The sequence below is a fragment of the Eleginops maclovinus genome, chromosome 3 (assembly GCF_036324505.1).
Source record: "Eleginops maclovinus isolate JMC-PN-2008 ecotype Puerto Natales chromosome 3, JC_Emac_rtc_rv5, whole genome shotgun sequence".
Taxonomy (NCBI): Eukaryota; Metazoa; Chordata; class Actinopteri; order Perciformes; family Eleginopidae; genus Eleginops; species Eleginops maclovinus.
The window spans coordinates 74,808-146,896 of NC_086351.1; the positions used below are offsets into that span (position 1 = coordinate 74,808).

General features: G+C 44.9%; 1 protein-coding gene across 2 annotated transcripts; it reads left to right on the plus strand.

Moving 5' to 3' along the window:
• Positions 1-7,499: 7,499 nt before the first annotated feature.
• On the plus strand, positions 7,500-55,668 carry cpne4a (copine IVa). Of its 2 annotated transcripts, XM_063880082.1 has the most exons (16): positions 7,500-9,068; positions 14,077-14,271; positions 24,418-24,597; positions 27,391-27,462; positions 28,972-29,046; positions 29,552-29,635; positions 30,293-30,382; positions 35,576-35,674; positions 40,787-40,873; positions 43,071-43,130; positions 44,907-45,040; positions 45,825-45,879; positions 46,909-46,960; positions 48,855-48,988; positions 49,640-49,876; positions 52,842-55,668. In XM_063880082.1, exons 2-16 carry the CDS (start codon positions 14,107-14,109, stop codon positions 52,971-52,973), a joined length of 1,656 nt encoding a protein of 551 aa, XP_063736152.1. In that variant the 5' UTR covers positions 7,500-9,068; positions 14,077-14,106; the 3' UTR covers positions 52,974-55,668. The 2 variants fall into 2 exon arrangements, with proteins under 2 accessions (XP_063736152.1, XP_063736153.1); XM_063880083.1 differs by lacking the exon at positions 7,500-9,068 and having other exon boundaries at positions 13,903-14,271.
• Positions 55,669-72,089: the final 16,421 nt, after the last annotated feature.

Genomic DNA, 72,089 nt, shown 5'->3' on the forward strand with positions numbered 1-72,089 from the left:
GGGGAACCCCCCCCCTCCCCCCCCCCACACCAAACACACCGGAACTGGGCCCCCCCTCCCCCCCCCACAAAACAGTACACCCCGGGGCACTGACCCCCCCTCCCCCCCCCACACACACACATTCCACCGGGCACTGACCCCCCCCTCCCCCCCCCACACACACACACACACACACACTCTTTTTCCCCCAGGGGGGTCAGCAGATTGGCCAACGTAGTCCGCAGAAATTTCACTTTGTTCTGCCCCCTTCCTGTCCAAAAGGGGGCACTTGGCCAAAAGGGGCATTAATTTCCCCCCCTGGAAATAGTTCCCCCAAAACTCTTTAAAGTATACATCAGCGGGAGAGGATCTTTTAAAAAAGAGACACTAAATTTCGAATACCCTGAACATCCCAGGGGGGAAAGGGCTCTTTAAAAATAGGGGAACCCCAAAATACTATATACACCCAACACCAGGGGAGGATCCCTTTTAAAATAGAACACTACCAATGATATAAAACCGAAAAAATCAGCCGGGGGAGGACTCTTTTAAAATAGAGACTTACATACTGATTTACACCTGAACATCAGCCCGGAGAGGAATCTTTAAAGGAAGACCCCTTAAAATAATGATATTTCCCCTGAACATCAACAGGAAGGGGTTTTTAAGAAGACTCAAAATATGAAAAACACCGAAAATCACAGGAGAGGAAATCTTTTAAAATTTTGGGCGTTTCATACTATAACCCCAAAATCAAACAGAGAAAGGGTTTTTTAAATAGAGACCTTTCATACTGATAAAACCCCGAAAATCCCGCAGGAGAGGGCTCTTTTAAAAAAAGATCTACATACTGATTTTACACCGGGCATCCCGCAGGAAAAATTTTAAAGAAGGATCTACATACTTGGGGGAATTTCACCTGAACACAGCAGGAGAGGACTCCCCCTTTAAAAAAGAGACTCTTTCAACGATATACACCAAAAATCAGCAGGAGAGGTTTTTTAAAGTAAGACTCTTTCTACTGATATACACCTGAACATCACAAAAGGATCTTTAAAATAAGACACTACATACTGATATAAACCGAAAAATCACAGGGGAGGAAAAACCCTTTTAAAATAGAGATTACAATACGGTATACACCTGAACATCCCGGGGAAAGGGCTTTTAAAAATAGAGACCTAATATGATTTAAACCCGAAAAAATCCAGGGGAGGACTCTTTAAAGTAGGCACTACAAACTGATTAAACCGAAAATCAGCAGGAGAGGGCTCTTAAAGTAAAAGGGGCTACTTTCGATATACACCTGAACATCAGCAAGAGGACTCTTTAAAGTAGGCACTACATACTGTTTACACCTGAACAAACGAAGGGGAAAAGGGAAATCTTTTTAAAATAAGACACTACATTCGGGTATACACCCTGGGCATCACAGGGGACTCTTTAAAGTAAGGGCGCTACATACTGATATACCCCCTAAAAATCCCCCGGGGGGGGAGGGGAGGGGCTTTTAAAGGGTTTGAAACTACCTACTGTTAAAACCCCAAAAATCAGCAGGAGGGACTTTAAATAGAGGGGCAATACAACAAAAAAAAACCTGAACCTTTAGCAGGGAAGGACTCTTTAAAAAAAGACCCCTACATATGATATAACCTAAATCCAAAAAGGACTCTTTTAAAATAAGACGCAAAAACGATTTTAAAACCGAACATCACAGGGGAGGCTTTTTTAAAGTGAGGGCCCTAAATTGAAAAAAACCTAAAAATCACAGGGGAGGGCCCTTTTAAAATAAGACATACATAAATTTATTACACCTGAAAAATCAGCTTGGGGAAGGACTCTTTAAATAAGACACCCCAACATCAGAAGGAGGGGGGGCCCTTTAAAAAATAAACACTACATACTGAAGAAAAACCAAACATCACAGGAGAGGACTCTTTTAAAAAGGGGAAAATAAAATCTTTTTTTTACACCGAAAATCGCAAAGGGCTCTTTTAAAATAAAACACAAAAAAGTATACCCTGAACCCTCACAAGGGAGGCTTTAATTTAAAGGGTCTACATACGATTTTTCACCTGAAAATCAGCAAAGAGGGCTCTTTAAAGTAAATCTACATAAATAAAAACAAACCCAACATTTACAGGAAAAGGGATCTTTAAAATAAGACCTACATATGAATACACCCGAACACAGCAAGAGGGCTCTTTAAAATAAACTCCATACTGATTACACCTTAAAAACCCGAGGGGAGGGCTCTTTAAAGAAGACTCTAAATACTGATATACCCCTGAACATCAGCAAAGGCTCTTTAAAGAGAACTTACCTACTGATAAAACTAAAATCCAAAAGGGGACTCTTTAAAGAAGGGGCCCCTTTCATACGAAATACACCTGAAATCACAGGGGGAGGCTCTTTTAAAATAAGGCCCCTTTCATATGATATACCCCTAACATCAGCAGGGGGAATCTTTAAAAAACCCGGGGCAGTGAACAAGATTTTAAACCCACATTAAAAGTTCTACGGGTGAAACCATGTATGGGGCCCCCAAAAAGGGTTTGTTATTAAACCGAATTTAGGGGGTTTTTGAACTCACCCCTTGCGGCCCTTTTAGAAGAACGGGCTTTGCCCATCTTTGAGGGGAAAAGTTGAAGAAGGAGGAAATTTGGGGGTTGGGGGGCCCTGGTGGGGGGCGTAAACATCCGGATTGGGGGGATCTGCGAAGAGCACCCAATTTAAATCATAAAATTTAACATACGGAGGGGTTTTCCGCACAGGGCTGCAGCTACCCTGCAAATACAATTCCCCAAAATAGCTGCACCTTTAACCCCCCCAAATGAGAACACCTTTTAAAGATCAATCATTATAAAAAAATATCGAGGGTATTAATTTTGAAATGGACCAAAACAGACAATGGGGCTACTTTTTTTCTGTCGCTACTTTAATTTCCCTTTTGAGGAGAGTACCCCTTTTTAATTTCACTGGAGGAACATTTTTGAATATTTCCTGAGGGCCCGAGGATTCCCACACTCTGGGTTTTTAACTTTAAATCAAGTCAAAACCTGGGGTTCTTCCCCTTTTCCCAAATACAAGACTGAGTACTTCACTTTTTCTCAAACAAGATCGAGTACTTCTACTTTACTCAAGTACAAAAATTGAGTACTTTTACTTTTCTCAAAAACAAAACGGAAATTCTACTTTAATCAAATACAAGACGAGTACTTTTACTTTACTCAAGGGACAAGACCTGGGGGTTAAAAAATTTTTTTTAACTTTATCAAGTACAAACCCAGTTTTTTACTTTAAACCCAATTACAAAAACCCCGAGTACTTTACTTTAAATCAAGTCAAGCCCATTAAATTCTACTTTATCCCAAATACAAACCTGATATTTTACTTTACCAATACAAACCTATTAAATTCTACTTTTTCTCAAGTACAAGAACTATAATTTTTACCTGGGGTAATTTTTACTTTATAAGTACAAGCCCCAGTATTTACTTTACTCAAGTACAAACCTATACTTCTACTTTACCAAGAACAAGACCTAAAACCCTTTTTACTTTTTTTGGTACCAAACTGATACTTTTATTTTCTAAATTTCAAGACCTGAGTATTTTATTAACCAAGTAAAAAGACCGAGTTCTTCTAAATTTTCTCAAGGAAAAATATTAATACTTTACCCTTTTTTTAGTACCAAATTTAGTACTTCACTTTTTCTCAATTTCAATATTTTGAGTTAAATACCACTACCATCTGTGCCCAAATTAAAAAATACTTTAGACCCGGGGACTTCTCAGAAAAAGGGTTTTGACCGGTTAAATTTGTAGCAGGAAGTAAACAGACCGGGGTATTCCGTAGCATTTGAAGTACCAGACCCTTTATTCATACATAAAGACTCAGAACCGGGGGTACTTCCCTAGGGGGTTTCCTTTGATTTTTGAAGGTGTTGCGTTCAGGTACCTGTCCTGAGTTAGAGAACTTCTCTAAAGTTCTCTTCCTGTTTGAAAAGGACCTTCAGCATTAAATTGAGAGTTTTAAACTCAGTTTGGATCCGGAAGGAGAGCTTAATCCTGACTTTAGTTTAAATGCTGGACTCGAATCTGCTAAAGTGAAACAGGAAGTTAGAGAAACAGGAAGAAGGTTAGTTTAGGTGCTTCAGGTATAAACTCACCTTCCAGCGGTCAGGAGAATAAAAGTTTCCAGATGAGAAAATAAAAAAGTTCAACTTGTTGCTTTGTTTCAGCTGCGGGACTGACTCCTGACACACTTCCGCATTTACTTTTATTCTGTCAAGCCACACGGCAAAATAAGCATGGCTTCCGGTCAAACCCTTTCAGAATAAAATACAAACTCAGACAAGATAAACTTCATTTACCCCAATTTCGGATTTGTTTTCGTCCCAGCAGCATATATAAGACATTGCAAATGAATGAGAGGTAAATCAAATAGAAAACGAAGAAGATTTACAAATCAGCAGCAGAAGATAAACATAGTACAGAAAACAGTGAATATATATACATGAAGGATATACATCTATAGAGTATTCACATTGAACAAATGATATAAAAGTCAAAGTAGAAGTACTCAGGTCTTGTACTTGAGTAAAGTAGAAGTACTCAGGTCTTGTACTTGAGTAAAGTAGAAGTACTCAGGTCTTGTTCTTGAGTAAAGTAGAAGTACTCAGATCTTGTACTTGAGTAAAGTAGAAGTACTCAGATCTTGTACTTGAGTAAAGTAGAAGTACTCAGATCTTGTTCTTGAGTAAAGTAGAAGTACACAGAACTTGTTCTTGAGTAAAAGTAGAAGTACTCAGATCTTGTACTTGAGTAAAAGTAGAAGTACTCAGCTCTTGTACTTGAGTAAAAGTAGAAGTACTCAGGTCTTGTACTTGAGTAAAAGTAGAAGTACTCAGCTCTTGTACTTGAGTAAAAGTAGAAGTACTCAGCTCTTGTTCTTTAGTAAAAGTAGAAGTACTCAGATCTTGTACTTGAGTAAAAGTAGAAGTACTCAGCTCTTGTACTTGAGTAAAAGTAGAAGTACTCAGCTCTTGTTCTTTAGTAAAAGTAGAAGTACTCAGATCTTGTAATTGAGTAAAGTAGAAGTACTCAGATCTTGTTCTTGAGTAAAGTAGAAGTACTCAGATCTTGTTCTTGAGTAAAGTAGAAGTACTCAGCTCTTGTACTTGAGTAAAGTAGAAGTACTCAGATCTTGTTCTTGAGTAAAGTAGAAGTACTCAGATTTTGTACTTGAGTAAAAGTAGAAGTACTCAGCTCTTGTACTTGAGTAAAAGTAGAAGTACTCAGCTCTTGTTCTTTAGTAAAAGTAGAAGTACTCAGATCTTGTACTTGAGTAAAAGTAGAAGTACTCAGATCTTGTACTTGAGTAAAGTAGAAGTACTCAGATCTTGTACTTGAGTAAAAGTAGAAGTACTCAGGTCTTGTACTTGAGTAAAAGTAGAAGTACTCAGCTCTTGTACTTGAGTAAAAGTAGAAGTACTCAGCTCTTGTTCTTGAGTAAAAGTAGAAGTACTCAGGTCTTGTACTTGAGTAAAAGTAGAAGTACTCAGGTCTTGTTCTTGAGTAAAAGTAGAAGTACTCAGATCTTGTACTTGAGTAAAAGTAGAAGTACCCAGCTCTTGTACTTGAGTAAAGTAGAAGTACTCAGATCTTGTACTTGAGTAAAGTAGAAGTACTCAGATCTTGTACTTGAGTAAAGTAGAAGTACTCAGATCTTGTTCTTGAGTAAAAGTAGAAGTACTCAGATCTTGTTCTTGAGTAAAAGTAGAAGTACTCAGCTCTTGTACTTGAGTAAAGTAGAAGTACTCAGATCTTGTACTTTAGTAAAGTAGAAGTACTCAGCTCTTGTACTTGAGTAAAGTAGAAGTACTCAGATCTTGTACTTTAGTAAAGTAGAAGTACTCAGATCTTGTACTTGAGTAAAGTAAAAGTACTCAGATCTTGTTCTTGAGTAAAAGTAGCAGTACTCAGATCTTGTACTTGAGTAAAAGTAGAAGTACTCAGATCTTGTACTTGAGTAAAAGTAGCAGTACTCAGATCTTGTTCTTGAGTAAAAGTAGAAGTACTCAGGTCTTGTACTTGAGTAAAGTAGAAGTACTCAGCTCTTGTTCTTGAGTAAAGTAGAAGTACTCAGGTCTTGTTCTTGAGTAAAAGTAGAAGTACTCAGGTCTTGTTCTTGAGTAAAGTAGAAGTACTCAGATCTTGTTCTTGAGTAAAGTAGAAGTACTCAGCTCTTGTTCTTGAGTAAAAGTAGAAGTACTCAGATCTTGTACTTGAGTAAAGTAGAAGTACTCAGCTCTTGTTCTTGAGTAAAGTAGAAGTACTCAGGTCTTGTTCTTGAGTAAAAGTAGAAGTACTCAGGTCTTGTTCTTGAGTAAAGTAGAAGTACTCAGATCTTGTTCTTGAGTAAAGTAGAAGTACTCAGCTCTTGTTCTTGAGTAAAAGTAGAAGTACTCAGATCTTGTTCTTGAGTAAAAGTAGAAGTACTCAGATCTTGTTCTTGAGTAAAAGTAGAAGTACTCAGATCTTGTACTTGAGTAAAAGTAGAAGTACTCAGATCTTGTACTTGAGTAAAGTAGAAGTACTCAGATCTTGTTCTTCAGTAAAAGTAGAAGTACTCAGATCTTGTTCTTTAGTAAAAGTAGAAGTACTCAGATCTTGTACTTGAGTAAAAGTAGAAGTACTCAGATCTTGTTCTTTAGTAAAAGTAGAAGTACTCAGATCTTGTACTTGAGTAAAGTAGAAGTACTCAGCTCTTGTTCTTCAGTAAAAGTAGAAGTACTCAGATCTTGTTCTTTAGTAAAAGTAGAAGTACTCAGATCTTGTACTTGAGTAAAAGTAGAAGTACTCAGATCTTGTTCTTTAGTAAAAGTAGAAGTACTCAGATCTTGTTCTTGAGTAAAGTAAAAGTACTCAGGTCTTGTACTTGAGTAAAAGTAGAAGTACTCAGATCTTGTACTTGAGTAAAAGTAGAAATCCGGCCCGCAGACTCCTCCTGACCTGCGAGAGTTTCCAAAGTCTATAAGGCTCATCATACGGCTAAACTCCGCTTTACAGAAGCTCGTTGCCCATGAACTACATGTCCCACAATTCATCGTCCAGCAGTGGCTCAGTCAGTAGGGGCTTGGACTGGGAATCGTAGGGTCGCCGGTTCAAGTCCCCGAACAGACTTGAAATATGGAAAGTGGACTGCTACTTGGAGAGGTCCCAGTTCACCTCCTAGGCCCTGCTGTGGTGCCCTTGAGCAAGGCACCGGACACCTCCAATCCCCCCTCCCCATTGCTCCCCGGGCGCTGCACGATAGCTGCCCACTGCTCCTAGTACTAGGATGGGTTAAATGCAGAGGACTAATTTCACTGTGTGTGCTCTGCTGTGTGCATGCATGTGACAAATAAAGAGGGCTTCATCCTCCGATTCTATCTCGTTCTGTGACATGCGCACTGAAGCGACTTCAGTCTGTGTCGAGTGAAGCAGTGAGTGACAGAGCAACAGCGGCACAGCGACACCAAACACGGAGCAAAGTCTGCTTCAGCAACCAAGACAAGAAACACCGGAACCAGAACCGACAGACGGCTGCTCCTCACAGAACGACCCGCTCTGTTAGAGTCCGGTGTCGCTACGGCTCTTTCAGAGACACATGGATTCATGTTTACATGAACGCGCGTTACGGTGACTTCCACTTCTGTGATTTGAGAAAGATGTGAGGTCTTGAGTTGCAGCTCATGAATTACTTTCTCTATATTCAGACGATCAATACGTGTGTAAAGTTTGTGAAGGCAGGAGGAACACTCCCGCCATCACCGTCTCCTCTCTGCTCCTCCTCACCCCCCCTCCCCATCCCTGACAACGAGTGACAGGTGATACACACCAGGGTCTGGAACAGGGGGTTTCAAAGTCTTGGCTTTCAGACTATTCAAATATTGCAAAATTCAAATGATAAATCCTTAAATAGTGCTTGATCTAAAAACTAAAATAAGGCTAATTAATGTCATAAATTCATGGGATTTACTTTACAGGGAAATGTCAGTGTGCCCCCACCCACAGTATCTCTGTGTCTACCTGCACCATATGTCTGCACAACTATGTGTTGATGCCATTGACTGTAAGGGGTTGATGCTACCAAACTCATTTTAAAATAAAGTATTTGCCCTAGACTTCTGCTTTCAGATGTAGTTATTACCAAAACCAATAATTATCCGGTGCAAAGGCAAAGATGTAATATAACACATGACTTTATATTGATTTTGTCTTAAAGATAAATCCGGCCCTTTGAGAGCAAACGTACTGCTAATGTGGCCCGCGATGAAATTGAGTTTGACCCCCCTAGAGAATCAGAACAGCTCTTGTCATGGCGGCCACTTCCGGGTCGTTCCGCTCCGTTCGGAACCCTCCTGAGACTGACTGCGGTTCCCCTGGCTTCCACTCAGCTGCGTTCAGGTGCTGCAGGAAATAACAGCAGCACAGTTAAGGATGCTTTCCTGTGTTTATACTTTATATGTACTAGATTGGTCTGTATACATGAACATATTCCTGATCATCTTTATTGTTAAAGTATTCCACAGATACTTTCTACATTTCAGAATCATACGTTATTTATTCTTGGTTATGTGACAGCTACTCAAGTTTTAGAATAAATACAAAATAAATAAACAAATAAAATATAATTATTATTATTCAAAATGTCTCATTATTATGTATTTCATTCATTATTAATATTATTGTTATTATTCATAAAAACATGTATTGCCAGATGAACTCACATTTTCCCAGTTGGTTGTGTTCGACCTGCAGGAGGTGCTGCAGCCCTCTCCTCTTCCTCTCTCCTTTTCATCCTTTACCCTCCTCCTCCTCCTCTCCTCCCCCTGTCAGAGGCTTCCCCCAGTATAAAGCTGTGGTAGGAGCTGGAGGCTGTAGAGGCTCTCCAGCAGCCGGAGGAGAAGGAGGAGGAGGAGGAGGAGGATGAAGAGGAAGCTGAGTGTCGCTCAGCGTGGATCTGTGACTTCAGTCTCTCGGAGCTGAAACTCAAACTTTATCTTCTCTCTGCGAGCTGCTGCTCCATGCATCTCTGAGAAGGTAAAAGCACTTTCCTTAATCATAATTCATCCGGACTTCACCGTGTTGACGTGTGTGGACCTGCTGTGATATCCCTTAACTCATATCTGAGTATGAGATAAGGGATATCAGGACAGCTTTCCTCCTCCTCGTGAAGAGAGAGGGATATTTGATCCAAACTGATGGTTAGAGTCTCCGGTGCTCAGACAACAAAGTCTGACTTCATTTCCATGTTTTTACATTTGGTTTAACTCCTTTAAGAGGAAACAATCAGACAGGACTTTCTTATTTCATATTTACCCAGATTTCTGTGATTTGTGATTTTGTTGGAGACGTGAGGGTGGGAGAATCTGGTTTGTGTTGACAGCTCACCTATGTGACACGAGAAGGACCCTCATTCACTCATGCAGTGCGACACGGATCAGATGGTGTGACTGCTGTGGACTTATTGCTGATATTACACTATGGAACATGTCCTTAGAGCCTCTACACACACCAACAGGACGAGATCAGATTAAACCCCCCCACCGTTTCGCTGGGGCATCAGCCTCAATTTAAAGAGTCCTCTCCTGCTGATGTTCAGGTGTATATCAGTATGTAGAGTCTCTACTTTAAAGAGTCCTCTCCTGCTGATGTTCAGGTGTATATCAGTATGTAGAGTCTCTACTTTAAAGAGTCCTCTCCAGCTGATGTTCAGGTGTATATCAGTATGTAGAGTCTCTACTTTAAAGAGTCCTCTCCTGCTGATGTTCAGGTGTATATCAGTATGTAGTGTCTCTACTTTAAAGAGTCCTCTCCTGCTGATGTTCAGGTGTATATCAGTATGTAGAGTCTCTACTTTAAAGAGTCCTCTCCAGCTGATGTTCAGGTGTATATCAGTATGTAGAGTCTCTACTTTAAAGAGTCCTCTCCTGCTGATGTTCAGGTGTATATCAGTATGTAGAGTCTCTACTTTAAAGAGTCCTCTCCTGCTGATGTTCAGGTGTATATCAGTCTGTAGAGTCTCTACTTTAAAGAGTCCTCTCCTGCTGATGTTCAGGTGTATATCAGTATGTAGTGTCTCTACTTTAAAGAGTCCTCTCCTGCTGATGTTCAGGTGTATATCAGTATGTAGTGTCTCTACTTTAAAGAGTCCTCTCCTGATGATGTTCAGGTGTATATCAGTATGTAGAGTCTCTACTTTAAAGAGTCCTCTCCTGCTGATGTTCAGGTGTATATCAGTATGTAGAGTCTCTACTTTAAAGAGTCCTCTCCTGCTGATGTTCAGGTGTATATCAGTATGTAGTGCCTCTACTTTAAAGAGTCCTCTCCTGCTGATGTTCAGGTGTATATCAGTATGTAGTGTCTCTACTTTAAAGAGTCCTCTCCTGTTGATGTTCAGGTGTATATCAGTATGTAGAGCCTCTACTTTAAAGAGTCCTCTCCTGCTGATGTTCAGGTGTATATCAGTATGTAGAGTCTCTACTTTAAAGAGTCCTCTCCTGCTGATGTTCAGGTGTATATCAGTATGTAGTGTCTCTGCTTTAAAGAGTCCTCTCCTGCTGATGTTCAGGTGTATATCAGTATGTAGTGCCTCTACTTTAAAGAGTCCTCTCCTGCTGATGTTCAGGTGTATATCAGTATGTAGCGTCTCTACTTTAAAGAGTCCTCTCCTGCTGATGTTCAGGTGTATATCAGTATGTAGAGTCTCTACTTTAAAGAGTCCTCTCCTGCTGATGTTCAGGTGTATATCAGTATGTAGTGTCTCTACTTTAAAGAGTCCTCTCCTGCTGATGTTCAGGTGTATATCAGTATGTAGTGTCTCTACTTTAAAGAGTCCTCTCCTGCTGATGTTCAGGTGTATATCAGTATGTAGTGTCTCTACTTTAAAGAGTCCTCTCCTGCTGATGTTCAGGTGTATATCAGTATGTAGAGTCTCTACTTTAAAGAGTCCTCTCCTGCTGATGTTCAGGTGTATATCAGTATGTAGCGTCTCTACTTTAAAGAGTCCTCTCCTGCTGATGTTCAGGTGTATATCAGTATGTAGAGTCTCTACTTTAAAGAGTCCTCTCCTGCTGATGTTCAGGTGTATATCAGTATGTAGAGTCTCTACTTTAAAGAGTCCTCTCCTGCTGATGTTCAGGTGTATATCAGTATGTAGTGTCTCTACTTTAAAGAGTCCTCTCCTGCTGATGTTCAGCTGGTCTCCAGCTATGTGCGTCTCTCTTTAGTGTCCCCTGGTCTCCAGCTGTGTGTGTCTCTCTTTAGTGTCCCCTGATCTCCACCTGTGTGCGTCTCTCTTTAGTGTCCCCTGGTCTCCAGCTGTGTGCGTCTCTCTTTAGTGTCCCCCTGGTCTCCAGCTGTGTGCGTCTCTCTTTATTGTCCCCTGGTCTCCAGCTGTGTGCGTCTCTCTTTAGTGTCCCCTGGTCTCCAGCTGTGTGCGACTCTCTTTAGTGTCCCCTGGTCTCCAGCTGTGTGCGTCTGTCTTTAGTGTCCCCGGTCCCACCTCTGTGCAACTCTTTTCAGTGTCCCCTGGTGTGCGTCTCTCTTCAGTGTCCCCTGGTCTCCAGCTGTGTGCGTCTCTCTTTAGTGTCCCCTGGTCTCCAGCTGTGTGCGTCTCTCTTTAGTGTCCCCTGGTCTCCAGCTGTGTGTGTCTCTCTTTAGTGTCCCCTGGTCTCCAGCTGTGTGCGTCTCTCTTTAGTGTCCCCTGGTCTCCAGCTGTGTGCGTCTCTCTTTAGTGTCCCCTGGTCTCCAGCTGTGTGCATCTCTCTTTAGTGTCCCCTGGTCTCCAGCTGTGTGCGTCTCTCTTTAGTGTCACCTGGTCTCCAGCTGTGTGCGTCTCTCTTTAGTGTCCCCTGGTCTCCAGCTGTGTGCGTCTCTCTTTAGTGTCCCCTGGTCTCCAGCTGTGTGCGTCTCTCTTTAGTGTCCCCTGGTCTCCAGCTGTGTGCGTCTCTCTTTAGTGTCACCTGGTCTCCAGCTGTGTGCGTCTCTCTTTAGTGTCCCCTGGTCTCCAGCTGTGTGCGTCTCTCTTTAGTGTCCCCTGGTCTCCAGCTGTGTGCGTCTCTCTTTAGTGTCCCCTGGTCTCCAGCTGTGTGCGTCTATCTTTAGTGTCCCCTGGTCTCCAGCTGTGTGCGTCTCTCTTTAGTGTCCCCTGGTCTCCAGCTGTGTGCGTCTCTCTTTAGTGTCCCCTGGTCTCCAGCTGTGTGCGTCTCTCTTTAGTGTCCCCTGGTCTCCAGCTGTGTGCGTCTCTCTTTAGTGTCCCCTGGTCTCCAGCTGTGTGCGTCTCTCTTTAGTGTCCCCTGGTCTCCAGCTGTGTGCGTCTCTCTTTAGTGTCCCCTGGTCTCCAGCCGTGTGCGTCTCTCTTTAGTGTCCCCTGGTCTCCAGCTGTATGCGTCTCTCTTTATTGTCCCCTGGTCTCCAGCTGTGTGCGACTCTCTTTATTGTCCCCTGGTCTCCAGCTGTGTGCGTCTGTCTTTATTGTCCCCTGGTCTCCAGCTGTGTGCGTCTCTCTTTAGTGTCCCCTGGTCTCCAGCTGTGTGCGTCTGTCTTTAGTGTCCCCTGGTCTCCAGCTGTGTGCGTCTCTCTTTAGTGTCCCCTGGTCTCCAGCTGTGTGCGTCTGTCTTTATTGTCCCCTGGTCTCCAGCTGTGTGCGTCTCTCTTTAGTGTCCCCTGGTCTCCAGCTGTGTGCGTCTGTCTTTAGTGTCCCCTGGTCTCCAGCTGTGTGCGTCTCTCTTTAGTGTCCCCTGGTCTCCAGCTGTGTGCGTCTGTCTTTATTGTCCCCTGGTCTCCAGCTGTGTGCGTCTCTCTTTAGTGTCCCCTGGTCTCCAGCTGTGTGCGTCTGTCTTTATTGTCCCCTGGTCTCCAGCTGTGTGCGTCTCTCTTTAGTGTCCCCTGGTCTCCAGCTGTGTGCGTCTGTCTTTAGTGTCCCCTGGTCTCCAGCTGTGTGCGTCTCTCTTTAGTGTCCCCTGGTCTCCGTTGTGTTGGAGCTTCTTGCAGCGTTTGGTTTCTGCAGCTTTTAGTAAACTGCTCATGTTTCCTCTGCTGAATGTTCTCTAGATGCTGCATGTGTTGAAGAGCTGCTGCAGATGTTCCTGCATGAAGAGCTGCTGCAGATGTTCCTGCATGTGTTGAAGAGCTGCTGCAGATGTTTCTGCATGTGTTGAAGAGCTGCTGCAGATGTTTCTGCATGTGTTGAAGAGCTGCTGCAGATGTTTCTGCATGTGTTGAAGAGCTGCTGCAGATGTTCCTGCATGAAGAGCTGCTGCAGGTGTTTCTGAGCTCTGATTTGTGTTTCTATATCTGCATGGTTTCTGAAGCTGCAGCACGTTTCTCCCGATGGAAGAGATTCTGGTTGTTGTCGTGCGTTTGCACCGGCCCCCATAGTAAGAAGAGCAGAATAATTCTTCAGCACGTGCTCTCATTATCTGATGTGTGTTGTGTTTGTCGGCTCACAGAAGAAGCTCCAGCTTCAGAGAAGTTGAATCTGATTTCTCGCTGCAGTTAGTCGGTAACCTGATCCTCACAGGCTCTGTTAGAGATGCAGATATCAGAGGCTGTGTGTGTATCTGCTCCTCCTGCATCAGGGAGGGGTTCCAAGGAGGGGAAGTGGGATAATGTTGATAATGGAGGAGGGGGGGGGGGGGGGGGGGGGGCTGATCTTCTTCCTGTGTCTGAGTCACACTGAGTGATAAACACATCGGACCCTCTGCTTCCCTTACAGGTGTTTGGGTTCAGTATTCTGGATTGATCACGATAACCACATGGGCCTTCTCACTGATTGGCTGATGGAACAACTGCTCATACTTCCCCCGGGATGAATGAAGTATTCTGCTTATGGTAGAAACTGAGCTCGTTGAACGTCTGTAACGGACAGCAGACAGATTTATTCCACACTTCCTGTCCCGCCCCCTGAGTTAATTGCATGAATCTTTGTATTAAATTCTGTCTCTTCAGCCTCTGGTTTACCCGCTCTGCGTTGTGTTTCTCTTGTTCTGGCTCTTTCTTTAAACCACTTATACTGACAGGAAGTTGATTTATTCTCCCGCTACAGACGTCCTGCCCCCCACCCCCCTCCCCCACCATGGATGAGCTGTACTCCCCCTCCTCTCTGGGCCTCTTCAGCGACCCCTGCCTGACGAAGGTGGAGCTGCGTCTCACGGTTAAAGGTCTGTCGGATCGCGACGCTCTGTCCAAACCCGACCCCTGCTTCGTGCTCAACATGCAGTCCCACGGACAGTGGATGGAGGTGAGTCGCCACGGCAACACGCCGCCTCCCGCCTGCTGATTGGCTGTTAGTGATGGCGAGGGTCTCCTGCCGAGGCACGCTGGAAAGAGTCAGATTGAGGTCCAGCTGCTGGGATTCAGGCTCTGCTTTCACCTGTTGCATCTATTTTTAGACATTTGGTTTTCCAGTTATTCTTCTCGTCTTTCTGCATTCATCTTTTTATTTGTCTGATTGTTTGCGTCTACATTCTTTACTTTCTGTGGCGATTATTATTACTATTTTGCATCCTTTTCTTGTGTTTTATAATCTATTTGTCTTTATACTAATGTTGCCTGCATTACATGTTGTGCAGCCCCTTGTGGTCAGAATCAGAATACCTTTAATGGTCCCACAGAGGGGGAATGTTACAGCAGGATAGCTTAATATCTCTCAAAGGATATCCTGAGCTGTATTAGGAACACTGTTCTGTATGCCGCTCTCCTCCTGCTGTTCCTGTTAGTGTTTACCTCCTCTGTTTCATCACTAACCGCATAAAGTCTGACCGAATCTAAACGGTGTAGTTTGACACAGATTAAATGTTGGAGGGTTCCCTAAAACAGACCTCTCTCTGTGGACTGATTACAGTCTGCTGTAGGTTTTGTAGCCGCTGGTTTCTCTTCCTTCATTCGATCTGTCAGGCTCTGCTTTGGTCAGGTCTGTTGAGATGAATGGACTCCAGGATCCGTGTGGATTCATCCTGCGGGTCATTTCCTGTTTCCTGTCGCTGTTAATGCCTCTGCCTTCTGATTCTGCGGTAAAGAGAGTATAGCTGCTGGAAGAGCTCATTCTGTCCTGAAGCTGTAGTTTCCCAGCGTCTGTGAAGGTATCATGCTGAAAACCGTGCAGATATCGCGGTTTAAATCTGCTAATGAGGCTAATGCTAACTTTGGTTTAGGACAGGCGTGTCGGAACTCCGGCCCACGGGCCAAATGCGGCCCGCCTTCAAATTCCCACTGGCCCGCAGCCTCCTTCATAAAGTCAATAATATGCGGCCTGCCAGCACGTACAAAAAACTAACCAAAAAAATATATGTCCAACAAAAGCTATTTTATATTTCACCAGAAGATGACAGCAGACCTGTGGCCGCAACCTAACCGCGCGAACCTTGACTTTTTCCAGCCCATTTCTAAAATGGCGACTGCAACTAAAAAAAGAAAGGTTGACACCGAGGGCCGCCGCTTCAAGGAGAAGTGGAAATTGGAATATTTTTTCACTGAAATAAGCAACAACTGTGTCTGCCTAATTTGCCAAGAGGCTGTGGCTGTTTTCAAGGAATTCAATATTAAGAGGCACTAGCAGACAAAGCATGCTAACTATGACAAGCTAACTGGAACGAACGCAGCGACAAATTGAAGCAACTGGAAGCTGTTTTGACGGCCCAGCAGCGCCTCCACAAGAGCCCGTGAGTCGAATGAAAATGCCACAAAGGCAAGCTACGAGGTGGCAACGCTGATTGCAAAGCACTGCAAACCTTTTCCCGAGGGTGAATTTATAAAAGACTGTGTGATGAAAATGGTGGAGAACATTTGTCCTAAAAAGAAGCAAGAGTTTGCTAATGTTTGCCTGGCTCGCACCACTGTTGTAAGGAGAATTGAAGACATTTCATCTGATATTAAGGGACAGTTTGAGGCAGAGGGAGCCACGCATCTGGAACCGCTCAGTTACTGATTTTCTAAGAGGAGTGGACAACGAAATGAACGTGAGCTGAGCTACTTGACCTCCAGAGCCTTAAGGGCCAAACAAGAGGAACAGATTTATTTGTTTCTGTTTGTTCCGCCGTTGATGACATGAAACTACCGAGGAATAAAGTCACTGGGATTATTACGGATGGTGCATCTGCCATGGCTGGCACGAGAGGTGGATTATCAACCTCTGATCCTGTTTGGCTGGCTGATTTGGGATTTTTAGTGGGCATAACGGCATCTGAACGTGCTTAACACGAGCCTTCAGGGGGAAAATGCAATGGTGAGCGAACTGTATTCACACATCAAAGCCTTTGGGACCAAGCTGCAACTTTTCCAAAGGCACCTGTCACAAACTCGGCCCAATACGGCACACTTCCCGCGCTGCAGGAAATAATGACCAGTTTTCCACAGAACAATATCAGTGCGCAAATGAGGAGGTATGCAGCAGTAACCTCACCCCAGGCTGAAGAGTTTCAACAGCGCTTTCGGGATTTTGCAGCTATTGAAAAAGAGATCACGCTTTTTTCCTCTCCGTTTTCCGTGAATCCCGATGACGCTCCAGACCACCTGCAGCTGGAGCTCATTGATCTCCAGGTGACGCTGAGTGTCGGAGTCGACACCAACAGCTCCCTCTTGTCAATTTCTACCGCCAGCTGGATAAAGGCCCGTTTCAAGAGATTCGAACAGTTGCGAAAAAATGCTGAGCTTGTTTGGCTCGACCGACTTGTGCGAGAAGACATTTTCGGTTATGAATTTTAACAAGAACCGCGTCAGGACAAGACTAAGCGATTCTCACCTGCGTGACATACTGCGCATCAAAAGCACTGTCTTTGAGCCAGACCTGGCCTATTTAATGCAGTCAGGGTCCCAGTATCAGTATCACCCTCCACATTAGTGCAGACAAGTTGTTTGTTTAATTGTCTGAGGTGAATCAATTCCAACTCACTCAGTGAATAGGTTCTTTTTTGTGATGATCAAAACCCCAATTTGGAAGATGCACTGGGTCTATAGCCCTCAATGTTTTGTACTTCTGAACTATAGTGTTGAATTTAGGAGTGATAATTACAGTGAGTAATATGCAATGTTTCAAATGATGTTTAAGCTTCCTGAAAGTTTTTTCCCCAGACAGACTTGCAATAAAAAATGTATTAAACGTTTCATCTGCATTTAACTTTAATGGTTCAAAGGATGTCAGGCTGAACGGTCGGCCCCCACACATATTCACCTCATCAAATCTGACCCTCTTTGCAAAAAGTTTGGACACCACTGGTTTAGGAGAACTAGAACAAACAGATAAAGACAGTGAATAAACTCCTGGATGTGGATTCTGCTTCCTCCAGTCTTACAGAGGACATGTGATGTAGATAAATAGTTTAAAATCAATAAATAAGCCGGGGGTTTGTGCACTGATGGACATGCAAAGTGAATGTGAAGGTAGAGAAGAACAGGACTGCATCAACTACAGACAAAAATGAACCATATTTCTTCATGTGTTTTCATGAGGAGGGAAATACATTAGTGCCTGAGCTGAGGGATACACGACGATTACCCCAACCCGGAAAGGAGACGCCGCAAGCGGTGTGAGAGGACACAGAAGAGGGGGAAGCATGGAGGTATCCGGGCAAGGCTAACGGCTAGCCCACACAAGCCGGCAATTCCAACACTACTCAATGAGTAGTACTCATGGCAAATGTCCGTTCACTGGACAACAAGATGGACAACATACGGTTACTCAGAACAACCCGGCGTGCGGTGAGGGACTGCTGTGCTTAGTGTTCACGGAAACATGGCTCCACAACAACATCCCGACTCCGCTATTCAACTAGACAGGCTAAGATGCTACCGAGCAGACAGAGACATAGTTAGCGGGGGGAAGACCCACGGCCGCGGTGTGTGTGTTTACATCAGTGATGCTTGGTGTCGAGATGCTGCTGTTGTTAACCAGCACTGTTCCCTGCTGGTGGAGTTTATGGTTCTAAGGTGCCGTCCTTTTTACCTGCCGAGGGAGGTTTCCGCCATTCTACTGTGGCGGTTTATATCCCTCCGAGCCCCAACAACAAGGACAGAGAGGAGGCACTCAGTGAACTTTACAAAGCCATCAGTGAGCAACAGACAGCACACCCAGACGGCCTTCTCATCGCAGCTGGAGACTTCAACCACGCTAACTTAAAAACTGTTCTGCCTAAAATATACCAGCATGTTGATTTTCCAACCAGGTCTACACGACCATCAAGGGAGCATACAAGGCGTCCCCCCTCCCCCACATCGGCCTCTCTGACCACCTCACTGTCCTGCTGAAACCGGCCTACAGAGCAAGGGTAAAGGTTGCCAAACCGGTTTCAAAACAGGTATGGGTGTGGACAGAGGACAGTACTGCTGCACTTCAAGACTGCTTTGATACGACAGACTGGGACATGTTCAAGCAGGCAGCTACTTACAACCATCACATTAACACACAAGAATACACAGAGACAGTCACAGGCTACATCACCAAGTGCATTGATGATGTAACCACCACCAGAGCCATCACCATCCGAGCCAACCAGAAGCCATGGCTGACAGGAGGTCCGCACGCTGCTCAAGGCCCGCGACACCGCCTTCAGAGCTGGAGACCCAGCTGGGCTGAGAGCAGCCAGGGCCGACCTGTGCCGTGGCATCAGGAAAGCTAAACGTCTGTACACCAGGAAAATCACAGGACATTTCAAAGACTCAGACCTCAACGGCTTCTTTGCACGCTTCGAAGCACAGAACGACACCACTGCGCAGCGTGGTGGGTCTCATCAGCCACAACGACGACACTAACTACAGGAAGGAAGTGAACCAGCTGGCCCGTTGGTGCCAAAATAACAACCTCTTCCTCGATGTGGGGAAAACAAAGGAGATAGATGTTGACTTCAGGAGAACCCCCTCCCAACCCCCCCTCCCTCTGAACATCAATGGTGCTGCTGTGGAGCAGGTGAGCAGCACCAAATTCCTGGGTGTGACCATCACAGACGACCTCACCTGGAACAACAACACCACTGCACTGGCGAAGAAGGCCCAGCAACGCCTCTACTTCAACAGGAAGCTCAAGCGAGCAGGAGCCCCCCCCCCCCCGGCATGCTCTCATTCTACCGAGGCGCCACTGAGAGCATCCTCAGCAGCTGCATCACGCTGTGGTTTGGAAGCTGCACCGCCTCCAACCGCAGGAACCTGCAGCGCATCGTGAACTCTGCCCAGAGGATCATCGGGGTCTCACTCCCTACACTACAGGACATCTACAGCACCCGCCTCACCCGCAAAGCACTCTGCATTGCGGGGGACCCCACCCACCCCTCCAACAGCCTCTTCAGCCTCCCGCCTTCAGAGGGAAGGTTCCGCAGCCTCCGCTCGAGCTCCACCAGGCTGAGGAACAGCTTCTTCCACCAGGCGGTCAGGATGCTGAACTCTCTCCCTCCCTCTCTCCTCTCGCTCTCTCCCTCCCTCCCTCCCTCTTTCTCTATCCTCTGTCCCTCCCTCAATCCTCTGTCTCTCTCTCCTCCCTCCCTCCCTCTCTCCTCTCGCTCCCCCTCTCTCCGTCCCTCCCTCTCTCTCCCCCTCTCATCTCCCTCTACCCCCGCTCCCATCTCTCCCCTGACCTCTCCGTCCTCCGTCCCACCCACCTTTCCCCACAGCCTCAATGGAAATGTACCAGGACATGAATCCCCCTCCCTCACTCACCCGTCCCTCATCCAGCACCAGTCACCTTCTACTCTCCACTGCTACTGAAAGTATTTTCTGCACTAAAGACCCACCTGCACCACGTCACACTGCGTTGATGGTGTCCAACATCTGTATATATTACTTAGTTTTTGTATACCCCTTTTTACCCCCCCCTTTTTTTCTAGGCTCTTATCTTCTTATGTTATATGTTCTTTTATATTCGCACTGTGGGACTGCCAGAAGCGGTGTTTCAGTTCTGTATGTTTAACACATGTGGAAACTTTGACAATAAAGTGGACTCTGACTTTGTAGGAGGCTGAGAGGAGCTCGATGGAGTCAGAGACAACACAGGTTTAAAGTGAAGCTGCTGGAGCAGAAACACACTTTCATAACGTCTCCAAACACTGAGTGCTGTTTGCTGTTATAAACCCTCAGGGATCAGACGCCAAACACCTACAACACACAGCATGGAGATCACCTCAAACCCACCGTGGAATAAGAGGAGTATAGTTCACATTCACCACAGTAAACCACAAAGACAACCGGCCCCCGCTGCCCAGAAACGCCTTCCCTCCAGGAGCAGTGTCCTCACCGCTGAAGTACTGGAGCCCCTCCCCCAGCTGATGCCAGGACTGCTGAATGGCAGAACCAGAGGAACCGCCTGAGCAGCCGAGCATCAGGACGGAGAGAGGCATCGCCCCAGTGTCTCGCTGCTGGCTACGACCCACCCTGGGCGTCCGTGAAGACGTGGAAAACAACTGAATGCATCATGAGATGCAGCCAAGCCCCACAATGCACCTGGACCAACCAAATGCCGCCGCGCTCGCCTGTGCCCCCCACTGGAGAGATATAGAAGATGGCTGCACACGAGGAAGACTTCAATAAAATGAAAGAAAGACCTTTCTGAATCCACTCTGTTTTGATCCATGCAGTGCAGTTACATACAATACACACACATATAAGCACACGTGCATTTTGGGAGGACCCAGAGCAGAGAGCCAACGCCAGGAAGCAGTTGGGGGTTGCTCAAGGGCACCCCGGCAGTGGCCTAGGAGGTGAACAGGCTCCTCTCCAGTACCAGTCCACACTCCGTATTTCTTGGTCTGATCGGGTCATGAACCGGCGTCCCTTCGGTCCAAAGTCCAGGCCCCTACAGATCGTGTGTGTGAGAAATGTATTAAGCATGTTGAGTCTGAGGAAGGCCTTTAAATGAGTTGCTAAAACACACGTTTGTTGTCCATGTCTTTATATTGTTTTCCTTCGTGTCAAATAGATAAGTAAAACTGAGTCAATCAAATAGAAGAATACATATTTGGAGAAGTAATATTTATACCTCCCGTAGTTTTAGTGTTTCATGTTGAATTAGCTTCTGAGGGGGGGCTGTTCCGTGGACCCGGGTGCAGAGATAATACACTGAAGTCTGTAAGTTGTGTTGCCCCTTAAAGCAGCTAGGGTTAATTAATAAGAGTGTGTTTGTGTGAGAGCTAATTCGTTATCGTTAAGGAGCAGCTGCACTAACGTCTGCACTGTGCGTTAAAGCGGAGAGCAGACGTGTTATATCTCAGGTCTTTGGAGCAGAAAGTGTAGCGCTGTTTTTCTCATAATGAGATCCTCTGTTAATCCATCAGGGCGTAAAACAAACAGACTTTATTAAGGAGTTCCTAGTCTCCTGTCCTGAGGTGTGTTCTGTAGGTATTAGTGCATGTAAATGGTCTGCAGCAGCTAAAATCCCTGTGTTCCTCCAGAGGGATTTTCTTAGCAACCTCTATTCACACATTTCAGAACCAGAACCATTATAACTGTTTTCACACAAGGAATTAGCTCTGGTGCATACACACATTAGGCATGTGTGATTAACGAGTCGGCATCGCGCCCATGCACACGGATATTCTTTGTGTGTGGTTGTGTGTGGTTGTGTGTGTGTGTGTGTGTGTGTGTGTGTAGTGCCTGATCAGTTGTCAGCTCTCAGACAGTTGAATGGCAATGTATGCAGCGTGACATTTCCTCCATCAGTCAAATAGTGACAACATGACCCCCCCTTCACACACACACACACACACACACACACACACACACACACACACACACACACACACACACACACACACACACACACACACACAAGAAGCAAGAAAACTCAACTTTTTCTTTGAGTATTGTGGAAGTTTTCTTCTGTGTGTGTGTGTGTGTGTGTGTGTGTGTGTGTGTGTGTGTGTGTGTGTGTGTGTGTGTGTGTGTGGTCAGACCTGGTTTCTGTTGCCCCACTTTAGTATTTTTAGCATTTGCTCCCTTGCAGAAATGCAGATGAAGCTCCTCCTCCTCCTCTTCTTCCTCCTCCTCCTCCTCCTCCTCCTCCTCCTCCTCCTCCTCCTCCATGTGTTGACATATTAAAGTCAAAGGTTTGTACAGAGGATATCTCTTTGTATCGCTCCATAAATCTGAAAATACTGCCATTAAGAGGCTGTTTCTGAGGTTTGTTTGTGAGGAAGTGTGTATATGTGAACGGTGTGTGTGTAAGAGCTTCAGAATATAGAGAGGAATGACGGTGAAGAGTTTGGTGTGTGACAGAGATTTCTGCTGAGAGTGGGGGGAGTGTGTGTGTGTGTGTGTATGTGTGTGTGTTCAGACGACAAGTGTTTTTACGATGTGTTAAACGAGCAGTTTCCTCCTGAGAAATGGAGAGTTTCTCTTGTCGTGTCCTCGTTCCCTTCAGACTTGTTAACAAGAGAAGGTGTCTGAAAGCTGCAGTGAAACACACACACACACACACACACACACAGCTGATGCTCAGGAGGGAACACACAGGTTCTTTACTGAAACTAAAGTTACTCATAAAGGTTTTAAGATTAATATGTAAATTAAAATCAAAAGATCTCTTAAAGCATCTATACATTAGGATGTGTGTGTGTGTGTGTGTGTGTGTGTGTGTGTGTGTGTGTGTGTGTGTGTGTGTGTGTGTGTGTTTGAGCACATGTAAATGGTCTGCAGAGGTTTAAATCCCTGTGTATAAAGTGTAGTCCAACCTCGGAGATGCACTCAGGAGAAGTTCTTGATTAAATGTATTTAGTCGCTTCTCACGTCTGAAAATCAGGAGCTGTGGAGAAGCTGCAGGAGGGGATTTCTGTTTCCAGACGTCCTCTCCTGCTTCCCGTCTGAGAGACGTCTTCACACAAAGTATAAACATATAAAAGCTGCAGGACGTCTCCGTGTTGGACTTCCTCTGAGACACTTTAAGGATCTAATTAGAGACGTTTTAATGAAACGTTCCCGAGGAGCTCCAGCCTGAACGCCATCTGTCCATTGCTGTTGGACGGCGGCGCCTCAAAAGTTATTTTAGTCTATTCAGATCTCTGTCGGAGTGAGTGCTGGACCCCGTGAAGCCGCTTATCAGCAAACAGAGCTCCAGAATGTGTCTCCATCGTCAGCCCGGTTGGATGGTTTCTGACTCGGTTTGCAGCTAACAGCCAGACAACACACACTTCACCCTTGCTGCTGGGTCTTTTCCTCATTTAGTTTAACCATTCTGCTGTCTATATCAACTGTGCCACTGCTGTCCCATAGTAAACAGTATAAATAATCACCCAGATCTGTGATACACCTTTAAAGGCAACTTTATTCTGACTTATTAAGGGTTACTCTTCTTTTTTAATGTATACTCAACATCTACACAACATTAATCCTCATTTCTGAGTTAAAGAAGGCTAATTGATTAATTGAAAATGGACCCCAGAATAAAATGGAATGCTAGCTGGCTGATGGCTGTCTAAATTGTGCTCTGATAAAGAGTCAATTCATCAAATTCAGTGGGAGCAGAAATCAGCTCGTTTACCTGAACATTGATACCAATGAAATGACCCTTTAACGTTATGTTTCCTGTGCTTGGTTTGATATTTAACCCCTCCAGGTTTCGTTTGTTTGGTTCCGCCAGAGTTCAAGTCCACTAACAGAAAGACCCAAAAGTACTGCATCAAAACTAAATCAAATATGAAACAGAAATCAAATCAGTCATGTATATATATCTATATATGGGATTCATTGCCGGTCCATATCAGTGACGTGCGGTGAAGTTCATGGCTGGTGAGGCACTGACGTCATCACAATCAGATTTGAACTGGACTCACTAGCACCCCCTGCCATGAGGCAGGAGAACTGCGTGCCTCACCTAGTCTCTCTTCGCAGCGGTTTTGCTCAGCACAAGAGACACGTTACAGACATACAGTTGACAAAAAACACTGTATATTATATACACCAGCTAAAGCATGGAAATGAGTTAATATAGCCAGAGTGTTTGAACATTTTAATAGCGACATACAGACAGACAGCAGTTACAGTCTCCCTGTATAGCATGTCAGCAGGGTGGTGCCTCACCGAGCAGCCGTTCAGTGTTTCAACGTGAATATGAAAATTCAGCGATTTTGGATCAAAATAATGTAAAACTGGTGAAATTAAAAGGAAAATAACTTTATAATACAAACAACTGGATAAATATGATCATTAAATTTATTTCTTCATTTTACTTTTCATGATGAGGGGAGGCAGGTGAGGCCGTGCCTCACCTGCCTCCCCTCACTGCACGTCACTGGTCCATATTATCCAGGAAAGTCTGTTTCGAAATGTATCTCAAACAGCCTCTCGGTGTTAGCCTGTGTGTGTGCGGAGCCTCAGGAAGAATAGCCAATGCTAGTGCTAATGGGCATCCTAATAAAGAACAAAGACCCAATGGGTAAATACTTCCTCTTGTTTTGTGCTGTGCTTCCTGCAGGTGGACCGCACGGAGGTGATCCGCAGCTGTGTGAACCCGACCTACTCCAAGGTCTTCACCCTGGACTATTATTTTGAAGAGGTGCAGCGTCTGCGCCTCGAGCTGTACGACGTCAACAGCGGCCACAACGGGCTGAAGGAGGCCGTGTTCCTGGGCTCAGTGGAGTGCACGTTGGGACAGGTCAGTCAGCTGCACGTCATTCGCGGTCACATGACTTCACGTCACCACCGCTAAGCTAAAGGAGGCTAATGTTGGGCATGATGTCGTTTAGTCGTTGTTAGCTACCTCCGTTCTTAAATCCACCAGTGGAATATTTACGGACGTATTTTGCGTGGTAGAACTAAACTCTCTTCAGCTCGTGTTAACCACAGACCTTATTTCAGGTTAACAACTAAAAACACATTCAGAGAACCATTGACCTCCAGAGCAGGGGACACATCGATAAACCGCTTTTCCTGTCAGGGTTAAGGACTCCTTCCTGCAACTCTGTAGTAAAAAAACGAATCGGCAGTTAGCATTAGCAGTTAGCTATAGTCGGCAGCAGAGCTCACAGCTAGCTTTACGGAGGTTGCGTTTAGCTCTATTCAGTTATAATGACGATTGTGTGAATGTACATGATGGAGTTATCGTGATGTGTGTAAATGCAGTCCATGGCTAAAACAAGTGTGTGCATCACTTGTAAATGTCCTCTGGAAACAGTTTCTGCAAGCTTTTTGTCGTTTCTAAATGCAGCGCGTGAGAAGAATTGGTCTCCTCATATACTTTCATGTGTTTCCTAATGTGCAGTCCTATGATTAGGACTCTGACTTGAACGACTTCCTGTTCGAGGTTTTACACTCTCCAGTAGTTAAGTTCAAATCCTCAGTGTGTGACGATAGAATCCCTAAACTAAACAAATATGTGAGAAACGAATCGACTGTCGACTGAGATGTGTCAGTGATAATCAGACTCAGGGTTGTTGCTTTTGTTCTTAAAACATTCCAATCTTCTGCTAATTATGCAAAGCTTCTGAGGGCAGACTATATATTTTCACTCTGTGTCTTCCTCACTTTCTCGAAAGCTAATTATTGGAAGCATCAACGTTTATTTTGTCCGCCAGCAGCTGAGAACATTTAGCGTCAGAGGCTCCATTAGAGATAAAAACCTGGACTATTCTCCTGACGACAGCCACACGGAGAGACGCCTCAGTACATTGGACTGTTTCATTATTCCTCTGCCTGCAGCACAAAGACACCTTCCTTAAATTAGTTGTCTTTTTAATAGAGTTAGGTTATAAAACTGTCTCTCTTCCTATCATAGATGTGGCTCATTTTGTTTCCTGTGTACGAGATCTTATTGCTCTTCTTGGCCAGAGCGCCATGCTGGTCTCCGTTGTGTTGGAGCTTCTTGCAGCGTTTGGTTTCTGCAGCTTTTAGTAAACTGCTCATGTTTCCTCTGCTGAATGTTCTCTAGATGCTGCATGTGTTGAAGAGTTCTGATTTGAGTGTCTATATCTGCATCCTCTCTGAAGCTGCAGTTCCTCCTGGTGGAAGTCTATTGTACCTGTGGGCCTCCGTAGCTCTCCCTTAAAAACAGATCTTTAATCTTAGTGGGACTCTTTTTGTTAAAGAAAGGTGAAATAAATAACAAACACACTTGCATAATTGACTCCTAAATGAAAACCACCCTCGTAATGAAGGAAAGGACTGATTAATCAGCCTGTTTATTATTCATATTTTATTTCTGCATCAGGTCAAGGACACTTTGTTGTTTTAGAGAACATCAGCAAAACAATGACCTCAGAGACCAGTCTGGTTTTCATTTACATATTTGTTATCATTTAGACTCTAATCAACAACTTGTTAGATGGTTTGTAAACATGATCTGACTTCCTGTCTGTGGCTCTCAGCTGCCGGTGAATCCACATGTGTTGTTCTAGTGAGAATTTGTGGCAAAAATACCTTCTAGTTGTCGAAATGAACCACAGTGTGTTAAGGGTGGTTAATTAGAGTTAAATAAATACTAAACATAGAACTGCTTCACTTTTAAAGGATAGACACTTCGAAGAGAAGTCCAAATGATAGCAACATTGGGCTGGAGGCTCCGTAAGGAGTAATACACACTTCACTCCGTGAGGAAATACTGGTTTGATTTGATGGTTCCATAAAGAGAGTTTATCAGCGTGATGCACAGAAAGAGGAAACCATCTGCTGTGGCTCTCATTATAAACTTTGTAGTGACGCTGTGGATTGGTGTCAGCTTCCTGTGTTGGAAGAGCTGTACCATGCAGAGCGGAGGAAGAGGAAGAGCTCGGGGAAAGCCTCCTCCTCCTCCTCGTCTGTTTCTCTGCCCGCAGCAGCTCCTCCAACAGATGGACAGCTGGCTGACGAAGGCAGAAAAAGCCTGACTAACAGGTTTCATAGGGGAGTACATCGCTCAAAGGCCAATGGGAGAAACTGTGTGCTTAAACAAGGCTAATGTTGGGCTATAGAGGAACTACAGCACGGTCACATGACTTCACGTCTCCACCGCTAAGCTAAAGGAGGCTAATGTTGGGCTATAAAGGAACTACAGCACGGTCACATGACTTCACGTCACCACCGCTAAGCTAAAGGAGGCTAATTCTGGGCTATAAAGGAACTACAGCACGGTCACATGACTTCACGTCACCACTGCTAAAGTGTGTTTTGTTCATTTAAATGGGAATGAGACACCAAACAAAAGCATCTACAGGTATATCTGTACCTGTGAACACGTAGTGAAAACCTGAGATGTTCACCAATAAAAGGGTTTAGTAAAGAAGTGAGGACTAGCATGGATATACATTTCTGTTGTTATTTTCAACCTTGTGTGTGTGTGTGTGTGTGTGTGTGTGTGTGTGTGTGTGTGTGTGTGTGTGTGTGTGTGTGTGTGTGTGTGTGTGTGTGTGTGTGTGTGTGTGTGTGTGTGTGTGTGTGTGTGTGTGTGTGTGTGTGTGTGTGTGTGTGTGTGCAGATCATCTCTCAGAGGAAGCTGTGCAAAGCCCTGCTCAGACCCGGAGGCACGGTGGGGAAAGCCATCATCACGGTGAGGGTTTTCTCCTTCAGATATATTTGATCTCTCTGCAGTCGAAGACTTTGAGACCTAAAGCCTCCGCAGACAAGAAGTGGGATTTTCTGCTGGAGGTTTTTCAATCAGCTGTTTGAGGCTCTGCTGTGTTCCCAGCTGGAACATCCCCTCCTGTCTCCTCACCTCTGCAGACACAGGACACGCTTCAGAGGGCTTTATTTTGAAAGGATTTCCGAGCAGCGAATCAGAGCTTCTACTTCCCTGTTTCTGACTCTACTGATATTTTCTATTTGTTTTATTTCCTCCTTATTTCCTTTTTGTCTTCGTCTTTCCTTATTCATTTCCTTTCTTGGTTCCTTATTTTGTCCCCTCTTTCTTTCTTTTTCTGTGATGCCCGTCCTTTCATTCCTTTCCTTCCTATTTCTGTTTATAGTTTTCTCTATGTCTTCTGTTTTATTTCTTCCATGAAACCATCCTCCCTCCATTCATCCGCTCCTTCATTTGTTCCTTTCTTCCTACCTATTTTCCTCCTTCCTCAACTAGGCTGCTTCCCTCTTTGCCTCCTTCTTCCTTCCCCCTTTCCATTAATCCTTCCTTTCCTTCTCTCTTCACTTATGTTGTTATCATTTCGTTCCTCCTTCCTTTTTAATTTAAGACCTTCCTCTTCCTACTGTCTTTCCTGTTCCTTACTTTCTACCTTCTTTTTGTCCATCCTGCCATATTTCCTTCTCTACTTCCTTGATTCCTTTTTAAGCTCCCTCCTTCTCCCTTCCTTTCCTCTATTCTCCCTTCCTTCTTCACTCATCTTCCCCATTCTTCCTTTTTTCTGTCCTTCCCTTCCTTGTTGAAGGCTGTTTCCTCGGTCACTTCCTCAGGGTTTTCTTTCCTTCATTATTTCCCCTTCATGCAGAAACTGAACTTCAAACATTCTGAGAGTTTTTATAAACGCTGAAGGTTAAAACAACAGATCAGAGGAAGTTAGAAACAGGGAGAGGGCTGATGTTCAAAAACAAACCTTATTCTATCTCCCAGATCTTCCCTTTACTCTTTAACCCTTCCTCCACTCGCTTGCTTTGTTTGTGCTTCCTTTTACTTCCTCTCCTCTTCCTGTTCCCTACTTCTCTATTCCCTCCTCACTATGCTTCCTCCTTTTCCTCCTCCGCTCCCTTTCTCCTTTCCTTCCTCTTTCCTTCTTTCTTCTGAGCTTTTGTTTCTTTCTTTCTCTACAACTTCCTTTCTCCCTCCTTTTTTTCTTTACTTTCTTTTATCTTCTTCCTCACTTTGCCTCCTCCCTCTCCACTTACACCCTCTTTTTCTTGTTTCCTTCTTCCCTCCCTTGCACGTTGTGTTGTTTGTTCTCGGTTTCAGAATTTTCAAATAATTTTGTTGACTTGATGTTGGCGTCTTCGCTAGCTAATGAGAGTATTAATGAGTGTGTGTGTGTGTGTGTGTGTGTGTGTGTGTGTGTGTGTGTGTGTGTGTGTGTGTGTGTGTGTGTGTGTGTGTGTGTGTGTGTGTGTGTTGCAGATTACAGCAGAAGAGTTGACGGGGAACGACGACTACATCGAGCTCTCGTTCAGCGCCAGGAAACTGGACGACAAGGTAACAGCTGTGTGTGTGTGTGTGTGTGTGTGTGTGTGTGTGTGTGTGTGTGTGTGTGTTTGTGTGTGTGTGGTATCTGTAACTTCTGCATCTTGTTCTAGAAACTCGGTTTCTCATTTGAACTGAAGCGTTTTCCTCTGAGTGAAATATTCGAGGCTCCGTGTTTTTCTTTCTGCGGCACCATCTTAAATGTAGACAGCCTGTCTGCGGCACCATCTTAAATGTAGACAGCCTGTCTGTCAATTAAATTATCCAAGCGCAGAAACAAGCACATTTATAAACTCCTCAAACTTTTTCTTTCCAAAGCTTTTTTTATAGGAACCTCCTGCTGTTCAAATACAGGCCTTATCCCAGAAAACACAACCACCTGTTTTACAAGTGTTCTCCACCTGTTAGTCTCACTCATTAAATATCATTGTGTGTGTGTGTGTGTGTGTGTGTGTGTGTGTGTGTGTGTGTGTGTGTGTGTGTGTGTGTGTGTGTGTGTGTGTGTGTGTGTTTGCAGGATTTCTTCAGTAAATCCGACCCGTTTCTGGAGATTTATCGCGTGAACGATGACGCCACGATGCAGCTCGTCTACAGAACGGAGGTACATCTCTTCACACCGTACATTTCACATTTGTATTTAATTTAAGTAACATCCTACCTTTAAATTGTGTTAGCTGTAATTATGATTATTATTAATACATGTCTGTTTGTCAGATGTCAGACTTGTATCCTTCACGGTCGACTTTTAACTTTTTAGTTCTGTTTTATTTTCTGTTAGTTTTCTTTCTGCTCTTGTTATTTTCAAATGATGTGCAATGCCTTGGTTCAACAAAAAAGGTTCCAGTTTGGGATCAAAAAAGTAAATCTTATCTAATTGATCTTTTACAAACAAAAAAACAAGAGGAGACCTAGCTGACGTTAGCGGTTAGCTGATAACACCTCTTAATTCGTTATTAAAACGGGCTTGTTTTAGTTTTGAATATCTCTATGAGTTAACGTTAGCTGATGCTAGTTCATGCTAGCTGCTGTTTAAAGTGATGTATTATGAATTTTAAGATATGAGTTCATGTTAGCTGTTAGCAGCCAGTTACGGAAGGTACGTTAATTAAATATTAGTGTATGCCAATGGCAACTGATGTCATTTTTAGCTGCTGGAAACGTGTTGCACACTCAGCTCTGGTTACATTAAAAACTGGCTTTAAGAAATATTTGAAAAGACAAACGCATGAAATGATGTCTGGTGTTCACCGTTTCTCAGACTGTGATGAATAATCTGAACCCGGTGTGGAAAACCTTCAAAGTGTCTCTCAACTCGCTCTGCAGCGGAGACCATGACCGCAAGCTGCAGGTACACACACACACACACACACACACACACACACACACACACACACACACACACACACACACACACACACACACACACACACACACACACACACACACACACACACACACACACACACACACACACACGCAGTTTGTAAACATGTTTTGATTTCTTTAAGGAGGTGTGAGGGTCAACTTCCTGGAGCAGCAGAAACAGGAGGACGTTCAGAGGGGGGGTGAATATTAACGGGGTTTATGTATGTGTCACACAGTGCACATGCAGCAGAGTATCTGTGTTTAATTATATATATCATACGATCCAATCATCTTTTATTCTGTACATCAGAAGAGAAACCATGCTTTTGTTGTGGAGGCAGTAGTAGGTTTCTACCCATTTAGCTTTTCCTTTGGCTGACACACTTTTTTCAAATAGCCTTGTGCCCAAGGTTAGCTAATAGCATGTTAGCATTTAAAGCAGAACTTTTCAGAGAACTTTAAACATGAACAATAATTGTGTTAATGTCAGTAAAGAAGTGGAGAAGTTTCATAGTGATATCTCTCTGGGACATTCCTTTTCAATGTTCACCTGCAGTGTGACAACATGTATGCACTGCATTCACTTCAAGCTTCCTGTGATATTCCCTGTAGCCTCAGAGCATTAATGCTCAGATTGCATTATATTAAATGTGTGTATTGCTCGCAGTGTGTTTGCAGTAAACTCCATGCTGTGTTTTGGTTGGTGTTGTTTGACGTCTGATCCCTACGGGTTTATAACAGTAAACAACATTCAGTGTTTGAGGAGACGTTATGAAAGTGTGTTTCTGCTCCAGCAGTTTCACTCTGCAGTTTAACAACTTTATTTAAACCTGTGTTGTTTCTGAATCACCTTCAAGCTCTCCTCTCAGCTTCATCTAATTATTCTTCAGCCAAACCTCTCGGGTATAAAGCAGCGGCAGCGGTGTGAACCCACTAGAGGTGCTCCTTTACACAGCCTGAGAAATACTGCAGGTTTTTATATACACGCCAACATGGATGTGTAGTCTCTGTTTTGATGGCCATTTTCTTTTATTGTCTTTCAATCTTTCAAAGGTCTGTTGGTTAGATAGTTTTTAGATGTTGGTTGGATGGCTGGTTGGTTGGTTGGCTGGTTGGTTGGTTGGCTGGTTGGTTGGTTGGCTGGTTGGATGGCTGGTTGTTTGGTTGGTTGGTTGGCTGGTTGGTTGGTTGGCTGGTTGGTTGGTTGGCTGGTTGGATGGCTGGTTGTTTGATTGGTTGGTTGGTTGGTTGGCTGGTTGGTTGGTTGGCTGGCTGGTTGGCTTGTTGGATGCTGGTTGGTTGGCTGGTTGGTTGGTTGGCTGGCTGGTTGGCTAGTTGGATGGCTGGTTGTTTGGTTGGTTGGTTGGTTGGTTGGCTGGTTGGATAGCTGGTTGGTTGGTTGGCTGGTTGGTTGGTTGGTTGGCTGGTTGGCTGGTTGGTTGGTTGGATGGCTGGCTGGTTGGTTGGCTGGCTGGCTGGTTGGCTTGTTGGATGGCTGGTTGGTTGGTTGGTTGGTTGGTTGGTTGGCTGGTTGGTTGGTTGGCTGGCTGGTTGGATGGCTGGTTGTTTGGTTGGTTGGCTGGCTGGCTGGTTGGTTGGCTTGTTGGATGGCTGGTTGTTTGGTTGGTTGGCTGGCTGGCTGGTTGGTTGGCTTGTTGGATGGCTGGTTGGTTGGTTGGTTGGTTGGTTGGCTGGCTGGTTGGATGGCTGGTTGGTTGGTTGGCTGGCTGGTTGGCTGGTTGGTTGGCTGGTTGGTTGGCTGGTTGGTTGGTTGGTTGGTTGGTTGGTTGGTTGGTTGGATGGCTGGTTGGTTGGATGGCTGGTTGGTTGGTTGGTTGGTTGGTTGGTTGGCTTGTTGGATGGCTGGCTGGTTGGTTGGTTGGTTGGTTGGTTGGTTGGTTGGATGGCTGGTTGGTTGGATGGCTGGTTGGTTGGTTGGTTGGTTGGTTGGTTGGTTGGTTGGTTGGCTTGTTGGATGGCTGGCTGGTTGGTTGGTTGGTTGGTTGGCTGGTTGGTTGGTTGGTTGGTTGGTTGGTTGGTTGGTTGGTTGGTTGGTTGGTTGGTTGGTTGGATGGCTGGTTGTTTGATTGGTTGGTTGGTTGGTTGGTTGGTTGGTTGGCTGGTTGGTTGGCTGGTTGGTTGGCTGGTTGGTTGGATGGCTGGTTGGTATCAGTTCTGATTTACAGAATATGGAAGTGAGTTTCATGTTAAAATTAGGGCTGGGTGATATGGCCTAAAAAAAAAAAACGATTTAAATCGTTTGTCTCTTACTTTTGGTACCGCCGTCTTTTTCATTCCGTTAGGCGCCACATTTCTCCCATTCGGCAGGATGCCTCTGTTTGAGGTGCTGCAGTGAATTTGTCATACTGCTGCCTTTGCTAGCAACAGACTTCAAACACACTTCAGTGTTTCCCACAGATCTGAAATATACTTGCGGAGGGTGGCAGCGCATGACGGGGGGTGCACGTTTTTCTGTTTTGTCGGTTGTTAGCAGACCCTTCACACGATAGCAGAGCGAACAGGAGGCATAGAGCGAAGAGATCATTGTCCACAAGTTAATCAATCGCGGATGGTGTCGTGCTCGCGGACGGATTAAAAAATAAATAAACGGGTCCCGAAATTCACTTGGGCGGCCGTTAATATACCCGGGCGGCCCGTCCAAGTGAAGTCCACGTGTGGCGAGTGGTGTTTGATCTAAGTCTGTCGCCGTAAACGCAAACCAATTCCAAATTACGGATGACACTGTGCCTTTCTTGGGAACGAGTTCTTCCCTACTCGCTGCTATGATGTTTAGTGTATCTCTGTGGCCAACGGGCGCGGCGCAGGGGCAGGGCTGAGCCTATTTGGAACTACGGGAGCCAGAGGGGAGCGTTGGCGGATGTTGAAGAGAAAACCAGTTGTCATTTAAACGAGTCGACGTAAACTACACACTCGAGATAATCCATACAATCGATTTATCGACAGCCCTAGTTAACATATGAGATGAATTTAATTCTGCTTTCATTCTAGATATTGAGAACGGTCTGCAGGGTTCTTTGCTCTTTACTCATTATCTTTTTTGATGAATAGCTGCGGTGTATAAGAACAGAATAAGTGGCAGAGGCCGGGTTCAGATGAGAAGCAAAAATGCCGCCGAGCCGCTCGTTAGGTTTAAATTCTTCCCGAGAGTGAAGGAAGCTGCGAGTGTGACAGCTCATTAAAACCCAGCATGCTTCCTCTCAGGTGAACAGAAACATTTCTGTGTTTACACCTGGTCTGTTAATGTGTGTGAAGAGGAAGAGGAAGAGGAGGGAGGTTTTCTAACAGCCATCACTGCTGCTGATGTGATTTATGCTTACACATCACTCACACTAATGCTTACACACACACACACACACACACACACTAATGCTTACACACATGCACGCCCGCACGCACGCACACACACACAAATAATGACTCACATGTTCTCCCAGCTGTGTGTAATTGGCTCGCTCGCCCACTTGACTCCTGATGACCGTCAGAAGAGAGCCTCACACTGAACCCCCTCTTCATCCTCCCTCTCCTCACTTTCACTTGAACTTGCTTTATTGGCGTGCCGTTTAGAGACACGCGCGTCGCCAGAAAATAAAAAGCAAGCAGCGACTGTGACAGAACCTGATTTTAGATTAACTAGCAAACAAATACAGCTTCAGTGTTGGGAAATACTTTAGAAACTGCAAACTGGAATAAAATAAACTTCATTCTAGTTTGATTCACTTTTTTATTCCCGATTTCTACTTCAGCATTTGTACAATCTGAACAACTACAGTAGTGCTAACAAAACACAGTGCACATCTTTCTCATTTTCAGAGCAGAAACAAAAAGGTTAAGTTACAGTCAGTCGCAAAACAAACATCAACATATTCTTGTCCTTTTACAGCCAGATTATTATGTGGATAAATGGCTAGAGACGTTATTTGACAATACGGAAATCAGTGTAGTGTAAATACCAACAAGCTACTGCAAAAGTACTTTCATTAAAACACATCTTCACACGCCGAGCGAATAATCGGGAGAAACGCTCAATCTGCATTCACGGGTTTACGATCAACATATGGACATATTTTTACATACTGGATGAAATACATGCTAAATGTATGCAGTTCACTTGTCAGCATCCCCCCACCACACACACACACACTCCCACACACACACACACACACACACACACTGTATCACACATCCACTTGCTCACTGAAGCTCCTGCATGAATATATGAAAATATAAAACCACAGGAGTGAAATGGAAACTGGAGCAATGGTGTGTGTGTGTGTGTGTGTGTGTGTGTGTGTGTGTGTGTGTGTGTGTGTGTGTGTGTGTGTGTGTGTGTGTGTGTGTGTGTGTGTGTGTGTGTGTGTGTGTGTGTGTGTGTGTGTGTGTGTGTGTGTGTGTGTGTGTGTGTGTGTGTGTGTCGGGGTTCTTCTTCTCGCCAGATCTATTTTTCATGAACTCTGTCAGACTGTCCTGGATTCGTCTCTGATTTATTCACTTCCCGTTTCCGCGGGTCACGTGACGCAGGTCCAGCAGGAGGATTATATTTATCTGGTGTATTCAGGTCACAACAGAAGGGACACTAAAACATCTGGTTATTTTAAATATTCTTTGTGGAAATATCTTTGTCAAGGCAATGAAGAAGAACATTTCTATTTGGAAGGACGGAGGGTCAATGAAAAGACGTTTTTAGAAGACGTGTGAAATAAACGTTCTGTAGTTCAGCGTATCCTCATCGCATATTTTACCAAACCTAAATCCTTAACCTTTCTTTCCTTTTCTACTATAAATGTTGTCAGGCTTTTCAAAAACATCTTCCTTCTTTAACCACAGATGGTTGGATGTCTCAGAGACGGTCGTAGTACTTTTGAATTCTTGCTTCACGATCACTTGAATTGCTTCCTTTCAAACCTCAGTGTTTGTCCTCCACAGGTTTTATCTCTGAAGGAGCTGCAACAGAAACTACATCTATTAACCTCCTCTAATTAGAGATGGCGGAATCAGGTTTTTATTGTGACGGAGCGATAATGAGTGTCATCAGAGTGTCGAGGGTTCGGTTAATCTCTCATCTCAGACTGAAATCTGTCCTCTGATGATTCTAATGTGTTTTATTCCTAATCGGTTTATAATTCCCTGACGATGAAGTGTGTTTGTGTCCTGTCAGTGCACGGTGTGGGACTGGGACTCCAACGGGAAGCACGACTACATCGGAGAGTTCGAGGCGTCGTTCAAAGAGATGAGAGGCGCCATCGATGGGCGGCAGGTAGGAGATGAGGACGCACTTCACAAACTCCTTTCTGTTGGAACGTTTGTCCCCTTTCCTTCTTGGGAAGTCTTTCTTCTTCTTGTTTGTGACCTTTAAGCAGTAAAGTGGAAACACCGTTGACGCTGCAAAGAACATTCAGATTATTGAGATGTTTCAAAGACCTAGTTTTCCTGAAACCTTGACCGACAAAGAAGGATCCAACAAAACTGAAAGCCATTATTATGCGGAATCTTCTTGTCCCGCCTTCCTCTTCCTCTGATTGGTCAGTACACATTGACTTTGTCATTGGCTGGTTGTTTAGGCCAATCAGAGGCAGAGTAAGGCCCATGCAATTGTTGGAAAGAAATATGGCTTCTTCTGCCCAATAATAAGCCACATGTGCTGAAGCCTTCCATCCTAAAGGATCCAGGAGTATTCTGGTTTCAAAATAGTGGCTAGCTTTGGGTGAACTCCAGAATTTAAAATGTGTTCTTCTGGAAGGAGCTCGGAAACGTTGGGACTGAAAACATTTCAGATAAAGACCCCTTAACGTGGAAAAAGACTGTGTATAAGGTCCTTCATGCTATAAAGCTTTCTGCATTAGTTTACTTATTCCTCTCTCTGTGAAGGGAGGGTATATTTGTGGCGCTTCTTATTTCTACTTTTACTGAAGTGGAAGACCTGAGTTCTTCCTCACCCCTGCTAAGGGCAACACTGGGGAATGAGAGTCAGACCAAGAGCCAAACATATGATTATTGACATGGTTTTATTTAAGTCCAAAATGACATTCAAATGAAAAATAAATGTTTACTACAAACAGCTGACTCCGGTTTAATGGTCTGAATAAACTACAAGTCAATGGATATGTGGGAAATGAAATGCAATATTTGTGGTGCTAGCTTCGGGAATGTTTGGATGATTTGAAGCTCCTAAACCTGCTAATCTGAGTTTGTATCTACATGTTTGCACTGGTTGGATAGAAGTGATAGCTAAGGATACCTAACGCGACAGAACACAATTAGAGTTGTGCAGTTTGAGACTTTTATTCACTTATTTTACTGCCATTTGATTTCTGATTCGACGCTCTGAATGTGAGAGGCTTTCTCTTATTGTCGATATTGTGGATTGTCAGAATGAGGCTAATGAGGATCCTAAAGAAAGTCTAAAGCAGTGACTGCTTGACTGGCGCTATCTCCCCTCGAGCTACGTCGCTAACATGGCTTCAAACCTCGGTTAGCAGCAGACTTTAACCCCGGATAATTTAAGGAGACACAACCTGAACTGTGTGAGCTGCAGGCTTCCATTAAAAAGCCAATTAGCAGCATTAGCGCTCTGCAACGCCGCTCCTCCAGGGCAGTTTATGGAGACGGACGGCGGGAGGTAATTGCCCGGCGCGGCAAAGTGGAGGCTGCGCTAATGAAGACGCAGCTGTCAGAAAACGAGGCGGACGCTAATTAAATTCCTCTCCGTTAGCGTGCTGTCTCTGGATGTGTGTTTTCTCTAAAAACTCCCCAAAGATGACAACACAGCTGACGACTCAGCAACAATGTGAGATTCCAGCGGCCGTCTGACTATCAGTGACCAGCGCTCTGTAATGATCCTCCCGTTAACCCGTCATCACCGGCAGGAATATTTAAATGTCCTGAGGCTGAAAACAGTGAACCTATCCTCTGCTTTACTGTCCCCTGGACTCAGGACAAAGTTTCTGATTCTCCCCGTGATCATTTTCCTTTTTGTCAACAAATCTTATGTTCAGACTCAATCCAACAGCCTGACTTCCTGCCTGCGGCTCTCTTTAGTGTCCCCTGGTCTCCAGCTGTGTGCGTCTCTCTTTAGTGTCCCCTGGTCTCCAGCTGTGTGCGACTCTCTTTAGTGTCCCCTGGTCTCCAGCTGTGTGCGTCTCTCTTTAGTGTCCCCTGGTCTCCAGCTGTGTGTGTCTCTCTTTAGTGTCCCCTGGTCTCCAGCAGTGTGCGTCTCTCTTTAGTGTCCCCTGGTCTCAGCTGTGTGCGTCTCTCTTTAGTGTCCCCTGGTCTCCAGCTGTGTGCGTCTCTCTTTAGTGTCCCCTGGTCTCCAGCTGTGTGCGTCTCTCTTTAGTGTCCCCTGGTCTCCAGCTGTGTGCGTCTCTCTTTAGTGTCCCCTGGTCTCCAGCTGTGTGCGTCTCTCTTTAGTGTCCCCTGGTCTCCAGCAGTGTGCGTCTCTCTTTAGTGTCCCCTGGTCTCCAGCTGTGTGCGTCTCTCTTTAGTGTCCCCTGGTCTCCAGCTGTGTGCGTCTCTCTTTAGTGTCCCCTGGTCTCCAGCTGTGTGCGTCTCTCTTTAGTGTCCCCTGATCTCCAGCTGTGTGCGTCTCTCTTTAGTGTCCCCTGGTCTCAGCTGTGTGCGTCTCTCTTTAGTGTCCCCTGGACTCCAGCTGTGTGCGTCTCTCTTTAGTGTCCCCTGGTCTCCAGCTGTGTGCGTCTCTCTTCAGTGTCCCCTGGTCTCCAGCAGTGTGCGTCTCTCTTTAGTGTCCCCTGGTCTCCAGCTGTGTGCGTCTCTCTTTAGTGTCCCCTGGTCTCCAGCTGTGTGCGTCTCTCTTTAGTGTCCCCTGGTCTCCAGCTGTGTGCGTCTCTCTTTAGTGTCCCCTGGTCTCCAGCTGTGTGCGTCTCTCTTTAGTGTCCCCTGGTCTCCAGCTGTGTGCGTCTCTCTTTAGTGTCCCCTGGTCTCCAGCTGTGTGCGTCTCTCTTTAGTGTCCCCTGGTCTCTAGCTGTGTGCGTCTCTCTTTAGTGTCCCCTTGTCTCCAGCTGTGTGCGTCTCTCTTTAGTGTCCCCTGGTCTCCAGCTGTGTGCGTCTCTCTTTAGTGTCCCCTGGTCTCTAGCTGTGTGCGTCTCTCTTTAGTGTCCCCTTGTCTCCAGCTGTGTGCGTCTCTCTTTAGTGTCCCCTGGTCTCCAGCTGTGTGCGTCTCTCTTTAGTGTCCCCTGGTCTCCAGCTGTGTGTGTCTCTCTTTAGTGTCCCCTGGTCTCCAGCTGTGTGCGTCTCTCTTTAGTGTCCCCTGGTCTCCAGCTGTGTGCGTCTCTCTTTAGTGTCCCCTGGTCTCCAGCTGTGTGCGTCTCTCTTTAGTGTCCCCTGGTCTCCAGCTGTGTGCGTCTCTCTTTAGTGTCCCCTGGTCTCCAGCTGTGTGCGTCTCTCTTTAGTGTCCCCTGGTCTCCGTTGTGTTGGAGCTTCTTGCAGCGTTTGGTTTCTGCAGCTTTCAGTAAACTGCTCATGTTCTCTGCTGAATGTTCTCTAGATGTCTGCATGTGTTGAAGAGCTGCTGCAGATGTTCCTGCATGTGTTGAAGAGCTGCTGCAGATGTTCCTGCATGTGTTGAAGAGCTGCTGCAGATGTTCCTGAGCTCTGATTTGTGTTTCTGTATCTGCATGGTTTCTTGTGTTTGAGCTTGTTTCTCGGCCACTGTACAACATCTCCTAATAGACTCCCTGTCTCAGTCTCTCTGGTTGCTTCTGAAGATCTAAGTTATTTATGTGAGACATGAAGCTTGCTCTGTTCTCCCCATGGTGTGGAAAGCAAACAAAAGTCTGGCTGGGGATTTTTCAGCTGCTCAACCTCAAACCTCAAACAAGAGCAATTCTCCTCCAGGGGTCAATGCAGACAACATGTAGAGTACAAAACTATGTTTGCTGACTAATTCCGGGTTAAGAGGAGCTGATATTTCTCTCGTAAAAGGAGGCTTATGGCACATTTCTCTGGCTGCCTTTTATTTAACTGGATGTTGTTTTTGTGTCAGACCCACTGAAACAGGATCAACTTTTAATCCTCACAACCGAGGAGAAGAAACAATGAGCAGTCAGTCCAGTCCCGTCGGGGAAACACTCCCCCTCCCCTGCTCTTCTTCTTCTGTTCATGTTTTATTTATTGGCCTCCCTCCCCGGCTGACAGTCAGCGACTCAGAGACAAGAATCCCTTCGGAGCTAAAGCCTCCGGAGAGCTCTGTTCTTCCTCCCCTGTACATCCTCCTGGCCTCAGATTGAGTCTGAGGAGCTGCTTTTCTCCTCGGTTTCATGTAATGAAGTCATAGTGAAACCGCTGAGGTGTGTTTTGACAGCTTTGTGGGTAACCTGGCTGTCCGACAGACCGCTCTAAACAGGAAGCTCTGACTCCTACACAGGAACAGGAGAGGAGGCTGCTCTTACTATAACCAGGCTGGGAAATCTGGATCACATATTCTGATTTATGTTATGAGTTTGAGACTCCATAAAGAGCTGCAGGGATGTGGTATTTAATTTTGGAACCTTTAGTTCAGCAGGATAATCTCCACAGATTAACACCTCTTTATGATTCCTGAAGTAAAGATCTAATGTTGGGCTATAAAGGAACTACAGCACGGTCACATGACCTCCCGCACCACCGCTAAGCTAAAGGAGGCTAATGTTGGCTATAAAGGAACTACAGCACGGTCACATGACCTCCCGCACCACCGCTAAGCTAAAGGAGGCTAATGTTGGGCTATAAAGGAACTACAGCACGGTCACATGACTTCAAGTCACCACCGCTAATCTAAAGGAGGCTAATGTTGGGCTATAAAGGAACTACAGCACGGTCACATGACTTCAAGTCACCACCGCTAATCTAAAGGAGGCTAATGTTGGCTATAAAGGAACTACAGCACGGTCACATGACCTCCCGCACCACCGCTAAGCTAAAGGAGGCTAATGTTGGGCTATAGAGGAACTACAGCACGGTCACATGACTTCAAGTCACCACCGCTAAGCTAAAGGAGGCTAATGTTGGGCTATAGAGGAACTACAGCACGGTCACATGACTTCAAGTCACCACCGCTAAGCTAAAGGAGGCTAATGACACTTGTTAAAAACCTCAGTTTTTAAATCAACCAGTGGGGGAATTACCGGCGTATTTCATGTCGTAGAAATAAGCGTTGATGTCTCTTCAGCTTGTGTTAACCACAGACCTTATTTCAGGCAAACAACCAAAAACACATTTAGAAAACCATTGACCTCCAGACCAGGGGACAGGAAGAGATGATATGCCGAGTGATGGCGGAGTGTTAGGAAATTCAATTCCAGGCGTGTGTTTCTTTGAAATATACAGTTTGTGTGTGTAATGTTCTTTTGCTGTTCTTTTGTCCGTTTGGTTTCAGGTGCAGTGGCCGTGCATGAATTCCAAATACAAAACCAAGAAGAAAAACTACAAGAACTCCGGGATCGTCATTCTGAACCAGTGCAAGGTGAACTGTTATTCCTGTAACCCGCGTTGTGTTCATGGGCTGATGGGAAAACTGACCAGAAAAATGACATTATGAGATGTTTAATTACGAGGCTCTAAAAATACTACAAGTGTAGTGCCTCAAGGCTCTGACCTGGGTCCACTGGTGTTATAGTTCATACGTCAATAAAAGGCAGAATCTTTAAGAACTGTTTCAAACAGAAAGGATGAGCAACTTTTTATGACATTATTCTCCAAACGACGATGTTTTTATTCCCGGTCACGAGCGGTTGTTTCCGTGAACAGCCAAATCTTGTGTCACGGTAAAGTTTGTGGGACAGCGTTTTCTCCTTTCCTTTCATAAAGGAGATTATAAAGGGGACTCAAAGCTCCTCTCCTTGGTTAACTGAAGTTGAGGAGTTCTTCCTCCTCGGGTTTCGTCGGACAGACTGAGGTAATTATCGGGCGCTGAGCTGCCTGACATTTGCTGGCAGACAGCGCTGAGCCCGGGGAATCCTGCAGCTGACTGAAGGGCTGATAACATTCAACACGATGACTCTCGACACACAAAGAGCTGCCGCTCAGACCCGGTTAACGGCAGACTGAAGAAGACGAGCTGCAGCACAACACGAGCACTGAGACTCATTTACACTCCACGCATGACGAGAGAATGAGAGCAGGTCTGCAGCTACATGGTTTTATTATCCTCTGATCTCTCCAGATACACACAGGCTCGGATCCAATCAGTGACGCAAGACTTTGATGATTTACTGGAAAATAAAGTAGAAATACTTCAGTAAGAATACTCCGCTACAACGGAAAGTCCTGCATTCAAAACCGTACTTCAGGTAAAGAATAAAAACATGAACTTCAATCGAGCAGAATCAGAAATATCAATAGTCAAGAACTTCAAAAATGTTAGCCTTTATTTGATTAGATCTGTTGATGGAAAGACAACACACTTTATTTCCTTATTTGTTTCCTTTCGACTCAATATGAGGAGTATATATCCATCTATCGATCAAAGGTTAAGAGGGTTTCCTGAGAGCTCTGCAGGCTGCGGTCAGATTTTATGAATCGTATAGTACGCCTACGATCACCGCTGTTCATTCACAATTATCTCCAGCACAGAAACCACATCTCCCATCTCAGATGTGAAGATCTGCAGCGTCATTTCTCCATCAGTGTTCGATTCACACCGGATGACATTTAAGATACTCAACCCCAAACTACTCCCCCGGTTGTGTGTCCATCGCTGCTGATGAGCAGATAGATGGCCTGACATCTGTGGAGCCAAAGAGCACAGAATAAAAACGGTCCACTAAGCAGAAGGCTGTCCTCCTGCAGCAGGCGGCTCCACAGCGGAGGCCTCAGTGCTTCAGTGCAATAGTGTCTCACAAGATGCAGACACTCAGCTGTACAGATGTGTAGCTGCACCACCAGAGTCTGTGTGTTTATTAAATCATCACAAAGTGTGCAGAGTGAGTGCTCGGTGGAACGAAAGACAGAGGGACGTTGGAAAACACCAAAGGCTGTTTCCTGCAGATGTGTTTCTGTGCAGGTTCTGGAGTCAGTGATATTGACTTACGGAGAAAATGAACCCGTGCAAACTGCAATGATGTGTTCAGGCACCCGGAGACAACGAAACAGTAGACTGAATGTGACGTCTATAAAGAAGATGCGTTTAGAAATGATCACATGATCCACTGCTGGAAAACGTTGCATGAAACTCCTCCACTGGACTCCTTTGGTTCCTTCCGGAACACAGTGACACCACAATGTAACACTCGAGCTCCTATTGGCTAGCGCTCCAACACACTGTACGTGACAGCCTAAGGGGCGGGACATCTCTAAGCAGTTGACCAATCACAACTTCTAATATGAACCAGGCCATGAAAAGACTCCATTCGTGCTGTAAGATCGTAAGGCCATTGTTGGCCGCGTAAAATAAACGCATCTTCTGGTCTGTAGGGTTAGTAGGTCTGGAGATTACTTTCTGACATTATCCAACAACACATGCAGAAATCCCATTGGAAGCAGGGAGACGCTGCCTTCAGGGTCCAACACAGAAACCCCTCCTCCCTGCACCTCTTTGTTCTGAATCTGCAGTGAGTGAGTGAGCTGAGGGGCAGGGGACGCCGCTGCTCGCTCTGATGTTACTTAAACTTTTAAACGTGAAACTTTAATTTTCATGTCTGTTTTTCTTCCTCTGTCTGCAGATCATCAAGATGCACTCCTTCCTGGATTACATCATGGGAGGCTGTCAGATCCAATTTACAGTGAGCACACACACACACACACACACACACACACACACACACACACACACACACACACACACACACACACACACACACACACACACACACACACATTCCCATGTTCTCTGAGATAATTTCTGATATCGCCATGGAGACGGTTGCCATGGCAGCAGCCTCCTTTGTGTCCCGGTTATCCCCGGCAACCCTCTCACTGGGTCTGACCAGTGCAACCAGAGGACGGCCGTTAATAATCACAGGTGTGATGGTTTGTTCAGATCCTTCACAGCAATCGGACCGCTCTGTAATCAGTGGTGGCAGAACGTGTACTTTAAATAGAAGAGGCCCTCTCCTGTTCCTGTCCTGTCCTCAACCGCTTAGAGATGTCCCGCCCCTTAGCCTAACTTGTCGGAGCGCTAGCCAATAGGAGTGCGAGTGTTCCATAGTGATGTCACAAAGCTTTAATGGCCGACAGCGTTTTTGTTTTCTGCACACGGGAGGAAGCTCCTGGTTAGTCATAAATCCACAGAAACAAACAGGAAGTGTTTCTTCTGGAGCTTCAAATCAGCTGTTTGTTACTTCCTGTCGACTCTCCGTAGGACGCTCAGCCCGCACAGTGTTTTTGATTTCAGTCGCTCTTCCTTTACCCGGGAGAACCGGCTGACTTTATTTCAGGATAGAGGAGATAAATGAGCACCATCTATAATTCACAGTGTACCAGCAGAGTCAGTTTTCCCTTATGAAATATGTATTTGTACATGCATGTTCTGAGTGATGAAGCAGTACGAACAGCTGCTCCAACGCATGCTCACATCACACAGACGTGGGGGCAGATTACTGCCACAACCGCTGCCTTTTTTTAGATTAACTTTTCTTATTTTGCACGAATCCAAATAAAAATATTTGAAAAGTTTGACAACATTTTGAAATAATCTTAAAAATAAAAACTTAAAATCCCACAAAGAATTCGAGTGGGAATCCCAAACGATAGTTACTGTATGTCGAATGTGACGCCATCTTTGCGAGTTAGAAAGTGAAACAAGGTCCAGACAAGTTGATTCATCCCCTCATCACACAGAGGTCCTTCAAAATGCTTCTTAGAACAAATATAAAACATACAGAAGTAAAAAGTAAACAACAAAAAGTGCAGTAATTTATATTGCACCCGTTTCAAACCAAATGTACAAAGATTATTATATCGGATGAATGAGAATCTGTTGAGGAGAGAACTTTCCTTACTTTGCAAGATCATAAAAGAAAGTCTGGAAATTATATTTACAGTTTAGAGAACACACAAAGATAGACCTCAGAAACCGTTCTGAGTATCGCAGCCAGACATGCACAGTTATTAACACACACGGGGTGTTATAGTCTGTGTGGTTATATGTGTGGGGGGCTACCGGGGGCCATGATGGTTGTAGATGCTTTATTAATGCTGAAGGCTGCATACATATGCTTTTGTTTACATAGTTTGACATAGCGCTGCTTTCAGCTAAAGGCTAATATGCTAACTGTGGTAACTATTGCCTCTCAATACCACATAGGGATTTGCTTAACTGGGTAAGCTAATGGGACGCGTGTAGCCTTCATTCCCAAGGAAAACAGCGTGGGCTCGGCTACACGGCTCTTCCCAGTCTTAAATCCCACTCCAGTGCCAGCGGGATCCATTCTAATGGGTGCAACACGAATGGTTCTTGGCACAAAGTCAACTCTGCACAGCGCAGGATCACAGAACACTACACGCCTAATGGCTGGAATTGCTAACGTTGCTCTCTGATTGATCGACCGTGTCTGCAGGTAGCCATCGACTTCACGGCGTCTAACGGAGACCCGAGGAACAGCTGCTCGCTGCACTACATCCACCCTTTCCAGCCCAACGAGTACCTGAAGGCGCTGGTGGCCGTGGGCGAGATCTGCCAGGACTACGACAGGTCGGCCTGAGAGTTAATGTTCCATCAGAGCTTTGTTACAGAAAGAGAGCAGGAACTCAAACCGCCGTGGGGTTAAAGATGGGATCTGGTATTTCTCTTCTGGTACCGGGTTTTAGAAACTGGCCGTTTTTTCTCCTTGAGTTTTCTTCTTCTTCAGAGACTAAAACTAAACACCCTCAGGCTTCCCTCTCTGTCCCACGCAGGCGTTCCTTTAATATTATATTTGTATGAGTTTTTTATTCTCTGTGCAGAAGAACTCTTTGGAAGCCTTCAGCTGATTCCCTGAACAGCTCTGTTTGAGTTTGGTTTCTTGTTTCAAACCTGCATAAAAACACACAGACAGGCATGTTTTTGAAAAGAGTAAGAGATAAAACATGTCTGAACACTTAGCATAAAGACTGGAAGCCAGGCGGAAATCATTTAGTGTATCTCAACTCAGAATACCTTGAAAACTACTTAATGAGCTGCAAGAAGAATTAGCACACTGAGTACTAATTCAGTATTTCAGAAGGTGTTCTATAAAGAAAATGAACAGGAATACAAACTTTAGATTACAAATCCCTTTTCAAAATAAAAGCTCTTGGGAAACTTTGGGAGAGTGTCTGCGGAACATTTCAGGCGTGTGATTCAGTCCTGCAGCCAATCAGAAGTGACCTCTGAGCTTTGTGTTAACGAGGCGTTGGTGTGAATGAGCTCGTTAACTCCCGCTGACAGCCAATCACCATCCCTCCTCCTCCTGAATCAGACTCCTCACAGTTTCTCCTCCCCCTCTTCTTCCTCGCAGTGATAAAATGTTCCCGGCGTTCGGCTTCGGGGCGCAGATCCCTCCTGACTACAAGGTAATTTAACTTCTCGGCTCACCGTGGCTCCCAGCATGCTCTCTGTCTGCAGGGGGGAGTCAGACAGTGGTAATTGCCAGCTGGTCCCCCACCCCCCTTTGCCATCTTCAAGTGCTGCATTCAGGTTCACTTCTGATTACCTCTGTTCAGGTAAAGAGCTGATTTACATATCAAAATGTGCTGAAGGTCCAGGAGCTCAGGAAGTCAGTTTGGAACCAAAACAAGACGTCAACACATCAGAAATAAAGCAAATATCCACCTGCGAGTCATCATAAGGAGAAACTGTATCTCAATAGTGATTTAGGTTTTAAATGTAGAACTTGAGAACTCAAAATAAAGGCTAGAGAACCGATTGAACCCAAAGCACCCAAAGCAAGTACAGGCTTATCCTCTCATCCTGATGAAACTAAACCTATACATAAGGAGGTTATATCTGAAGACACAGACTGATATCTCAAATGAATGAATTCATCTTGCAAAAAATAACAAAGTATTTCAAAAATATTGACTCACAAAATAATGACTCTGTATCTCAAAACCATCACAGTGTCTGAGAATGAGGACTAAATGTCTCTTCATAGTCACTTACATTTACCAGTTATAGGTTAGTACGTCCTTAAACTGAGCTGATGTCTCAAAATAAGGATTAGTTATGTGAAATGAATAACCACATTTATCAAAATGATAACCTAACAACCCAAAACAGTGTCTTAATAAGATGATTTATTAGCTCATAATAATGAGGACACTGACCACCCCCTAAAATACTGACTACGGATCTCAGAAAATGACTTAACATCGTTAATCAATTATCCAGGAATAATGATAGAGAAACATAGAGGACAATCCTGTGATTCTGATTGGTTGTTTTAAAAAGACAAAGGCTGCTCTGATTAGACGTCAACACAAAGAGACACTGAAAGAGATGAAGGCGAGGAGCGAGGCGTCGTCCTGATTAATTGATGAAGATCTCTGTGTTTCTGATGAAGAGATCAAACAGTCTCCCTGTTTCTCCCCCCTCCCTTCCAGGTCTCCCACGACTTTGCGGTGAATTTTAACGAGGGGAACCCGGAGTGTGCAGGTAGGCGCTCTGATGTACCTACGCTCAATCATATGGTGAAGAAAACGCTCTGATCTGAGGGGGGGGGGGGTCATCTGAACCTGCGATACGCTCAAAGTGAATTTGTGCATATTGCTTAATTGTGAAATTAATAATTGAAAGTGAATGAAAATCATATTTATATATAACAAAAATAAATATCAGGATATTAACTCAGATCCTTACACGAGTAAATTCAATACTGGATTCTGATTGGTCAATTTGAACCTTCAGAGGTTGTTAATACTCGATGACATCGCCGTTGTTTTGTAGCGTTCTTTTTTAACAACTGACTGCATCGTTGTTCATTATCCCTTACATAACGACTTCCACTACACATTTAGCCTAGCCTAGCACAGACTGAAAGCGGGGGAGACTGCTAGCCTAGCACAGACTGAAAGCAGGGGGAGACTGCTAGCCTAGCACAGACTGAAAGCGGGGGGAGACTGCTAGCCTAGCACAGACTGAAAGCGGGGGGAGACTGCTAGCCTAGCACAGACTGAAAGCGGGGGGAGACTGCTAGCCTAGCACAGACTGAAAGCGGGGGGAGACTGCTAGCCTAGCACAGACTGAAAGCGGGGGGAGACTGCTAGCCTAGCACAGACTGAATGCGGGGGGAGACTGCTAGCCTAGCACAGACTGAAAGCGGGGGGAGACTGCTAGCCTAGCACAGACTGAAAGCGGGGGGAGACTGCTAGCCTAGCACAGACTGAAAGCGGGGGGAGACTGCTAGCCTAGCACAGACTGAAAGCGGGGGGAGACTGCTAGCCTAGCACAGACTGAAAGCAGGGGGGAGACTGCTAGCCTAGCACAGACTGAATGCGGGGGGAGACTGCTAGCCTAGCACAGACTGAAAGCGGGGGGAGACTGCTAGCCTAGCTTGGTTGCAGTCTCTAATAAAACAGAGCCGAATAGAGGCTGTTATTAGCATGTTAGCTGAGAAGATGCTACATCCGAGTGAGACACTTGAGAGGGTTTTTTGTCAGCTAACAGTTTCCTCCGTGTTGTTTCTCCCATGTTTATTGGGAATGTAAAGGTCACACACACACACACACACACACACACTTTTAATTAGGTGTCAGTGTGTGTGTGTGTGTGTGTGTGTGTGTGTGTGTGTGTGTGTCACAGGAGAAGGTGTTATAATTGACCTTCACATACCTTCAGACCTGCTGCCGGGCATGCTGGGAAATCTCTATATTGGTCCAGTGAACTTGACAGGATGTTTCTCTGCTGGATGTTTGTAAAGGACACGTTGGGAGCATCTGAAAAAGGGTTTAATGTTCAGGATTATATTGACCACCACTAAGACCTCCACCAAGGCCGATGGTGCATTCAGGGGCTCCTCCAACGGAGCAACTTCTCAAGTTAGGAAGTCGCTCTGCTTTGACTTTGGTGTGATCATGAGCTCTATGTCACAATGTAGAAACAGCATGGATGGAGATATGTTGAACACGTAGATACCCGATGTTGAGGAGCCGTTTACGTGAACTTTCTCAGTAGGGAAGTTTTCCAAATTTTCGATGCCCTCAGATTTCAGAAAGTGTGTGTGTGTGTGTGTGTGTGTGTGTGTGTGCGTGGGTGCGTGTGTGTGTGTGTCCCAAATTGAAGTGGGTTATCCTCGGTGAGTGCTTCGACATTTGTTCAGGTTTCATGAAAATTGTGGTCAGGGTCGGGGTCAGGGTCAGGGTCGGGTCGGGGTCAGGGTCAGGGTCAGGTTCGGGGTCAGGGTCAGGGTCGGGGTCAGGGTCAGGGTCGGGGTCAGGGTCAGGGTCAGGAAGACATCTCATCCCCTGTGGCAGAGTTCAGGATACATTGAATTTTCCAGGGATATTTTGGATTTCTGATGAGTCCATTCATCCTTGATGTTCTCTGTCAGGTATCCAGGGCGTGGTGGAGGCCTACCAGGCCTGCCTCCCCAAACTGCAGCTCTACGGCCCCACCAACATCGCCCCCATCATCCAGAAGGTGGCCAACACCGCCTCACAGGAGGTGCACACCAAAGAGGCAATGGTGAGAGAGACAAGAAGCACCACACTCATCAGACCGCTGTTCATCTGTCGAATAACTTCTCAACCAAAGATTGGGAAGTTATTGTCACCTAAACGTATTATTTAACCCAAAGCTCACATAATTGAAATAGCCCTTTATTTAAGCCTAAACTCTGAGCTGTGGCAGATCTGTCTGGTTACTCCCTCAGAAAACATTTGGTGTTACAAAGCAAACTTTGAAGAACTACCTATTTGTGTGCTAGTTTAAATGGTTTGAACAATAATGAGGAGAGATTCTGAGAAAGGGAGAAAGGAGGAGACAGTTCTTGCACATTACAAGCCGACTCCGCTGTCCTCTCCAGTCGGAGACAGAGTTGTCAGACTGACGCTAATTAACACTACAGAAGTATCTCGGATTAAAGAAAAGGAGACCTGCTTCTCCTTGGGCTTTCTTTGGCTGGATATGTTTCATGTCAGGTCTGCTTCTTTTTTCTTGACACTTTGAGGACTGACTTGAAGTTCAACACAAAACCGTTTCAGTTCATGTCTGACTTACAGCAGCAAAATGAAACCATGCACTTATGCATTACAATGGATCTTTCTAGAGGTGAACCATGAATCAGATTACCAAAGACGTGATAGTCTGAGTGTTCGTTTATTCTCCGTCTCACAGCAATACTTCATCCTGCTGATCCTGACGGACGGCGTCATCACCGACATGGCCGACACGAGGGAGGCCATCGTCCAGGCCTCGCACCTCCCCATGTCGGTCATCATCGTCGGCATCGGGAGCGCCGACTTCAGCGACATGCAGATGCTGGACGGAGACGACGGCATCCTGCGATCGCTCAAAGGAGAGCCTGTCCTCCGGGACATCGTCCAGTTCGTCCCATTCCGCAACTTCAAACACGTGAGTCTATTGCATGGACTCAAAAACAGTACAATAAAATCAGTGGAACACAGTTACAGGTGCATTCATCTAAAGAGGATTCAGTTCCTTTGTCTCCCTGCTGAGGAGAAACAAAACACACACACCGGACGGACGGGTAAGGGAGGCATTTTTTATGGAAATGAGCCAAGGATGGTAAAATTGTTTCTGGCTGGAGTTTGGCGAGTAATCCAGCAGAGGATTGGCAGAGGGAGTCCCGAGGTATGAGCTGGCTGGCGGGTTAATCCATGAACACTTCAAAGATCCAGCAGAGTCTCTCGGAGGGAAGTGGTCTTTGATGGCTGGCAGGTGTGCAGAGGGTGAGGAGGGGGAACAAACACTCTGACATGTCTCCATGCTCTGTGTCTCTCCTGTGACCTGTCTCCATGCTCTGTGTCTCTCCTGGGACATGTCTCCATGCTCTGTGTCTCTCCTGTGACCTGTCTCCATGCTATGTGTCTCTCCTGGGACATGTCTCCATGCTCTGTGTCTCTCCTGTGACCTGTCTCCATGCTCTGTGTCTCTCCTGGGACCTGTCTTCATGCTCTGTGTCTCTCCTGGGACATGTCTCCATGCTCTGTGTCTCTTCTGGGACATGTCTCCATGCTGTGATGTTCAGAAAGCTCTTTATGTTTCTCAGACTGTCTGTGCTGCTGCTCCTCTTTTCACCCTCTGTCTGAAACCAGAGCCCAGTCTGCTCTGATTGGTCAGCTGGCCGGCTCTGTTGTGATTGGTCATACCCCTTATCGGCATATGACGTACAATTAGTTCTATAGTGATGTCACCGTGTTCAGGAAGACAAAGGAGTCCCATGGAGGCATTTCAGGTGTGGGGGGGGGGGGGGGGCATTTACATGCACCAAAACCTATAGAAGACACTGCAGGAGAGGGGACAGCCCGGACAGCAGAATATGAGCTCTTTTAAAGAAAAGGATTTTCTGTCTGTTTACTCGAACTTCACGTGAATGCCCCGGTGGTTTAATTGGTGGCCTCTTGCCCTGTTCACATCGAATCTGCTTTCCTTTGCCTCCGTTTGTTTCGTCCTGCCATGCGTTGCTCTAAAGCACTTTGTTTGCTGCAAAAATGAAGATATTATTACCAACACGTTTAGCTGTCTGTTGTCCAGGAGCTAAAAGCCTCTAAATATGTGAACCAGATGGCGTGTTAATTTGAGAGATTTCTCTGGGATAGAGCGTTACAGTATGTGTATATATATCTTAGTGTGACCCGAAGATCTCGTAGCTGTGAAGCAGTAAGAGGAGTGGAGCAGAGAGAGCGTTTTGAATCAGGATCAGAGCATATTGGAAGTGGAGGAGGACGAGAGGAGAGTGGGAAGCTATCGAAGAAATGAGTTTTTACCCGTGAAAAGCGGAGAGGCGGTGGCAATCTGCCCGCCAATCGAAAGTGGGAAATATTCTCTGCAATGTCTTTAACAAGTCTGAAGTTTATAGACTCAAAGTGGAAATGAATGTTTAAAGTTTGGACTCGTTTTAAGGTCAGTGGATATGTTTCCCCTGCTGGGTTTAATCTGTGTGAGGAAGGAGTTTCTGTCTTCGGCCCAAAAGGAACACATTTCCATTTGAGAGCAGCTCGGACCGCTAGCCTCCAGAAAACTACGGCTGCTGTCGCTCCTATAAGTAGAATTTAGTACAAAGTTTAGTCGTTTAATTTCCCTTTCCTCCAAGCAGCCACTGATTCTAGTTTATTTCTGCAAAAAACAAACTTGCTGGAGACTCCAGGTGAACAGATTGAAATATGGAGGTTGGACCCTACAAAAGAGGATGACTGGTATTTATAACAAATAGCTGAAAAACCAAAACAGTTTAACACAAAAACAGGAGGCCGGGCAAACCCAAGGAAACCGGGACCGGAAGTTAAAGCAGAGCAGACACAAGAGAAAAAACATTTCAAAATAAAACAGGAATTAAAACACAAAGCCCAAGGAAACCAAACCGCTGATTTCCAGCATTAAGACAATTATATTTGATCTTGCAAGTTTTCTGAAACCTTGTGTTTAAATATGCAAATTAGGCGTTATATAAAGTTAACTTTTAGTGAATTTAGGAGAAATCTACATACGCAAATGCTTTTGTAGAAAGTATAATCACTTCCTCAGAAGCACTTCTGAAGATCTCTCCAGAGAGCCGAGAGCTGCAGCCGAACAAGCATGCTGATTATTACTGCAAAAACTCACAGGACTAAAAGCACGATGTGAAAGACAGAAGCAGGTTTTCAAAATGCTTTAATCAAGTCAGATACCACAACACCCACAACAACAACAACAACAACAACAACAACACATCTTCAAACAGGTAATCAGGCAAGGTGTCTAACAGGCGGGGAACGCTGGGCAGCTCAGCGTGAAACTCTCATGCAAGTACTTTCAGTCCTGATAAAAATGAGAGGCTGGTGGGGATCATCAGGTCTAGGTGAGGACACGGGCTGGGACGTATTTGCGCCTGACTGGTCTTCAACCTCCCCCAGTTCTCCCACACCACACCTCTCCTCTGCTCCCTTCACTGGCAGCCAGAATGCATTTCAAGACACTGGTGCTGGCCAACTGAGCTGTCAATGGAACTACATCCAAGACATGGTCAAACCATACACTCCAGCACTTCGCTCTGCAACAGCCAATCAGCTTGCTCCCTCACTGCGAGTCGGACCAGGACCAGCTATCCTGGCTCCATAATGGTGGAACGAGCTTCCCACTGGTACCATTGTGAGCAGCACTCACAATGGCATGTTTGAAGCCATTACATCTGCACGGTTCTTGTTGTTCTGACTTTAAATCTTTGAGTTTGTTGCACCTTTTGTAAGCCGCTTTGATTGAAAGCATCAGCTAAAGGAAATGTAAGGTAGTGAAGAGCTCTTGAATGTTTGTCCTTTCCGTGCCGCGGTTTCTAAAACAGGAGCAATTATTTGATGTTTTCCTTCTGTTTGCTCCTCAGGCGTCTCCAGCTGCTTTGGCTAAGAGCGTTTTAGCGGAGGTGCCCAACCAGGTGGTGGACTACTACAACAGCAAGGGCATCAAGCCCAAAGTGCCCAGCCAGTACCAGTCTTCCAGGCAGTTCGGACCCTGAGCGCCCAGCAGCCTCTCCTGGACTCAGAAAATGTTTACTGTGTTTTGTTCTTTGTCGATGCGGATGTTAAAGGTGCTACATGCAGTATTTACCACGAAGGAGGGGCTCATTTGAAATGTGATCACTGTAGCGACAGGTCTGCCGCTGCATTCACATTGGGAGGGAATTTAACGGTTGGACCTACTGGAAGTTTGTGAGGCTGCTTTATGGCACAAACCACATGGACAATGCTTCATTACCTCGTGTTAGCTTCTAAAGAGCAGATCTACTTTCATGCATACACTGGACATACCATAACAGACCGAGGAGGCAGGCCAAGCAGATGATACACACTAATCCAAAGACCAGTGAGTTAGTATCAACCTAGACTGCGCTAATCCTGCTGCGCTGCAGTTTCTCAACATGCAATGATAGGCGTCTTGATCCTAATCCTATGTAGGCTAACATATAAAACCGTAGCTCGGGGTGTTTGGATGCACAGCATAGGTGGACAAAGTGTTTCGATCTACTGAACGCAGATGCAGAGGAGTCTAAAACGCAATATGATCTGTTATTTGTGGACCTGAGTACGGCAGACTAGCTTATATCACAGTGAACTTATATTTCTCATTTTCAACTTCATAACATCCCTAACTTCAAGATCCAAGTTCTATTGACCGTTAAATCAGGGTTTACACTTATTAGTAGCAATTCATAGCGCGTTCTGTGAGCAAAATGCCTGGCTATGTAGCATTAAGCATTTAAGAATTGTAGCTAACGTTTGAGGTTCTCTTTTATTCTGTGGTAATGTTTACAATGACAGCATTCAGATCCAAATCAGTCGGAGAATGCTGTTAAATGGCAAAGTGTATCTATGCAGCGCTTTTGCGTAGGAAACAGTGGCGTAACAAACTGATAGCATGTTTCTACTGAGCAAAAACCAAGATGCTAACATATTAGCTTTGTTGCAAAAAGCAATTTAACTCCGATTCTTCCTCTTTAAGCGTACAAACTGCCAAACATGATCAACCCTTAGTTGCTAACTGGTAGCAAGTGAGCTGAAAGTATTTTTGCTAGCTTGCAAATTATTCTGTAGCTAGCATGCGACAGCTAGCTCACGGACAGGTCTTCACATGCTGCCAGGACTTCCTAATGGTTGTGCACATTTGAGTGCAGTGGGGAGTCATAGGTTTGTTATCTTTAGTTACTGTTATTCCACATTACATGATCACATAAACCGTCCTCTCATCTCAGTCTAACCTAGGTTCCATGTGTAAAAATGCTAACTGTCGCACCTTTAGCGTCCGTTGTGCATGCGGGGCCTGCAGAGGCAGAGCTGGTCCTAACATTCAGACGTGTTTTACTGGACGTTAAAAGCACACACACACAACACTGACCAATCCTAACGCTGCTTTCCTGCAGACAGCATGACAGGTGGGAAACAGTGAATGAAGGAACGTATGACCCCCCCCCCCCACCTTTCTGGTTTGGTTTTCTAAGAGTTTGTGCATATTTTGCTAAATTTCGTAAGGTTCGTACGTTGTAAAGCATTTTGGATCTCTGCCAGTTGATCAAGCAAGCTGCCTTCACAGACGTCTGCATCCTCTTCTGTTCCTTTCTAAAGGCGGGGCAGATGCATGAGCTGTTGTTTTGCATGCAATCTCCATGCAGGGCTCCTCGGTCCGTGTGGTTTCTGTTTCCTGGTAGTGAGTAATACGAGTAATAATGATGTTTACAATGTTCCCGGTGACGGGGCTGTCCTACTCTCGAGCATGTTCACATGTAAGCAAAAATGTGTGAGTAGATTTAAGAGCACAACCTGAGTATACTCGGAGAGATTTTTTAGATTAGGGTAATAGATTTTGGTCACTGTGCAACGACACCTGCCCTCACCTCTTTCCGTCTCTGAAGATCTATTGGTTTCACATTGGACAATTCCAATCTGTGCATCCACACTTTCTCAATCCTTTTTTCTCTTTTTAGGAAATGAGATGTACTTCCAAGGATTCTGCAGTTTGCAAAAATCCTCAGTCAGAATCCAATTTCCACATAAAACATATCTAGGTTGCTTTTGCAGGAGACTCAACAAAACCGTCCAGACGTCTTGCTCCCGGTTAGGATCCTAATCAAAGGCCACTCGTCTCTGCAGCTTGCCACGAGTCAAGAATCTAAAGTGTTTCCAGACTTGTATACTAGCTAACCTTCCATCTCCGCTAAGCGGAAGCAAGGCTAGGGATTAGCGGTCCTTCAAAGAAGTTCTGGTTCTGGTATTCTTCTGGTGGGACATGCTGGAAACTCCCCAGAGAAAGTGTCCATGATGCGCCTTGATCAAAGGCCAGAACCATCGTCATGCATTCTAAGGTTGGGTTAATTTTCCACCATTTATCCAGGTCTTTGTCTCAGGTTAAGCAAGGTGTCATCCTGAAGCAGGCCCGAAGGATCCTGAGGTGTTCTTCGGATCAATGGGATTAGTTACCCCATCAAATAACTCCGTTTCCTCCCAGTGCGACGTGGAGAGAAAAACCTCTACAGGAAGGTGTCTTAATCAGATGCACCAACCAGTTCACGATGTTACGATGAACTTTTCAAACGTACTTATTTTAACAAAGGTAGAAAGACGGCAGGCAGGTGTTGGGTCACGTGACTGTTGTGTTAACATGCAGTGTTGTGTGCAAAACAGTGATAAATGACTGAAGATAATAAAGGTTTTATCATAGCCTCTGAGTGGGTTCCATTATTATCAGTGGTGGAGCGAAGCTCATGTCATTTCAATCAGGAGAGACATTATTGACTCCATAGGATGGACATGTTAACAGTCTTTGGAGATTAGACCCTGATCCAGGTGGGATGAAGATCTGGATCTGATGCCTTGAGATGGAGGTGGGTTTATTGCTCCATTTTCCAATCAGACTTTTGACATAATCTCATTTGTTTGTTACCTCAGTAAAGCGTCTTTGAGCACTTGATGAATAAAATGTATTATTATCAAGAAGAAGGAGAACAGCAGCAAAAGAGTTCCAGGTTTCAATTGCGGCATTGTCTTCGAAGTGGATTTCTGTATTTCTGTAGTTCTTACTTTCTATTTGCACAAGACAGAATGACACATTACACTGTATTAAATAAATGTGAGGTTAAACTCTGAAGAAGAGGAGAGAAGGATGGATATTTACCTCTCCCCGGCTGCTCAGTCACCTTCCTTTTTTTGACCCGCTGTATTGATATATATCTTCACAGCTACCGTTGACCCTATTGATCAGTTCACTTTGGGACAGAGTGGTGTAAATATAGCAGCCAATCAGAGGCCGCCTGTGGATCTGACAGTGAGGTTTTTAGGACGGAGCGGCAAAGACAGGAAACACGGGCCGAGTTTAAAATATTCTGCAGATAACGTGATGACCGGAGAACACTTGGAGGGCGGCGCCACAGCGGGCGGAGAAACTGATCCATAAAAACTTCACATACCGATATTTGGGGAAAAAATTGGGAGATATTTTCTACATCAAACCCATGTTACGCCCTTATCAAGCCCTTATCAAACCCATGTTACGCCCTTATCAAGCCCTTATCAAACCCATGTTACGCCCTTATCAAACCCATGTTACGCCCTTATCAAACCCATGTTACGCCCTTATCAAACCCATGTTACGCCCTCATCAAACCCATGTTACGCCCTTATCAAGCCCTTATCAAACCCATGTTACGCCCTTATCAAACCCATGTTACGCCCTTATCAAGCCCTTATCAAACCCATGTTACGCCCTCATCAAACCCATGTTACGGCCTTATCAAACCCATGTTACGCCCTTATCAAACCCATGTTACGGCCTTATCAAACCCATGTTACGCCCTTATCAAACCCATGTTACGCCCTTATCAAGGCCTTATCAAACCCATGTTACGCCCTTATCAAACCCATGTTACGCCCTTATCAAGCCCTTATCAAACCCATGTTACGCCCTCATCAAACCCATGTTACGGCCTTATCAAACCCATGTTACACCCTTATCAAACCCATGTTACGCCCTTATCAAACCCATGTGACGCCCTCATCAAACCCATGTTACGCCCTCATCAAACCCATGTGACGCCCTCATCAAACCCATGTTACGCCCTTATCAAGCCCTTATCAAACCCATGTTACGCCCTTATCAAGCCCTTATCAAACCCATGTTACGCCCTTATCAAACCCATGTTACGCCCTCATCAAACCCATGTTACGCCCTCATCAAACCCATGTTACGCCCTTATCAAGCCCTTATCAAACCCATGTTACGCCCTTATCAAACCCATGTTACGCCCTCATCAAACCCATGTTACGCCCTTATCAAACCCATGTTACGCCCTCATCAAACCCATGTTACGCCCTCATCAAACCCATGTTACGCCCTCATCAAACCCATGTTACGCCCTCATCAAACCCATGTTACGCCCTTATCAAACCCATGTTACGCCCTTATCAAACCCATGTGACGCCCTCATCAAACCCATGTTACGCCCTTATCAAGCCCTTATCAAACCCATGTTACGCCCTTATCAAACCCATGTTACGCCCTCATCAAACCCATGTTACGCCCTTATCAAGCCCTTATCAAACCCATGTTACGCCCTCATCAAACCCATGTTACGCCCTTATCAAACCCATGTTACGCCCTCATCAAACCCATGTTACGCCCTCATCAAACCCATGTTACGCCCTTATCAAACCCATGTTACGCCCTCATCAAACCCATGTTACGGCCTTATCAAACCCATGTTACGCCCTCATCAAACCCATGTTACGCCCTCATCAAACCCATGTTACGCCCTCATCAAACCAATGTTACCCCCTTATCAAACCCATGTTACGCCCTTATCAAACCCATGTTTCGCCCTCATCAAACCCATGTTACGCCCTTATCAAACCCATGTTACGCCCTTATCAAACCCATGTTACGCCCTTATCAAACCCATGTTACGCCCTTATCAAACCCATGTTACGCCCTTATCAAACCCATGTTTCGCCCTCATCAAACCCATGTTACGCCCTTATCAAACCCATGTTACGCCCTTATCAAACCCATGTTACGCCCTTATCAAACCCATGTTACGCCCTTATGAAACCCATGTTTCGCCCTCATCAAACCCATGTTACGGCCTTATCAAACCCATGTTACGCCCTTATCAAACCCATGTTACGCCCTTATCAAACCCATGTTACGGCCTTATCAAACCCATGTTACGCCCTTATCAAACCCATGTTTCGCCCTCATCAAACCCATGTTACGCCCTTATCAAACCCATGTTTCGCCCTTATCAAACCCATGTTACGCCCTTATCAAACCCATGTTTCGCCCTTATCAAACCCATGTTACGCCCTTATCAAACCCATGTTACGCCCTTATCAAACCCATGTTTCGCCCTTATCAAACCCATGTTACACCCTTATCAAACCCATTTTACGCCCTCATCAAACCCATGTTACGCCCTCATCAAACCCATGTTACGCCCTCATCAAACCCATGTTACGCCCTCATCAAACCCATGTTACGCCCTTATCAAACCCATGTTACGCCCTCATCAAACCAATGTTACGCCCTCATCAAACCCATGTTACGCCCTTATCAAACCCATGTTACGCCCTCATCAAACCCATGTTACGGCCTTATCAAACCCATGTTATGCCCTCATCAAACCCATGTGATCTCACCCCTCAATAAAACAGGAAATAAAAGACAAATCTTTCATTTGACGTCAACAGTGCATTTCCTGTGTAGTGGTAGTCATTTTAAGCCTTGCACAGCTGTGTGTTTTTTCTGTATTGTTTTGTTCCTGCTCTGTAAGCTTTGTTGTGTCTCCAGATTGCACATTTATTTACTGCAAGCCATAAAACCGTGGGTAAAAGAACAAACACACAGGAAGTGGGAGGTATTCTCTGGTGTCTGGCTTTCACACTCACTGACAAAAACACGTACACAAAAACCCCCACAAACATTCCCGCAGGAAGAATATCAGGGACTATGAGCATAAAAACAGTGATGATTGTGGGGCAATAAGGCAGAGGTACAGTTTAGTTTTTAGGATTCATCCTGAGGGGAAACACTTGATCACACTATCGTGAAACAGCTGATGATGTTTCTGGTGCTATGAGGCTGAAAATATGAAAACTTTGAACACGAAAAAGTTCCTTTTAAAGCGTTTTATCCCTGTTGGCATGACTCAGCAGAATCTCAGAGTCCCAATCTGATTCTGTTAATTAAGCTGAGGAATGTGTTTCTCTGACCCTGTGTTAAAGACTTTCCTTAAAAAGCTTCATCAGGTCCTCAATTACCTCGCTGACGGCTAACGAGAGGTTAACGAGGAGCATCCAATCAGAGGCCAGCGTGCGGCTGAACACTGAGATTTCAATACGAGATAAAAAACAAACTTTAATAACTTTAAACCAAAGGTGAGACTCAGATGAATGAGTCTTTGGGAGCAGCTTTTATTTCTCTTCTTCTCGTGAAATATACAGAAGAGGAGTAGGGCTACATGTGATCATTTTAGATTAGAGTTCAAATTCAAAGAGAAATTCAAAATGTTACTTTTTTCTAAGAATTCTGAATTCTTCTCAGAAGTTAGACTTTTCTCAGGAATCCGACTTTCAACGATTCTTTCTCAGGATTTTAAGTTTTTACTTTTTTCAGAAATCGTTTTTCTCTCATAATTTTGACTTTCCAGAAATGAATTCAGACTTTCTAATAACTCGGACTCTTGAAATACTGCTCAGTCAACCTGGGAGCTTAATATTTTCCATGGGAGTTTTCTGTTTGGTGATTTTGTGACTAAACCCTGCCGGTAAAAATGTGTTGCATATGTTTTCAGCCTCGTTATTATGGGATGTTTCCTGGCAGCTGCTGATTCTTGACGGGGATGAGAGAGAGTCGAGCGACAGGAGAGTGATTATCATAAACACACCGAGGAAATCCTCCAGATAAAACCCCGCTATCAAATCATTAATTCACAGGATATTTCAATAATTAAATCAGGAGGGATATTTGGAGCTGGAAACGGACAGAATGGAAGAGATGAAACAGAGAGGGAGAAGAAGCTGTATAATGTTCAAAAACATATGAATAATCATCATGGAGAGGAGAAACAGAAACACAGCCGAGTTCAAATGTTTTAGGGAAAACACAAAATCATTAAAAGGTAGAAGAAATAATTCCAGGAGCTTTACTGGAAACAGAGAAACACCGGAGTGACAAAAAACCTGAATGTGAGCAGAATATGTTCCCTTTAATGACTAACAGACTCTCCTCCTCCTCTTCCTCCTCCTCCTCCTCCTCCTCCTCCTCCTCCTCCTCCTCCTCCTCCTCCTCCTCTCGGGGTCTGGTCCCCGTCTGGAGGCCTCAGTGTGGCTCTAATCTCCAGTGTGTGCAGAGGTGGAGTAATCTCCATTGTATTACTGAGCGTGTCTTTGTGCAGCTGAGAGGAGCAGGTGTTCCTCCTGATACCGGGGGGGGGGGGGGGGGGGAGGCTGACAATACATCCCTGCATGATAGATTTAATACACCAGTAACTACATATCTGTAACACACCTGTACTTCATTTGCACCACTTTAGGACTGCCTCATCTTTACAGTTTCTTTACGCATTTTATTGATTTTTTATCAAATGGTATTCCAAGCATTTCTTTACCTAGTTTAAAAGATATATTGAATTCATACGTATTTTTCCAAGGGTTTGAAAATGTCTCAAATGGATTTGTGAAATCTTTGACTTTGTTTGAACTGATTTCACATTTTTAAATATTTGTAGATATTTATTCTTTTTATGTTTTGGTCTCTTTTCTGAAAAGGTTCACAGAACTAGCAAACTTTCATTTTGAAAATATTTCTAGAAATGTTCAAATGGCTTTCGGGCCTTTTTACAGTTGGGGTTGAACTTTATAACTTCATAAGGTTAAACTATGTATGAATGAGATTGTCCGTGTGTTGATGTGTGACGGACTGGAGACAGAGAGGCGTCGGGTTAAAATATAAATATCAACCGTTCGATTTAAGCATTCCAACACTTCCATGTGATGGGATGCTGTTTCTTTGACTCTGTGAACTATAAATGGATATCTTGATGAGATGAAACACCAGATGTAATCACAGAAAGCCGAGAGGAGGAATGAGGGCTGCGTATTTTATATAAACTGACTGAACCAATAAATAAATATACGTATCTATGAAGACGCTCCCCAGGGGGAAACATATTTCTCCTCCTCGTCTGTAGAACGAGGCCATGGACGCCTGGAGGGCTCCATTAGGGCAGGTAATAACAGCACACACACACACACACACACACACACACACACACACACACACACACACACACACACACACACACACACACACACACACACACACACACACACACACACACACACACACACACATCTCGGAGTGTGTTTGTGTGCAGGGTTACAAAAAACGACTTCAAAATTGCACCACATTATTATGCAAAATGTCAGCACGGTGTGCTGCGTATGATGAGGCTCCATCCCAGCTCTCAGCGCTCACCCCAGCGCTCTCTCTGGAGAGTGTGACGTTAAATAATAAAATGTCAAAAATCAGTAATAAGGGAATTTATTTTGGAGGGATCAACGAAACGTGATGAGGAAGAAATGATGTCTTCATGAATATTAGAATAATGAATATAAAGTTGCACACATCCTATCTGCTCTCAGGGGGTGATGGGATAATAAATAAGTTCTGATTTCTATATTCTGGTGAAACCCGCATTAAGCTTCACATCACAGCGCTGGGATCCAAAATTCTCAAATGACTAAATGAGTTTTTGAATAATCCTCATCGTGATCCTGCAACATAACATGTCTCCATGCTCTAATGTTCAGAGAGCTCTTTCTGTTTCTCAGACTGTCTGTGCTGCAGCTCCTCTGCTCACCCTCTGTCTGAAACCAGAGCCCAGTCTGCTCTGATTGGTTAGCTGGCCGGCTCTGTTGTGATTGCTCAACCAGCTTAGACATGTCCCGCCCCTTAGCCTATCAGGTACAATGTGCTGGAGCGCTAGCCTAAAGCTCTAGAACTGCAGGAGTAGTAAGTCTCTAATTATCGCCTGAGTGACCATTATGCAGACAGAGATTCTCCAGGCTGAATTATTTCTGCATTAAATATCCATTAAGGTGAAGCTGAGCAGGAACCGATCGGTGCGTCAAAGGTCAGCCCCCCCCCCCCGACACTGAGAGAGATGAATCACTGTGGACGTTAATGATCTGAGCAGCAGAACGTTTGTCCGAGGTAAACGCTCCCCATCGCTCCCTCTGACTTATTAACCGGTGACAGATCTCTGTACCCGAGCGGAGAGACGCTGCTTTCCTCTCAAATGACCCAGCATTCCTTTCATTATATTCCTCTAAGCTTCTCTTGCTCTACATTATTAATTGCTGGTTGTTTAGTTGGCCCGCTGCTGCACGTGTTGTCTGATGTTATCTATACTGATATTGAAGGTCTGCTGCTATGCAGAATGCTCTCTTTAATGTCTGTAGTATAAATGTCTCCCTGTGTGAGGAGAGACTCAGAAAGTGTCAGCTTTAAAGCGCTCTCTTTCCCTCCTCATCCAGGTGCTGCTCAAAGAATGGCTGAGTTAGGTTTCGGTTCATACGTTGTTGAGGTCATCTGTGACGTCATCTGTGGGTTGTCCGGCATGAGCGACAACCAACCACGGTAAGCCCCGCCCACCCTCTTACCTGAACCCCTCCCTCAGCACCTCTGGGTGTTTCAGCAGGATGTCTCAGAAGACGCTGGGCTGTTTCAGGATGCAACGATCCAGCACCGTTGAGTTTCTGCTGGTGGACATCGTGCAGCGTGGCCAGCAGCAGCTCATTAAAGGTACAGACACAGAATCAGCTCTTTAGGAACAGGCCTGAAACAGCGGGACAATGATCTGTTTGGGGTTTCAGCCAATCAGAGACAGGCTCTGGATATATCTGAGACCTGGGATATGCTGTTAATAATATATATGATACGGGACCTTTAAGTAATATTTTGCACGCATTATTCATCACAACATCCAAATACTTCTGCGACGTCAGAAGGTTTGTCCTGCTCAGTGAGTCGTCCAGCAGAAAAACGACCAGCAGAAACAGGCTCTTCTCCCCCTCCCCGACACCTCGTTTAAAAACCCTCCAGCTCCGTAATTAGAAACACAAAGCGGCAGACGGAGCGCCTCTCAGAGCCTCATCATCATTGTTCTCCTGATGGTTTCTATAATCAGCTGTTTTGAGGGGTCAGGGCTGGGATGAACTTCATATTTCTGCAGCTTCCTCCTGTGTGTGTGTGTGTGTGTGTGTGTGTGTGTGTGTGTGTGTGTGTGTGTGTGTGTGTGTGTGTGTGTGTGTGTGTGTGTGTGTGTGTGTGTGTGTGTGTGTGTGTGTGTGTGTGTGTGTGTGTGCAGAGCTGAGCCTTTATGGACTTTCAATATTCTGCTGTAAACCCATAACTCTACCTCTGTGTGTTTCTGCCCTCTTTAAAAAATCGTTACCACAACAACGTCCACAGTTTTCTATTAGCTATCCCATAATGCTCTGCAGGGCCTGCACTCACATCACTGTGCTTCTGTTTATAGCGCCTTGCTATGAAATGACAATACGTTGTGTGTCTCAGGTCGTGGTGAGCTTCTTTTCGTTTTAATTAGCCTAATATCTCTACCCTAAAACCCATCAGGGGTAATAAGACTCGGTAACGGCACTACATTTAGGAGCTGGCTTTATCTGCTGGTTGCTTTACAGATTTTAATCTAACATTCAGAGTGTTCTTATTGAAATGTCTTGACTTTTATCAAAAGCACACGTTACATTACTTCTTAACTTAGGAGCTTTGGGCTGTACTTCTCTGCAGAAGCAGACAGGCTTCTTTCTTAATGGATTTGATTGCTTCTGATATTCTATGTGAGCGTTTTAAGGAGTACACTTACTTAGACACACAGTTCCTGTCCTTTGTTTAGATGCTTTATGACTTTTAAAAACTCTACGTTTTTCTCAACAGCTTCTCTTGTCATGTGACCCAATGACTCCATTCAATGCAGAATTGGACTCTACTGGAGTAGGTAGGCCTCTTTTTTAACCAATTTTATTACTTTTTATACACTTTCATAAATATTTGATGGAAAATGAAACTCTTTCTTTAAGGCGAGATTATTTTTCAAGAGCTTCCACGTCATGTGAGCTAATATGCCCACATCAATGCGGCATGAATCTAAACGGGGTGAGTAGAAACAGAGCATTCTTTCATTGCAGTAAAGCAACTTCATCTCTGGCGATAACCTCCATTTATCTGGCTGCTAACATTCAGAACAGGTGGAAACACAATCAATGAGAGCCCTGAATCTGATGTAAATCTGTGTGTGTGTGTGTGTGTGTGTGTGTGTGTGTGTGTGTGTGTGTGTGTGTGTGTGTGTGTGTGTGTGTGTGTGTGTGTGTGTGCATGTGCGTTTGCGTGTGTCACAAAGGGGAATCATTATGAGAAGAGTGCATAAAGCAGTGCATTATGGGCAACCCTCGAGTTCAACCAAACGGCAAAAAGATTTTTTTAGAAGGTAAGGAGGCTGTGAGAGAGCCAAGAGAAGCTGATCCAATTTACTGAAACATCAAGAAGCTGCACACACACACACACACACACACACACACACACACACACACACACACACACACACACACACACACACACACACACACACACACACACACACACACACACACACACACACACACACTCTCAGCTCAGCTGTGTCGTCACATTCTCCTCATTAAAGCTGCACATAGTTTGATGCTTTCATATTTTTCTCTGGCAGAGACAAAACAGCTGCAGGAGAATCCGAGCGAAGCTTCACTTACAACAGAAGTAATACATCTGAGTCGCCTTTCAGAGAGAAGACACGGATACACAGCCTGGGTCCATGTCTGGATGAAGGTCCAGCTACTCACTGTACCACACCCTTTCACAGTACACTTTTCTGGGTTAGCGGTAGGACTCCACAAGCTGCTTCTCGTCATCAATGGTATGATGACATAATGAGTCTACAAGAGAAACACAGCTGTGGTCCTTCCCCACGTCACTGACCACAGTCCACATCTAAGCAGTGTTCTGTCTTCAGCTCAAAGGCCTCCATCGCTTAAATCCAACACTTTTCTACCCTCTCGCTTTGAGGCGAAGTCTTCTCCCATTGGTTGGCTGTGCATAGGTGTGTCCATGCCTCTTAGCGCATTGTTGATTTAATCAGATCAGCAGATGATTAATCAGATCTTCAGTCGCCCTCAAAGAGAGGTTAGGCACATTACCTAACTAAGCAACAGACCAAACTGTGAGACCCAAAGAGAGTATTTTTCATCAAGCAGACTGTGAGTAACGTCTCCTCCCGACAGTAATATGAAATAGAGTTAATTGTGTCTCTGAAGTGTTTTGATCGGTGATGGATACTGAGAGCAGCTTCAGACTGAGGGTTTCTGACACTTGGTGAAAACACATCAGCCTGGCGTCAGGTTTCACCCCTTCTGTCTTCAGCTCCCGGCGGAGAGGCTCCACTCGTTATATATAATGCAGAGTGAGGCTTTAGTTACATTTGAACCTGAAATACATTTCAACACTCTGCAACCTCAGAACCCTGCAGCTGCCTCTTTTTTGTGGAAATAGGATTTATTAATGAGCGAGTCTCTGATGTTTGTTATCACCATCACCATCCAGGAGAAAGCGCTCACAGCGTGTGACGACCCGTAACCACAACTTAGATGCTGGTCGATGTCGATGTGTCCAAGTGAACGATGGTTATGGTGCCAAAGTGCTGTGTTTCACAATTCTGTGCACAGTTCTATTCTTTTAGATGTGTTATGTTTACTTGCTGTTCTTTGTATGTACATTGTCCCTATGGGCGTACTTCATCAGCAGCAGTTCTATTCTTCTTTAGTGCCCTGTATTTTATCAGATGTAATACCTCCTGCTGTCAGTATGCAATGTTTATTTGAATTACAGTTTTATTTCTTTACTCAATAAAGTTAACCCATCCATCCATTATCCATCCATCCATCCATTATCCATCCATCCATTATCCATCCATCCATCCATCCATTATCCATCCATCCATTATCCATCCATCCATCCATTATCCATCCATCCATTATCCATCCATCCATCCATCCATTATCCATCCATCCATTATCCATCCATCCATCCATCCATCCATCCATCCATCCATTATCCATTATCCATTATCCATCCATTATCCATTATCCATCCATTATCCATTATCCATTATCCATTATCCATTATCCATCCATTATCCATCCATTATCCATCCATTATCCATTATCCATTATCCATTATCCATTATCCATCCATCCATCCATTATCCATTATCCATTATCCATTATCCATCCATCCATCCATTATCCATCCATTATCCATTATCCATCCATTATCCATTATCCATCCATCCATTATCCATCCATCCATTATCCATTATCCATTATCCATCCATCCATCCATTATCCATCCATTATCCATTATCCATCCATCCATTATCCATCCATCCATTATCCATTATCCATTATCCATCCATCCATCCCTTATCCATCCATTATCCATTATCCATCCATCCATTACCCATCCATCCATCCATCCATTATCCATCCATCCATTATCCATCCATTACCCATCCATCCATTACCCATCCATCCATCCATCCATCCATCCATCCATCCATCCATCCATCCATTATCCATTACCCATCCATTATCCATCCATCCATCCATCCATCCATCCATCCATCCATCCATCCATCCATCCATCCATCCATCCATTATCCATTATCCATCATCCATTATCCATCCATCCATTATCCATCCATCCATCCATCCATCCATTATCCATCCATCCATTATCCATCCATCCATCCCTTATCCATCCATCCATTATCCATCCATTACCCATCCATCCATCCATTATCCATCCATTATCCATCCATCCATTACCCATCCATCCATTACCCATCCATCCATCCATCCATCCATCCATCCATCCATCCATCCATCCATCCATCCATCCATCCATTATCCATTACCCATCCATTATCCATCCATCCATCCATCCATCCATCCATCCATCCATCCATTATCCATTATCCATCATCCATTATCCATCCATCCATTATCCATCCATCCATTATCCATCCATTACCCATCCATCCATCCATCCATCCATTATCCACCCATCCATCATCCATCCATTATCCATCCATCCATCCATTATCCATCCATCCATCCATTATCCATCCATCCATTATCCATCCATTACCCATCCATCCATCCATTATCCATCCATCCATCCATTATCCATCCATCCATTATCCATCCATTATCCATCCATCCATCCATTATCCATCCATCCATCCATTATCCATCCATCCATTATCCATCCATTACCCATCCATCCATCCATTATCCATCCATCCATCCATTATCCATCCATCCATCCATCCATCCCTTATCCATCCATCCATCCATCCATTATCCATCCATTACCCATCCATCCATCCATCCATCCATCCATCCATTATCCATCCATTACCCATCCATCCATCCATCCATTATCCATCCATCCATCCATCCATCCATCCATCCATCCATCCCTTATCCATCCATCCATCCATTATCCATCCATTACCCATCCATCCATCCATCCATCCATCCATTATCCATCCATTACCCATCCATCCATCCATCCATTATCCATCCATTATCCATCCATCCATTATCCATCCATCCATCCATTATCCATCCATCCATCCATCCATCCCTTATCCATCCATCCATCCATCCATTATCCATCATTACCCATCCATCCATTATCCATCCATCCATCCATTATCCATCCATCCATCCCTTATCCATCCATCCATCCATCCATCCATCCATTATCCACCCATCCATCCATCCATTATCCATCCATTACCCATCCATCCATCCATCCATCCATCCATCCATCATCCATCATCCATCCCTTATCCATCCATCCATCCCTTATCCATCCATCCATTACCCATCCATCCATCCCTTATCCATCCATCCATCCCTTATCCATCCATCCATCCCTTATCCATCCATCCATCCCTTATCCATCCATCCATCCTTCCATCCCTTATCCATCCATCCATCCCTTATCCATCCATCATCCATCCATCCCTTATCCATCCATCCATCATCCATCCATCCCTTATCCATCCATCCATCCTTCCATCCCTTATCCATCCATCCATCATCCATCCATCCCTTATCCATCCATCCCTTATCCATCCATCCATCCATCCATCCATTATCCATCCATTACCCATCCATCCATCCATCCATCCATCCATCCATTATCCATCCATCCATCCATTATCCATCCATCCATCCCTTATCCAACCCTTATCCATCCATCCATCATCCATCCATCCCTTATCCATCCATCCCTTATCCATCCATCCATCCATCCATTATCCATCCATTACCCATCCATCCATCCCTGTATCCATCATCCATCCAGTATCCTTCCATCCCTTATCAATCCATCCATCCTCCGTATCCATCCATCCATCTATCATCCTTATCCATCCATCCATCCATCCTCCATCCCTTTGCCATCCATCCATCCATCATCCATCATCCCATATCCATCCATCCCTCCATTATCCACCCATCCATCCATCCATTATCCCATCCATCCATCCATTATCCATCCATCCATCTTATCCATCCCTTAACCATCATCCATCTCCATCCATCCCTTATCCATCCTTCCCTTAATCATCCATTATCATCATTACCCCTTCAATCCTCCACCATCATCCATCCCTCCATCCATCCATCCCTATCCATCCATCCATCCATCCATCCCATCAATCCATCCAATCCATCCATCCATATCATCCATCCCCTTAATCATCCATCCTCTCATCCATCATCAAACCATCCATCCATCCATCCAATCCATCCATCCATCCATCCATCCATCCCTTATCCATCCATCCATTATCATCCATCCATCCCTTATCCATCCATCCATCCATTATCCATCCATCCATCCCTTATCCATCCATCCATCCCTTATCCATCCATCCATCCATCATCCATCCATCCATCATCCATCCCTTATCCATCCATCCCTTATCCATCCATCCATCCATCCCTTATCCATCCATCCCTTATCCATCCATCCCTTATCCATCCATCCATCCATCCCTTATCCATCCATCCATCATCCATCCATCCATCATCCATCCCTTATCCATCCATCCCTTATCCATCCATCATCCATCCATCCCTTATCCATCCATCCCTTATCCATCCATCCATCCATCCCTTATCCATCCATCCATCCATCCATCCCTTATCCATCCATCCCTTATCCATCCATCCATCCATCCATTATCCATCCATTACCCATCCATCCATCCATCCATTATCCATCCATCCATCCTTCCATCCCTTATCCATCCCTTATCCATCCATCCCTCATCCATCCATCCATCTATCCAGACGTGGACAAAATAGTTGGAACCCTTCCGTTACAGAAAGAGAAACCCACTCTGAAATAACTTGAAACTGACAAAAGTAATAATAAATAAAATGTGTTGAAAAATAATGAATGAATTCAGACACTGCTTTTGAATTGCGGTTCAACAGAATCATTAAAAAAACTAAATACTGAAACTGACCCGGACAAAAATGAGGGTACCCTTACGTTAATATTTTGTTGCGCAACCTTTTGAGTCAATCACTGCAATCAAGCCATTTCTGTAACTCTCAAGAGACTCCTGCCGAGGGGTGTTTTGACCCACTCCTCGTTAACAGACTGCTCCAGCTGTCTCAGGTTTGAAGGGGGCCTTCTCCAGACGGCATGTTTCAGCTCCTTCCACAGATGTTCAATAGGGTTTGGATCAGGGCTCATAGAAGGCCACTTCAGAATAGTCCACCGTTTGGTTCTGATCCATTCTTGGGTGTTTTTAGCTGTGTGTTTTGGGTCATGATCCTGTGGGAGGACCCATGACGTGCGACTACGACCAAGCTTTCTGACACTGGGCAGCACACCTCGCTCCAGAAGGCCCTGATAGTCTTGAGATGATCTGTCACTGCCGTACCTTGACCTTGGAGTTCAGCTCTGATCTCTTTGGAAGTTGTTCGGGGTTCTTCGGTTACCATTCGTATTATCCGTCTGTTCAATTTGTCATTATTTTTTCCTCTTGAGGCCACGTCCAGGGAGGTTGGCTACAGTCCCATGGTCCTTAAACTTCTGAATAACATGTGCAGCTGTAGTCCCAGGAGCATCCAGCTGTGATAACACGATGATACACCATGATACTCAACAGCACAGGGGCTACGGTTCACCCTTTAAATAGGCAGACTGACTGATTACAGGTGAAGACACCTGTGATGCTAATTACAGGACACACCTTCGTGACCCTGGGGTCAAATGATGGGGTCTAGGGGTACCCTCATTTTTGTCCGGGTCAGTTTCAGTATTTAGTTTTTTTAATGATTCTGTTGAACCGCAATTCAAAAGCAGTGTCTGAATTCATTCATTATTTTTCAACACATTTTATTTATTATTACTTTTGTCAGTTTCAAGTTATTTCAGAGTGGGTTTCTCTTTCTGTAACGGAAGGGTTCCAACTATTTTGTCCACGTCCGTCCGTCCGTCCGTCCGTCCGTCCGTCCGTCCGTCCGTCCGTCCGTCCGTCCGTTCGTGTTTTCAGCGGCGGATGAATCTTCATTTGGCTCTTTGGTGAGTCTTGACGTGTCTTCCTCTCCTGTTGAGTGGTGATGTGTCAGGGACTGTTTGTGTCGCTGCTGGCCTTTCAGAGACATTTCAGCCCACAAAATAAACAGTTCTGACCTTTGATGCTCAGAGTCGCTCCGCTGGGGTATCGACCTGATCACACACACATTACTGTTGCTATACTGGAGCGACGCTGATTGATATTAAGCAGATCCTGACTCACTGCAGACCGACTGAAACAAGAAGGGAAATGCAATCACCTCCGCAGGAAAATGATCTCAGCTCTTTAAATGACTTGCAACATATTTTTGTTGACATGTAGGTTTGCCCAAATTGGACTTTTTGGTCTCGACTGTAAAGGTTTTCCTCTAGACCTGTTGGACTTGTCAGTGCTGAAATGGTCTTGATTCAAAATGATTACCTTGTGACTTCTAGGTCTTAAATAGAAGCTTTTTGTACCTAAGCGGTCCTGAATGGAAATATTTGGTCTTGACTGTAAATGTTTTAGACTTTTGAATTGATGGTCCTCATATGGGACTGATGCCCCTTTTCCACCAAACCATGTATTTATTTATAAAATGTAAATTGTGCAGAATCATATCAAACTGACGCTTCCTCCCCATGTTTCAGCTGAGGAAATCCTCCCCGCTTCAGCAGCTTCTTCAAACTGAAGGAGGACTCGCAGTGTGTCAAATGTTAGACGCTGTTCTGGAGTCAGAATCAATTCTCCTGCTGCAGAAATCTGACGCCAGGAAGCAGCTTTTAAAACCCTCCCTCTCCCCAACAGATGAGTCGGGATGTAATTGTGGTGTGAACACGCTCAGTGGGCGACGCGACTCCACCGGCCAAATGTGAATCTTTTATTCCTGTGGGGATATCTGGCCCGGACATGTTTCACAGCGAGGGCTGAAACCCAGTGTTCAAACCACGGGTCACCTGGCTCTTTCTCGAGGCTCACAAATGTGTCCTGACATTTCTCTGCCTGGGAAAACAGATTAGCTCTGGGCACAGACGGAAATATTCAGACGGAAAATGATTTGAAAAATGCTCGCAGCCATCGATAAATGAGGTTTTGGTGCTGCAGCAAATTAAAAAGCTTGTGTGTCCGTTAAATGGGACATCTGCTCGGGTTAATTAGAACAGCGGCCAAATCCATCACTTTCACAATCATCCGGCTCATGGTGATGTTTTTATTTGTGTTGTAATGTGGAGCTTTTTTTCGATTACAGCTCCCTGGTGGTTTCTGTGGATCCGGGCAGGGAAAGATCCATCTGAGGAAACTCAGCTTCAACACAGAACTGCACCGGAGGCGTTGATGTACCAGCATTTAGTTCATCTGGACTGAAGGGAATATGAGGTATTACAA

Bases quoted from the DNA above. Each gene is read 5' to 3' on its own strand.
- cpne4a (XM_063880082.1), top strand. From the start codon at position 14,107: ATGGATGAGCTGTACTCCCCCTCCTCTCTGGGCCTCTTCAGCGACCCC. The intron at 40,874-43,070 runs GTGAACTGTTAT...CTCTGTCTGCAG, and splicing joins TCATTCTGAACCAGTGCAAG to ATCATCAAGATGCACTCCTT. The intron at 48,989-49,639 runs GTGAGAGAGACA...TCCGTCTCACAG, and splicing joins TGCACACCAAAGAGGCAATG to CAATACTTCATCCTGCTGAT.